Raw genomic sequence first — 72,089 nt, 5'->3', positions numbered from 1 at the left:
AAATCTCCTTTGGTTCCTTTCTCTCTGTAGTGCTGTTCGATTTCCTTTGGAAAGGCTGCTCTTCTGTAATATGTGCTTGTTTTTTATTTGTCTCGTCCTATGGATTTCCTCAATGCTGGTAGACACAACTGTGTCATCAACAACTTCCTCACCGATGGTCTTCTCCTTTCTGGTTTTGTTGGGGTCTGAAGTATTGGCAAGAAACAATAAATGCACATTAGAACTATACTGTACATTGTAGGATTGTGATAAACTGTACTGATTACTAACATGTTTGTGGGGCAATCAAAAGCACATTACAAGTATCCCTTTGAGAGGCTGTAGACCAACAGTGCCAAGTGGATCCCTTCTCAAGCCATCTCTTCTTCTCTGGCATTAGATGTGTGTATTTTAAATACCAGAGGATTAAAGAGTACTAAACCTTTACTCACTTTCCCCATGTATATGCATATATGTCTGGGATACATCTATCCCAGACCTAAATCCCTCTCCATCAGACATTTTGACTGTTTTCAAATGATTGATTCTCCACAAGCATCTCATGTTGATTTCAAATCTTTAGAGAGTGATACCACTTTAACTGACATCATTAACACAGCAACTCTCATAAAAAAAGGAAAGCCCCTGGCCAGGTGGTTTCACTATTGAATTCTATGCCCATTTTGGAAAGACTCTTCTCCTTTTATTTAACTTTTTCATCACACAAAATTCATCTCAAGGTACCTTTCAAGAAGCATTGATTTGTTTATTTCTCAAAGAAAACAGATATCATAAATATTGCAAAAACAAGCAACCCATTGCCTTAGTTAACACTGATTTTAAGATTCTTGCGAAAATATTAGCCATGCATATCGACCCGATATTCCCAGACCTTATTGGCCCAGAACAATCTGGCTTTATAAAAGACAGAGTACTTTCTGATAATGCCTGTCTCTTCTTTAATGTCCTTGGTCATGCATCTACATTAGATTTTCCTTTAGCTGCTATTACCTTGGACGGAGAGAAAACGCTCAACAGGATAGGATGGGACTTCTTGTTTGCAGCTTTAAAATGGATTCATTTCCGCCCAGAATTATGTCGCTTAATTTCCTTACTCTACACAAGTTCTAAAGCTGTCATTTTTGCTAGTGGTATTAACCTCTTATTATTTCCCCTTGTTTAGAGGAGTACGCCAAGGTTGCCCCTTATCCCCTCTTTTATTCATCAAAGCACTGGAACTATTCCTCACCAAAATTCAACTGTATCCCAACAATTTTGGCATTCAGCTCGGTAAACGCAGACAACATTCTTTTGTATTGCTCCAACCCATCTTTCTCTATTTCCTCCGTTATGGAACAGGTTTCAGCTTTCTCTAATGTGTCAGATTACAAATCGGAAATACTTCCTTTAAATACCTATTGTACCAAACATCAATTTGATTCTGTTAATTTCACATGGCAGTCTTTAAAAATAAAGTATTTGGGATTATGGTTCACAATTAGCATAGAAGACACTATTAAATTAAATGTTGAAAGCATCACTAAAACTTTAAACAACAACCCCATTAACAGATGGAATCCTGTGGCACGGATTCTGCTCCAGAATAGAACTATGCTTGGGACCATAAAACATCTGCATGTAGAGACTGAGTCAGCATACTACTTCACTATCTATGTGCCAGAGTCCGACTAGCTATAGTGCCTCACTTGCCCTCCTAACCTCTCCAGAGAAACTGATGAATTGGCACCCAGAGCACAACATTCGATCTCAGTAACAGGACACACTATTTCGCTCTCTCACTCGTACTTGTCCATAATAAGAAAAACAAGACACCCCAAGGAAAGTTTAGAATTTTTATTTAAACTATTGTGCTCCAAGATGCAGTATTTGCGCCACAATTAGAAAGCAAATGCATGCCCAAAATAAAGTTAGCATTGTTAACAAACCATATGCCATAAAAACTTGTCATGTTATATGACAGAGTAGTCTAAAACCCCCATCTTCCTTCCTACTGAAGGTAAATGATTATGTATCGAAGATCTTCAGGATTAGTGGCGTATCCTGTACCTTAGCATACTTAGGACTCGATTCAAATGTCGGGAGGACTGCCACCGACAGGCCGTCGGTGGTGGCCTGCCCGACAGCTAGCATAGCAGTCCAAGCGCCGCATTATGATGTGGTCGGTCAGAGCGCAGTGGTCAGAGAGACCGGCCAATGCTTCCCACAGGCTAAAGGAGCCTGTGGGGTGTCAGTCTGACCTTAATATTCTACAGTAGGGATGGTGGCTGCAGAGGCACCGCAGTAGGGATTATGATGTCTCCTTTCCTTTGCCTTTACCTTGCAGTCCAACTGCCATCTAAAGACAAACAGTAAGGGACTTTGGGTGCCCCTAACATGGCTCCGTCCCTCGTGGGCATCTGCTATGGGGCACATGTGGAATCCCCTCAAACATTGATGCACTGTGTGCTAGGCATCACATGGTGCCTGGCACACGGTGCATGGATGGTTGCAAAATTACTTTTTCCATTGCAGCTTGTGCTGCTTTCCTTTTTCAGGCCGCAGCACATGCCGCAATGGAAAAAGCTTTTTTTCCGACTACCTACATGGTGGTTTCATAGTATTTTGGCTGGTGGAACTGCTGACTACATATTAGGCAGTTCCATTCTCGCGTTGATGGCATTCAGACACTTGTCCAACTCCCATCCTGATCAGACCCACAGATGGACGTTCTACATCTCAACCTCGAGCAGTAATCTTGCCACACGACCTTCCCTCTGTGTGTTTTTTAGAACTCCTTTACTCAGTTATATGACAAGACATGCTTACTCACAAACAGCAGCTGCATTCTTGTGTTGTGTCTAGGTGCTAATGCCTGACTAGAGAGACTATAACAAGGGGCCTTGTTGTTTGACCTTGTCTGTGGTGTTCAGACTATATCCCAGGAAAAGAGCAGAACACAAAAACATATGCAGGTTCTATGTGAAAATACAATGTTGCACAGAAGTGGGCATGCTTATACAGTAACATGTGCAAAACGAAATGCAGCCTACAATGTGCACAATTAGGCTAACATGGGGAAAACGACCATTGGCCATGCAGGAAACACGCGACAGTCCGTTGTTTCTCTCTTGGTGAGGTAGATTGATTTCTGTTTAGCTTATGTTATCTCCTAATATTTTTTACACCATGTCAATGATTCTAACTCAAATCCTAATTTGATCTTTTTAAAAAATAGATTTTATACTCTCCAAATTAATATGGAAAGCTAAGAAATCTCAGATACCTTTATTTACTTTAAAGAAAATCAAATCTCAAGGAGACTTCAATTCCCCTAATTTCAAACACTATCATTATGCCTTCTCCTTAAAATAATCTGCTCATTGGCTTAATCCTTCTCACTCCTCCTATACTCCATTAAGGCTTCTGTTGGAAAAACCTCTTATAGAACCTTTTAATTTTCAAGAAATATTGTTGTTTACTACTTGCACTCCTCGATTGCTCACGCCTGCCGTCACTCACTCACATTGTTCATCCCTACATTCTGTAATTCACACATCTCTTCCCAATCTTCTTCAGCAATCTATTTGGCACAATCATGATATCCAAGTTAATAATTCCATCTATTGGAAATCTTGGAGAAACAAAGGCTGGGTGAATCAACTTTTTGATAATTGTCAAACGTTATCCTTCTAAGAGCTTAGAAATATTTTCTACCTACCTTCCTTATTTAAGAAACTTTATGAGCTCCTTTACAAATCCTTAATACAGCTCATCTCTAATGTCTCGACTACCTTCTCCCCTCACAGAATCAGGTTCACTACTTTCCTTACTAATTAGTAACCCCAAAGCCTCCACAATCTACAAAGCACTTATCCCGTCTACTGACAGATTTGAGTCAAAAGTTGAACTCACATGGGAAGCGGATTTAATGGAATGTTGGTCCATTGGTTTAGAGGTACATTCTTCTTGTACTCATACAAATGAAAGTACAAAAATGCATGTGAGGACTTGAAGCATGCCTAATTCTACCAATAGATGTGCTTGAGCCTATTGTTAGAGTGTACTTCATTTTACCCTTTGAGTCTCCTCTTCCCATCATGACCTTACTTACCACTTCTAAACATTTTCGTAATAATAGATGTTGGGGATTCTTCCTGGCACCTGAGGAAGGCCAATGGGATTTGGACCAAGGTGACACTATTTGCTATGTACAAGATAGCACTGCATTAATTGCTTTCAGGTATGAAGTGCAAGACAGTCTGGGGAGTCCTTGCCTGAATTGATATTTTTAAAGTCAGCACTGTGGAAGAATGATCTGTCTGTGATATGGATCTGCTTACACTAAAGCATATCCTAAAATATTACCGGATAGAGTAACAGTCTGCATTGACTTTGACCACCTAGATGACGCAGATAATTAATCTCTCCTATGGTGATCATACAAAGCTGAAGAGGGTCACATTGTGCAGCAGAGAAAAGACAAGAAGGGGCTGCCTGAAGACCAGTGAAATGTCTAATGGAGATGACGCTAACATTTGGCATCTCCTTTTCACTCATAGGTTGTGCAGACTCAAGTTCTGTGTCGTCTTGAGGAATAACAAACTTGAAGATGCCTGTTCTGATGAACCTCTTTCCGGGAACCCTTCTCCACAAAAAGGAATTGATTCAAACTTGCTAAATGGCTTTTTAAAATATTTCCACAAGTTTTTTTTATTTAATGGAGCTCCTAGTGTAATTTCTTGTTTATGGGTTTCTTTCTGATTTGTTGGCTGGGATGTTCTCACCATGTGCTCGGCACCCTTTTTTTCTAACACACTGACACCTCTGTTTTCCCCTCATCCTTTTATTTAGGAAAGGGTACACTTTCCTTTGACATCAGATCTTCTGTACTCTGTCCTCCCCAACCTGCCCAGTTTCTTCTTACCAACTGTTTCCCCCTTTCCTAGATCTACGCTACGCTGTTGTTGTGTGTATTCAAATAGAAAACATACTAATTCAAACCTGTTGTTATATATTATCAGGTTTACTCTGTACTGGTTCCCGTTTGATAGGGAGGCACACTTTCTTTAAACACATACCTGCACCCGAGCATCAAATAGGATTTACAATCAACACTTTATATTGAAGAAAGTGCTTGCTATGGCATTCCTATAGTTCTGTCTTCATATGAAGGCATGAACTGCCATCCATGGCTCATGTTAACTAAGCTATGACTGCTTTCATAGCTGAACATGGAGAAACAAAGCAACCTAGTGATGTGGAAATGCTTGCACACCTTTCTTGGAATCCACCGACGAGGTCTATGATTTCACTTCTGTGGTGGTGCTTTGGGATGAGGATACGGCAGAACCTTTACTAGACGCCATCTGAAAAGATGATTTGCTGTTGCTGCTGTTGAAAAAACATAGATTTTGTTTTAGTAACTGTGGACCTTCTTTACAAAATGGCAAGTTAGAAGGTATCATGGTTTCCTGCTGCTAGCATGCTATACATTACCATTTTAAGACACAATCAGAGTTTGTGAACCAATTATAGGGAATTTTTTTTTTACCTCAATTGGCTGAGTGACTCATAAGATGGCAGTATTAAAGAAATCATGAAAGAGTTAATGCAAAGAGCACAGTCCATCTATTTTCTAAAACATACCTCCATAGGAGTTAGACTATTGCTGAGACTTCATTATAAGTATGGGATACATGAAGATGAGTAAGACTCCATTGCATCATGCTCCTATTGAGGAACATGATTTTGCTGAGGGAAATTTCCTTTATGCTGAATTTGAGCAGAATGAATGCAGTGTCCTAGACCTGAAATACATCTTATAGGCAAGACTTCACTAAAAGCTAAGATAAATTGTTGCTGCTATGTTTAAAACACCACAAAGGCTACAGGGTTTTCATGCTGCCATGTTTAAACCATCACACGAGGTACAGGATATTGATGCATAGCTAGATCTGGTGGCTCAGTGGACTAAAGCAACCACTGCAGGGGCCTGTGTTCGACCTCATGGTAACAGGTTCAAATCCCAGTGGGTCCACTCAGGCTTTCATCCATTTGAGGTCAATAAAATTAGTACCGTTGAGTTGGGTAACAATAAACATCTGTTATTCAGGGCCAGGACACCTTTGGGTAATCGTGTGCTTTACGAATACACTGTTATGTTACGTTAGCATACGTTCCACTTCAGTAAAGTCTTGGGGCCATTGAAGGTACTTTTGAGAAATACTCAATTAAAGAACTTTCCTGATGGATTCAAATCTATCAAAATATGGCGGCCCACAGCTGCTGGCTGAGAGATAGACTCAAATAACATCTGTGGAGTTACTGAGAATGTGTATGAGGTGCATTCCTTTAAAGTCTAGAGGTACATTTGAATTAAGAATGAGTGTCTTTAGAGTTTATGCAATCGTTGGAAGTCCGCAGGAGTGGCACTCAAAGGGTTTGCTAATAGAATAGTCAGGTTTAAAATATCAACTACCAGAATATTGTCAAGATATGTGTATATAGGTTTAATATTTTTAACTCAAGGTATATGTATGTTTAATTTATGTTTATGTATGTATGTATGTGCATGTGTGTGTGTGTATATATGTATATATACACGATACATATACTTCTCTCTAAGTCCGGCCGACACCGAAAGAAAAGCAGGCACCCCAGAATAAGTGTGCAAAAATACAAATTGATTAGCTACACAGAACTCAGCCATTCCAACACGTTTTGGCTGTAAAATGCCTTTATTAAGTTGAACAAGCCCCATTTCCCATAGAAAATAAGTAAACCGAGCTAATGAGCACTGAGAAAATACTATGTGTTCCCACAAGCCCATACAGCTTCATCAACCTCAGTGCATCAACAACCAGTAACCCACTACAGATCATTTTGCGTAATCCAAATATCAACCAAACATAATTTCAGTGCATCAATTCACATTCCCAATAACATATCATAATATTTACTTTGTTTACAAAAAAGTGAATCATGAGCATAGAAAAAATCTTTGGCCTTCCACATAAAAGGGCTTAATGGTTATGGCACATGGCAGCTTATTTTAAAAAATACCAAGCTCATCTTTCATATTCAGCGTCAGCACATTCAAACAAGTTTTAACTATGGAAAACATATCAATATTAATGTATCTTGTTCGGAGGCTCAAATGCTCTCCAATACTAAAATTAATCTATATGTTCTAATCATAAACAGATTTCAGAGTACTGAACAAGTGCCCTGATCTCCTCACTTGCGAGCATCGATAATGCATGGCATAGTATAATACATAAAGTCATCTATATGTTCGAACCATGAACAGATGTCACCGTTCCAGACAAGTGTCCTTATATCCTCACTTACAAGCTGCATTGATGCATTTGTATATCAGGATTAAAATATGATTGCGTGGAATAGTGGGGAAGGCACACTCAAGCATTGTTTCTATTTCAAATACATCCCATAAATACTCATGTGTGGCGATTGGAAATATTATGACCAGCTTGCCACATGGCTTGATGAACAGGGATCACCGCCTAAAGTATCGAAGGAAGTAAGAAACCTCGGAATGACCATGGACTCCAATCTGTTGATGAATGCCCAAGTGAACAAACTAGCAAGATCAAGCTTTGTTACTATAAAAACACTGTGATGAATGAATCTTCCCCCATTTGGGATTAACACACAAAGTCCAAGCTACCCTCTTCCTTGTTCTGTCCATACGCGAATACCCCTCTACCACAGATCACCTTAAACGACTATGAAAAGACTACAACGGATTCAGAACTCTTGCATATCAAACCATGAGACCACATCTCCCCTGCCTTGAAAGCCCTGCATTGGTTACCAGTTGCCAGAAGATCCACGTTCAAGCTGCTTTGTATCACCTCCAAAGCGATACATGGAATAGAAACGCTCTTCAACAGGAATAAAATCACCAAACACATTCAACATAGGCGCCTTCGCTCTAGAGTGGCACCTCGCCTCAAAATCCAATGATACAAGAAAAAAAACATGGGTGGCACATCCTTCTCTGCTCAAGCAGCCAAAATATGGTACTCATTACCCCCCAACATAAGATCCACCGACAAGCACCTTAGTTTCAGAAAGTACTCAAGAATTGGCTCTTCCCCACATAAGCACCATACGCAAAATGCATCTTTAATTTACATATACCTATTTCCTTTATGCATCTAAATGCCTTCCGTATACTTGGATCTATATATTTCTTTCTTTCTTCTAATTCAGCATCTCCAGTGCACTACACTATTTCTCACCCTATGCCTCTATCAATATCTTTAATCTACATATACTTACTTCCTTTATACATCTATAAACGTTCCATGTATGTATGAATCTATATATTTATTACTTTTTTCCAATTCAGCATATCAATGCACTACCCTATTTCTAACCCTATACCTCTCTCAATATATCTTCTACCTCAACTCTCAGACTCATCTCAAACCTCTTTCTACTACTCTTTCCAATGCACAGCCCTATTTCTCACCCAATGCCTCTATCAATATATCCTCTACATCTCATTCATCTCAAACCTGATACCACTACTACCACCCCCAAAATAGCCCTTTTTAGACTCTCCCCAACTCTACCCCTCCTTGTACCATCTGGGATCTCTTTTACTATACTGATCCCCTCAAAACAAGCCTTTCTAAACTCCTCCCTTTGACTCTTCCCCTCCACATCCCTTTTCACTGATCCCAAGCCTCCTACTACTGCTCAGACCTCCGCCAAAAAAGTCTAAACCCTTCACTCTTCTATCCCTCCACTATCCTTTCAATCAAAATAACAGACTAATATGTCCATTTTCATATTTCACTATACTAATTCACCACTAATCTTTTTTGGGTTCCGGGAAAGCGTGCTAATCGCCCAAAAAGTGCTTCAACACCTCATCAGGAGTAACAAGCGCTATATAAATGCAAACCTTTTTCCCTCTTCTGTCCCTCCGCTATCCTTCTGAATCCAAATAACTGACTAACCTATCCACCACTCAAATTACTTTCATATTTCACTATACTAATTCAATACTAATCCATTCATTCATTCATGAAATCTTTATTTCGGCATTTTTGCCATAAAAGAGTGCAGAAGTAAAGAAATGAAAACAAAGGAAAGATACATTGAATACATTGGGATAGACACAATAAATGATAAAAATCATACAGAATGTAATGCACATATTTACAATGCAAAAAGTCTTATAAATATTTAGTCCGTAGCATTCATTTGCAATTAAATGCCCTCGCTTAATCCACATAGCTAGCAAGTACTTAGAAAGTGCAAATACAATGTGTTTAGAAGTATCAGTTTTTAAAATTCTAAAAGCATGTGTGCAGTGTACAAAACCCATATGTTTGCATAAGGGCACTAGCCAATACTTTCTGGGTTTGCTGTAAACTGGACAGAAGAAGAGCACATGGAGTTTATCCTCTGTATCACAGCTACATCCTGGGCAATACTTATTAGTGAAAGCTGACCATTTGCATGTGAAAGCTCTTACCATACCTCCATTGTATAAAAAGTTTCCTAGATACAATCGGATAAATAACATCCATAAAACCCTCAAAGGAATAGGAGTCTTTAAATGTTAAAAAAAGAATTAATCAGGGTGCCAGCATGAGAGTCATGCAAAACAGAATTACATTTTTTATCCATAAAAATCCTAGTAAGGGACTTGCGCGAGACCTTGTGGCAGGTCCTTTCCGGGTCATGCCACAGGGCCGGTAGTCCCAATCTTCCAAATTCCTGTTTTAAGAACACGAGCCAAGGAATTTTTGCTGCACTGCTATAATTTAATATTTCCTTGAGTTCTAGCCTATAATTCAGCAGCTCTGGTGTTATCCAGAGCCTATGCCAGAACCTGAGCGGTTTTAGTGCTAACTCGTCTTCTATGGGTCTCAGCCCCAAGTCTAGCCTTAAGGGAAGAAACAGGGTGCTCTGCGGGAGTGCCAATAACTTTCTGATAAATTTATTTTCCGTTTTGGGAATTTCAGGCCTGCACGAAAGCCCCCAGAGCTCCCCACCATACAGGACTGCAGCCCTCACTTGGGTTTTGTAAATCTCCAAAGCGGGGTTCACTGGTTTAAATGTCGATGTATTGGAGACTTTGAGGATTCCCCCCACAAACTGGGACACTTTCATTTGTGATTTGTTTTGTTGGGGGCCCCAGGACAAATTTTCATTTAATGTAACCCCTAGGTACTGAAAGGTCGTAACCCTTTCCAGTCTCACAGTACCCAAGATGGAATTCGGGCTGGTAGATGCTGGGGGATTGAAAATCATGAATTTTGTTTTGTCCCCATTTATCTCCAATTTGAGTTATCAATAGAAATCCCCAAAGCCGTCCAATATACGTTGAATCCCCATAGGAGACTTGGAAAGCAGGAAGGTGTCATCAGCGGACATAATCGCAGGCACCCTAGTGCCTGCCAACCTTGGCGCATCATTGTTGGGGACATCATCCAGATGTGATATTACACCATTTACATAGAGGCAAAACAGGGTCGGTGCTAAAAAGCACCCCTGCCTCACCAACTGGAAACCTGGATGACAGCACCCCATTCCTCCCACATCTGACCTGCGCAAAGTTCCCCTCATGCAACCTCATCAGCACACTCAGGAGTTGGGGCGGAACACCCAATTCCTGGAGCACTGACCATAATTTACCCGGGGCACTAGATCAAAAGCGGACCGGAGGTCCACAAACACCATATAGAGGCTGCCACCCTCCATCTTTACCGTTTTCCAGTACAGTTGTATTAGACGAAAGATCTGGTCCATGGTGGAAGTGTTCCTCCTAAACCCCGCTTGGAACGGGCTAAGGACTGCATGTTCCTCCATCCATTCCTGCTAGCGATCCAAGACAAGCCGCGCAAAAAATGTTTGCGGAACTTCGATGAGGCTGATGGGCCTGTAGTTGACCGGGAGCAGGGGGGGCCCTTCTTAAATATCGGGACTATCTCTGCTCCCAGCCAAGTAAAGGGTACCCTCATGCCTCTCAAAACTGCATTAAAAATAATATGCAGGTAGGGGCCCCAAATCCTGGGTTGATGTCTAAAGAGGTCTCTCGGGAGTCTGTCAAGACCCAGGGCTTTTCCCACTGCAAGTTTCCCTATCGCATGACACACCTCCTCCATAGTGAATTCTAGCTCCTCTTGCTGATCAATTAAAACTGCAGGTGCCGGCATACTACCTAATTCTGCTGAGTATAGGGCTTTGAAGTGATCTTCCCAAACCATTGCATCAATATTGGGTTCTATGGCAGATTTTGGTTCTCCAGAGCCTGTACTAACTATTGACCAGAATCTGCGTGCATCCCTCGAGTCTAATACAGTGGTTAGGTTAGACCACCTTTCCAGATCCCACTCTTTCTTTGCATGCTCCATTGTCTCTTTGTAGTGCAATCTCATCGCACGGATTTTGGGTTTATTACTCCCCAACTTGAGAGCCTTGACCAACTCGGACTTAGCCGTTCTACATGCGGCATTGTACCAGGAAGAAACAGGAGCCCTTTTCCACCTTTTGGGCACCTGGGGATTAAAAACCTCAACTAGGCTGGAAACCAGGTCCGAGTGCAAGGACCATAATTTTTCATTAAAATCGGAAGTCAGAGGTTGGGTGTTTAGAGCATCAACCTCCATAAACAGAGGAAGGATAGTTTTATATAATTTAGATAATTCATCCGAGGATACCACTATTTTCCCCCACTTAACCCGACGTCTATCATTTGTTAGCGTTTTCCTATCATATTGGTCTACCACATCTGCGGTTGCAATCTCCACAGGCCCTGTAAAAAACATCTCCAGGCTCAAAGCATTGTGGTCACTATCGACCCTGGTAATCACCTTAAAATCAACAACCTTAGACCACATCTGAGTTTCAACCATAATATAGTCAAGGCGTGATTCTTGACCCATCTTATTGAAGGTACACCTTGATGGAGTGTCAGAGGGAGTGCGCACATTACAGGCCCTAATGGAATTGTTTAAGGTTAGGGCCGTGATCTGGATCGCTAGTGGGGACCATGACTTGGGACATGGAGATTGACATGGAGGAATGGCCCAGTGATCATCCTCTCCAATGAGGGCACCTTCACTCATCCCCCGTAGGGGCTCATAGTGACAATTCAGATCCCCAGCCACCAAAATATGATAGTCGCTATCAAGAGTGCCCAGAAAACACGATAACTCATCAATGGTGGTGGACTCAGTGGCTAAATTTACCAGGCGTGAATAAACATTCACGATGGCAAGTTTAAAAGAATTTGGCCACTTCAGAACTATACACTGAACGTCATCAGAATATGTAGTTAAGGTCTCAGCCGTACAGCCTAGATACAAACCGACCCAGATGGTGAGGCCCCTGACGGTTGCCCCCTCCCCCCACCCCACCGAGCAGGTACATGAAATTCAAATCCCACTCTATGTTGTTCATCCTTAGCCCAGGTCTCTTGGAAAAGGCTAATATTGTTCTTGTCCACAAAGGAACCCACTCTGGGCAATTTAGTTTGTGAGGTAAACCTGCCACATTCCATGACAACATTGCCAAACATTTCAATTTGCTAACATTAGGGAAGGTAGTATCACTCCCCAGTGGGACTCCTTCACTTACGGATTCCTGGGGGGACTCCAATATTTGGGCCGGCACTATTCTCCGCAATCCATCATCGCCATTTCCCGTAATTATCCCCTGGGTATGGAGGTGAGGATCGAAGGGATCGATAGACAATTGGCTACTAGGTGCCTCCACAGCTCCCCCAGAGTTAACATTACTCCTACTATGGGTGATGCCCGATGATTCCACCCTGCTGTGCTGTAGTCAATCGACCATTTCCAGGCTACTAAACCTATTTTGAATGAATGTTTGGCTCTGTGCAATTGATCACCCATGCCAACCCCTCTCGTCCCTACCAACACCACGGTGCGTTCCCAAGGACCAATCACCTTCAGTATCTGGGAAATTGGTTGGGGGTAGAAATATGACAGTGGGCGGGGTTCGATGGTTGCCCCAGGACTGTGGGACCTCCAATTACAAATATACTCCACAGTGCGGGGATCCTTAAAATTTACCAGCACGCAATCGCCTGTAGTGGTTTTGGGGCTATGGGCCACCCAGGAGAGCCTGCATACCATCAATATTTCGCTAGTAATATGGAGAAGGAGTGGTCAGAGGGAGTGCGTCCATTACAGGCCCTAATGGAATTGTTTAAGGTTAGGGCCGTGATCTGGATCGCTAGTGGGGACCATGACTTGGGACATGGAGATTGACATGGAGGAATGGCCCAGTGATCATCCTCTCCAATGAGGGCACCTTCACTCATCCCCCGTAGGGGCTCATAGTGACAATTCAGATCCCCAGCCACCAAAATATGATAGTCGCTATCAAGAGTGCTCAGAAAATACGATAACTCATCAATGGTGGTGGACTCTGTGGCTAAATTTACCAGGCGTGAATAAACATTAATGATGGCAAGTTTAAAAGAATTTGGCCACTTCAGAACTATACACTGAACGTCATCAGAATATGTAGTCAAGGTCTCAGCCATAAAGCCTAGATACAAACCGACCCAGATGGTGAGGCCCCTGAGGGTCGCCCCTCCCCCCCCCCACCGAGCAGGTACAAGAAATGCAAATTCCACTCTATGTTGTTCATCCTTAGCCCAGGTCTCTTGGAAAAGGCTAATATTGTTCTTGTCCACAAAGGAACCCCACTCTGGGCAATTTAGTTTGTGAGGTAAACCTGCCACATTCCATGACAATATTGTCAAACATTTCAATTTGCTAACATTAGGGAAGGTAGTATCACTCCCCAGTGGGACTCCTTCACTTACGGATTCCTGGGGGGACTCCAATATTTGGGCCGGCACTATACTCCGCAATCCATCATCGCCATTTCCCGTAATTATTCCCTGGGTATGGAGGTGAGGATCGAAGGGATCGATAGACAATTGGCTACTAGGTGCCTCCACAGCTCCCCCAGAGTTAACATTACTCCTACTATGGGTGATGCCCAATGTTTCCACCCTGCTGTGCTGTAGTCAATCGACCATTTCCAGGCTACTAAACCTATTTTGAATGAATGTTTGGCTCTGTACAATTGATCGCCCATGCCAACCCACTCGTCCCTACCAACACCACGGTGCCTTCCCAAGGACCAATCACCTTCCGTATCTGGGAAATTGGTTGGGGTTAGAAATATGACAGTGGGCGGGGTTCGTTGGTTGCCCCAGGACTGTGGTACCTCCAATTACAAATATACTCCACAGTGCGGGGATCCTTAAAATTTACCAGCACGCAATCGCCTGTAGTGGTTTTGGGGCTATGGGCCACCCAGGAGAGCCTGCGTACCATCAATATTTCGCTAGTAATATGGAGAAGGAGTGGTCTATTTTTATTGAGCCAATAGGTAACTTTGTTTTTTAGGGACTTGAGCGATTCCAAACTGGTATCACTTATTTCAGGATCCCCTGTCAGAACTACCAGATATGGGCTTGTTTCCGGGGGCAGATCGATTCTACAATCCACCGGAGCGGTCACAACGGATGGGACCCGACCTCCCTCTTTTGGTTCTACTGTGACGCCCACTCTAGAGATGTTGGTAAGTGTGGGCAAAACTAGAGAAGGTTTTAAAGTTGGTACAATAGGTGTATCGGAGATAAGTGGTACAACAGGAGGAGAAGGTTTGTGTGTTACAATCCCATCAAGTGCAGTATTCGATTGTGCGTTACCCAAGTGCAAAACATTTGACTTTGTACTGTCCATAATTCCCAGTGTCGCTTGTTCGAACTTGGAGAGCTGGTGCTCAATGCGCATGAGTCTCTTTTCAGGTGGTTCAAGGGAGGATCTTAATAAGACACCCAATTTTACAAACAAGGGATCCTCCACTACCACTGTTCCGCCAACGGTCTTAGCCACACCTGCGGGAATTGCTCCTGAGCTCATTGCAGTCAATGGTGGTGGGGCGTATCTATTCATGGTATTCAAAGCGTCAACCCCCTTGTGTTTAGATGTTATGTCACTCTTGCCAGAGCCTTTGGAAAGTTTAGACTTCCAACCTCCAACGGCGGCAGCGGCGGCACGCTTCTTCTTGGGTATCGCGCCCTCACGTCTCTCCCGCAGCTGTCGGGTATTAGGTCTTTCAGGAGAACTGACCGGGGTTAACACAGAGGAAGTCTCTATGACCTCTGATAATTGAAATTGCACAGCTGGGGAGGTGAAACGAGTGGGCTATGTATAGTCACTGGAACAACACAGGTGTTAACTCGCCTATCAAACTCAGGTATGCGAGAATTTGCAAAATGGCCTAAGGAGGATCTTTTGGCCGGGACTAAATCTTGCGAAACCTGGCGCTCCATTAAGATTATCCCCTGGTCGATCACAGAGTTAGCTCTAATTATGAAATTATCCAATGTTCCTGTTAAGTGTCCATTTGCGACCGCAGTCTTGCTCCTACTTTCACGTACAGACATATTACTGTTACAAATCCTCGCCCCCAAGGGAACTTACTATAGATCCACGCGGTGGACGTGTATTCTGCAGCAGTCGAAAGAGGGATGGCCCGGTCCGGTCTCCTCCGAGCTGCAACGGGCTTAAACGGGCCCGCCCTTGACCCAGGCTTCGCCTGGCGCACACCCGCGTGCGTTCCGCGCAGCGAAAGGTGTACGCAAGGATATAGAGCTTGTGGGAGGGGCTGGAAGAGGCACACAGCGTCAACAGGCAAAGGCTGCTGGTCCTCGCAGTCCCGCCTGCAACAAACACTGCCCCAAAGCTGGAATCCTCCTCTGTCAGCACGAGCGGCCCCCGCAGAGCGGGGGACGCGGGTCGCGTTTAAAAGTCTGATGTGGGAGGGCGGAAAGAGGCACACAGTGTCAACAGGCAAAGGCTGCTGTTCCTCGCAGTCCCGCCTGCACCAAACACTGCCCCAAAGCTGGGATCCTGCTCTGTCAGCACGAGCGGTCCCGCGGAGCGGGGGCTGCGAGTCGCGTTTTAAAGTCGGATGTGGGAGGGCGGGAAGAGGCACACAGCGTCAACAGGCAAAGGAAGGCTGCTGGTCCTCTCAGTCCCGCCTGTACCAAACACTGCCCCAAAGCTGGGATCCTGCTCTGTCAACACGAGCAGATCCTGTGGAGGGGGGGCCGTGAGTCGCGTTTAAAAGTCCAATGTGGGAGGGCCAGAAGAGGCACACAGCGTCAACAGGCAAAGGCTGCTGGTCCTCGCAGTCCCGCCTGCACCAAACACTGCCCCAAAGCTAGAATACTCGTATGTCAGCACGAGCGTCTCCCTTTAGGGGTTCTGGAGTACGTGCTACTTGCTGATAAAGCACTGCAACGCCTCGTCAGGGGTAATAAGCGCTATATAAATGCAATTACAATACAATATAGTTCTTATACCATTTACAGGTGCCCACTGTTGGCATAATCAGCAGATTTTCATTTAAAACAGGCATATCAACCCATAATAGCATAACCAGCAGCAAAAGTAAATGCAGAGCACAATGTTAATTTCCATTTTTCTGCAATGTCAAAAGTATATAGTAAAAGAAGCAGGGAACATCAGAGGGCAATGATGGATATAGGATAGAGTAAACAAGGACATAAAAGGAGAGGACAAAATCAAGATACATATTAATTACCTCACATGCACTTCAAATTCCTCATACCACATGCACTTCAAATTCCTCATCCTTGTATACCCCATATACTATCTTTTTGTGTAAGTCTAATATATACCTCAACTCAAGCTGTCTTAGTCAATTCACTCTATCTCCACCCCGTATTGTCTTCTCTAAGCGATGAATGGCAAAGAACCCACTGAAATAACACTGTTATGTGACTACGAGAAATCCCTCGCAAAAGGATGCACAAAATCCAAATTCCTAATCGCAAGTTGGTGTTCTAGTATACGTTTCGGGAAGGCAAAGATAGTACTTTCCACATACATGAGTGAACATGGACACTGGAGAATGTAAATACAGAAGTCAGATGCACACTTTAAGCATTGCCTGATTTCCCCTTTGTGCACCCCAGATGTTAAGAATCCTTTAGTATTTGACAGGTATCTCCAGGATTTACAATGGTCGCACCTCTAAAATCCATTACGTTTGGTCAGCCAGGTTGTGACAGTATGGGTCCCTGTATGATAACTGTGTGTAAGGCAATCCTTCAGGGTTCTACCTCTTCTGTATGCCATGGAGGTCTTGAGTGGTAGTTCTTGTCCTATCACTGTATCCTTATCAAAATGTCCCAATGTTTACTCATTAAATGTCTAATCCTATTCAAAGAGGAACTGTATGTAGTAATGAAACGTATACTTGTATCTTTGAGGGTTCTGTCCTCATTGGGATATAATAGTTGGTTCCTCATAGGAGTAGCTACCTTCTTTTCAGCCAAAGTTGGGGGCCGATTAGGAGGGGGAGGGACTGGAAGGGGAGGGGCTGGAAGAGGCACACAGCATCAACAGGCAAAGGCTGCTGGTCCTCTTAGTCCCGCCTGCACCAAACACTGCCCCAAAGCTGGGGTCCTGCTCTGTCAGCACGAGTGGCTCCCGCGGAGCGGGGGCTGCGAGTCGCGTTTAAAAGTCGGATGTGGGAGGGAGGGAAGAGGCACACAGCGTCAACAGGCAAAGGAAGGCTGCTGGTCCTCGCAGTACCAAACACTGACCCAAAGCTGGGATCCTGCTCTGTCAGCACGAGCGGCTCCCGCGGAGCGGGGGCCACGAGTCGCGTTTGAAAGTTCAATGTGGTAGGGCGGGAAGAGGCACACAGCGTCAACAGGCAAAGGCTGCTGGTCCTCTTAGTCCCGCCTGCACCAAACACTGCCCCAAAGCTGGAATCCTCCTCTGTGAGCAGGAGCGGCTCCCGCGGAGTGGGACCCTTTATGGGTTCTGGAGTATGTGCTACTTGCTGAAAAAGCACTGCAATGCCCCGTCAGGGGTAATAAGCGCTATATAAATGCAATTACAATACAATATAGTTCTTATACCATTTACAGGTGCCCACTGTTGGCATAATCAGCAGATTTTCATTTAAAACAGGCATATCAACCCCTAATTGCATAACCAGCAGCAAAAGTAAATGCAGAGTACAATGTTAATTTCCATTTTTCTGCAATGTAAAAAGTATATAGTAAATGAAGCAGGGAACATCAGAGGCCAATGATGGATATAGGATAGAGTAAACAAGGACATAAAAGGAGAGAACAAAATCAAGATACATATTAATTACCTCACATGCACTTTAAATTCCTCACCCCACATGCACTTCAAATTCCTCATCCTTGTTTACCCCATATACTATTTTTTTTGTGTAAGTCTAATATATACCTCGACTCAAGCTGTCTTAGTCATTTCACTCCATCTCCACCCTGTATGTTCTTCTCTAAGCGATGAATGGCAAAGAACCCACTGAAATAACACTGTTTTGTGACTACGAGAAATCCCTCGCAAAAGGATGCGCAAAATCCAAATTCCTGATCGCAAGTTGGTGTTCTAGTATACGTTTCGGGAAGGCAAAGATAGTACTTTCCACATGCATGAGTGAACATGGACACTGGAGAATGTAAATACAGAAGTCAGATGCACACTTTAAGCATTGCCTGATTTCCCCTTTGTGCACCCCAAATGTTAAGAATCCTTTAGTATTTGACAGGTATCTGCAGGCTTTACAATGGTCACACCTGTAAAATCCATTACGTTTGGTCAGCCAGGTTGTGACAGTATGGGTCCCTGTATGATAACTGTGTGTAAGGCAATCCTCCAGGGTTCTACCTCTTCTGTATGCCATGGAGGGCTTGAGTGGTAGTTCTTGTCCTATCACTGTATCTTTATCAAAATGTCCCAATGTTTACTCATTAAATGTCTGATTCTATTCAAAGAGGAACTGTATACTTTTATCTTTGGGGGTTCTGTCCTCATTGAGATATAATAGTTGGTTCCTCATGGGAGTAGCTACCTTCTTTTCAGCCAAACTTGGGCGCCGATTAGGATGGCGGACGGATTGCCCCCTCAGGGCTGCAGTAGCCACCACCGGTCTGGCGGGGGCAATCCGTCCGCCATCCTCACAGAAATTACCCCCGCCACATTAGGATGGCGCGGGAGTCCGCGGCGGATGGCAAGACCCTCTACCGCTTTTCCGCCGGTCGCATTCGCGACCGGGGGAAAAAATTGCTTACATATGGTGGCGATGTCTGCGAGACACCGCCAACCATATTACGATGCCAGCGGTCCTATGCCTTTCCACGGTGGCATACGGTCTTTGCTTTGGGGGCCCGTTGCAGGCCCCAGGGTGAAACAGGGGTGGAGGGTGCACATAGGGGGTACCTATGGTATCCCCCTGCTTTTCAAAGTAAAACATGGCAGGCACCGCACGGTGCCTGTCATGTTGTGCTTTGAAACGCACAACATGCATTTTTAGCACTGCGGCGGACGGCGCTTCAGCACCACCCGCCGCAATGTTAAAAATGTGTGATGTACCTGCCACTGTGGCGGGTGCATCCTAATTCGACGCACAGGACCTCCGCCCCTGTGGCAGACGGTCCCTTCCTACGACGGGATGGCGGACGGACAACATCCTAATCGGCCCCATAGTACTTTGATTGCATATCCCCTGATCTGAAATATTTGCTTTGTGTGCAGCGATTGTTTTCTGCACTCCGTGTCAGTGCTACATACACTTTTAAGTTGTAACATTTCCCTGTAAGGTATACTGTTGATTACATTCTGCCCATGCTGAGTGTTATATTGTAACACCCTGTTGCCAGCAGTTGCTTTAGGATGTATGGTGGTGTGTACTCTCCCATTTTCCTCCCGCAGTCTGATGTCTAAAAAAAACTATTTCCTTTGAGCTTAGAGTGGTGGCAAATCTAAAATTATAAGGATTATCTGTCAGATTATTCAAAGATGCATTCGATAAACTCTGGTTTTCAAGTGCTGCACTTAAAGATGTATTTTATTTATTTATTTTAAAAAACGTAATTATTCTACATGTTTATAATAATAATAATAATAGTCACATTTATAAAGCGCCTGGTTACACTAGACCAGTGTGTCCCTCCGCTGCGGTGCAAACTGCGCTCAGCAGCTAACCTATCCTGAAGGGGGGACTATACAGAGGGGAAAAGATAGGTTTTCATTTTTTTCCAGAAGATGACCTTCGAACCCTCCAACCAGAGTCTCTGGGGGAGTTGGTTCCATTGCTGTGCGGCTACCAAGCGAAAGGAACGGACACCCATCCTTGCTTTTGTAATGGTAGGAACACACACCTGACCTGTCCCGCTAGATCTAAGTTGCCGGATTGGTGAATAGAGAGTGAGTAGATCTAACAAATAAGAGGGGCCCGTCCTTTGAATGATCCGATGGCAGATACACAGAGCCTTGAACAGGACTCTCTCCCTAATCGGCAGCCAGTGGAGGGAGACCAACGCCCTCTTAGAATAGGCTCCCCTTGGAAGCATAAGAACCAAACAAGCTGCTGCGTTCTGGATGCCTTGGAGTATATGCACGCATGTAGCGGAAGCTCCCAGGTGCAGTATATTACCATAATCAAGTCACGGTGTCACCAGGGCATGCACCATGGTCTTCCTGGCTGCAGTAGGCAACACATGCAAGGTTTTTCCAAAGGCCCCGTAGGTCTTCAAAACAGGCGCCTGCCACCCGCCTGGTATGGTACTCGAAGGAGAGCTTAGTATCCAGCCATACACCAAGGTTCTAAGCCTGAGCGCAGGGTGCGGAGGTGAGCCCAAAACTCTGGGGCCACCATACCGATGACCACACTGACGGAGCTTTCCATATCACAAGCACCTTGGTCTTATTGCCATTCAATTTCAGGCAGTTATTAGCCATCCACAGCGCTAGTTCTTGCATGCATGCCACAAAGTTGGGAGTTACCATGCCCTGTGCCTGAGTAAGGGAAACCACCAGTTGAGTGTCATAGGCATAGGACACAACCATAATTCCGAATTTTTCTGCAAACTCAGCTAAAGGAGTGACATAGAGATTGAACAGGGTCGGGCTCAGCGTGGATCCCTGATAAGCCCCCTGTTTAAGTTTGATAACTTTGGAATAGTAGGAGCCCTCCGTCACCTGAAAACTGCACTCCGACAAGAAAGACTCCCTCCAGCTCATAGCACTGTAGGACACACCTCCTTTCCTCAAACAGTGCAGCAGAGTATGATGGGCAACAGTGTCAAAAGCGGCACTAAATCTAACAGAATTAAGGCCACTGTCTGTCCCGCATCCACATATTTTCTAATGGTTTCAGTGGAAAGTAGCAGGGCTGATTCCGTAGAATGGAGGGCACGAAAACCGGACTGAGTAGGGTGAAGGAGATTGTGTTTCCTGATATGCGATGTAAGTTGCGTATTTACAACCTTCTCCGCAACTTTTGCGAAGTAAGGAAGCAAGGAAATTGGATGCAAATTATCAAGTTGGTCTAGACTAATGTGGGGTTTCTTAGGTAGTGGAAGTACCACTGCTTTCTTCCATCTTAACGGCACCGTTCCTAACATAAAGGATAACTCCAAGAGGTGTCTGATACAAGGCTCCAGAGTTTCAATACTCCCTCTAAGCGCCTTGGGGGAGGCAGGGTCTCTGGGAGAACCAGCCTTAACACTGATGCTAATTTTTGTTAAAATCTCTGGGGAGGGGGTGGTGGTGGGGGGACGGGTAAATGAATTTAAATAATGCTATCTATCTCTAGAATGTGACCAGCTTCCCCCGCGGTCCCGTGGCCTACTCAAACTGAGGCAGGGAAGGTGGAGTAAATCTTCTCTACCTTATCTGCAAACAAATCCGACACAAGATTGCATGACTCCTCTGAGCCAACCACTGGTGCTGCCGTTTTCGGTAGGGAGGATATTTCTTTATAGACCCTAAACAGTTCCTTCGCTGAATTTTCAGCCGCCCCAATTCTATCCTGATAATAGGATGCCTTAGCCCTTCTGATGAGTACATGATAGCTCTTCAGGGTGATTTTATACTCCCTCTTAACCTGGGCAGAGAATTCTTTCCTTCACCATGTTTCTAGGCGTTTAGAATCTGCTTTAGCAGTTCTCAAGGCGGAGTTATACCAGGGAGCAGATTTTTGTACTCTTCCCAGCATTTTTAGTGTCCAGGGAGCGGTGCTTTCCAGTGCCTCCGTAATACGCCTATCCAAGGATTCGCATGCACCTTCAGCATCTAAGCCTCCCGGCAGCCCATCCTGAGAGAAGCCAGCCCACTTCCGGTGTGCTATTTTCATCTTGGATTTCTCCTGTATCTTTAACCCGGGCAACCTCACCGTGAAAGGAACCAGGAAGTGATCAGACCATAAAACAGGAAGCAGTGACTTCACAACTATAGCACCCCAGTTGGCAAAAATAGGGTCAAGTAAATGACCCAGTTGATGAGTGGGGAAAGTAAGTTGTAAAGTAGCCAATTCCTGACATAATTTTCGAGCCCCAGCGTTTGTTGCGTCATCAAAGTGCAAATTTAGATCACCGAGCAATAAGAGTTTCTCTTATCGAAGTGCTGGTTGTATGAGGCATTCTATCAAGCTAGGTGAAAAGCGAGTGGGAGGTCCAGGGGGTCTATAGACCAGGAGCCCTTTCAGGATGTAGTTCGAGGCCGTCCTGATTGTAAAAAGACCAGCCTCACTATCTGCTATAATGACTGGCTCGATAGAGTATTGGATGGTGTGCTTAAAAATGATCACCAACCCCCCTCCTCTGCCGGAAAGCCTATCTACCCTGGTAATCGCATAACCGCTAGGCAATTCCTCAAGGATTTCAGGCGCTGAATCCTCATCCAGCCAAGTCTCTGTAAGGAACATCACATCTACCTGACCATCTAAAAGAAGGTCGTAGATCTCCATTCTGTGTTTTCTAAGTGATCTACAGTTCAGTAGGCAGAGGTTCAAAGACAAGCTCACCTCCTGAACCTCCCTCCAGGTGCACAACCTGAAAGAACAATACCTGCACTCCCAACACTTGCTCCCTCCCTCAATACTGTGCCTACACGAGTTCTCAATAGCGGGGCAGAGTGCATGAAGTTCTAGGGAGCTATACTGTAACCCTACGCAGAAACCACAAGGGGTTCTGGCCCCAGGCCCTGGACGGCCATGGACGGGCGCAGACTGGCTTGCCTTTGGCGTGCCTTTGGCGCGCCGGCGGCGCTCCCGCTGGGTGGTCGCTAAGGAATGTGGCTTTTATGAGTGAGAGATCCCTGCAGCTAGACTGCTAACTGGTCAAAGCGGAAGTGCCTGGCTCTCCCTTCCACGCCCTCCGCGCAACGGTGCTAGTTACCGCGTCGGACCGAGGTGGGAAGGAGTGGAGACTGAGCCCAGGCTTCCGCTGAGGTGAGGATAACAAACGCCCCTAGCCCTCCCCCGCAAACAAATGTTGTTCACTGTTAAAAGAAAACCTGAGGCCAACAGAAATTAAACATTAAAAGAGATTTTTATAACAAGTTGCCTACACAGTTTGCAGCGCCAAGCGATTCGAGGACACTGCCACTGCCCAACTCACCGCACCTTGAGCCCTGTGCCCTTTATGAGTGAGAGACCACTAACCGGTCGAATCGGAAGTGCCCGGCTCTCCCTATACAAAGCAATACACATATATAGGTACATATCTATAGTATAAATAAATGCTTATATACAGGGGGCCATTCCAAAGAAAAAAGAAATCATCAATATAGCAAGTCCATATGAACACATGCTGCATATACTCATGATAACCCTCCGCCCAGGCCACCTGCTCCTCCCACCAGGCCTATATATAGAAAAAGTGGTCCTAGACACAATTTTTTAAGCAAGACAATTGATGTAAGTATTAGTTATTCACAATAAACAGATAGTCAGATATAATCTGAAAGACAGACGGAGATGTATTATTAGCTAATTCTGCTATAAATGCAATGAACCCAACACAACAGTATCAAGACAAATTATACTGCAGTTTATTTACATATTCATAAAATTGAACAAGAAGAAAAATAGAAAAGTTGGTGCTCAAGTGATGAGAAAAGAAAAAGCTGAAGGCAAAGGTTTAGGATAATTCAGTGCAACAAAGAAAATATTTTACATTGCACATATAAAGCCTACCCATACAGAGTATATATACACTATTATACAAGGGGACAGGGGGATTGGTATAGGCTTTAGGAAATTAAAAGGGGGCGTAATCGTCGACGTTTCGACCCTGGCGCAATACGGGGAAATCACGACCTCTGCTGCGGGTCTTCTTCAGGACAAATGGGGGGCGGGGGGAAGGGAGCACCACGAAAAAACTGTGGAGGTGTAGCAAGGCCAGATCAGTTGGGCGGTACACCTCTGACTGATATGTTCAGTTGAAAGTCAGTTGGTAGATTGGTTGTAAAACCAAGCAGTCGATATCAATCGTGTCTAGTCCGGTGAAACAGTTGACATTTAACCGGTTGCTGAAAGCGAGGAAGAAGTTGGTCTAATTTGGGAAGACCTTTTGTTAGTTCGTAAGTCCCTGTATTTGGTACTGCGAGTCCGTAAGTTTGGGGTTAGTGGCTCGTTACTGCAGACTGAGTCCGGCACATCCCGACTCTCACATCCGGGGCCATCACAAGATTCGTGAAGCATGGGGGAAGCAAGTGCCATTGCAGTCCCCATCTTCTGATGATAAAAGACCTGATCATGCAGGAAAATATTTTCTCTCAAACGCTATTGAATCATAGTGAGCTGATTTTGTTATGTTCAAGAAAACATAAAGATCTAGTCCTGAGATAGAGCTTGCACCCTGAATGAAGGATCAAAACAAGTGTACAAAGACGTAATGTCCATTGTGATCATAAGGAAGGATTCATCGCATTCACATTATGTATGTTAAGGCCTTATTTGGCGGTGTGGGAATGTGACCGCCCTGCTCCCGTGCCGCCAGACCCATGTAGGAACTGCCTGCCAGATCAGCGGTTTTATCCTGTCTGGTGGGTTGTTCTTTGGCATTCCCAGGGTGGTGCCTATGGAATAGACACTGCAATGGGAACGTCAAAGGCATTACCTGCATGGCCTGTACTGCTGCAGTCCATGTCGTGCAGGTACTGGTGTGCATGCACACATGAGGGCACATGTTGTGCCCCCCTGTTTGGATCCACATGACGTAAGGCACAAGGGCACCCTGTAGGACTTTTGTTTCCTCACTGCCACACTTTTCTTGGCAGTCACAAGCACTCTTAATAAAGCCCTTAGTCAGGAAATCCTCACTATCCGTACAATATGTATTCCCAAGAAAGCCATAATTTGAGGAGACAATTGGTCTTCCCGGAGTATTGGTAACACTTTTGTGCACTTTGGCTAACACATAGAATGACAATGATGATGATCGTTTCTTAAACAACGATAACTCTTGCCCTAAGATAACTATAACTTGCGCCATCACCATGCATATTTTTCTCCTCAGTAATTTTACAACAAACGATGCACTGATATTATCAATGATGTCAATAAAGATGTCAGGACTCATTTGTGGCGTAATTAGCAGTGCATGGCAAGGACGCAAGTTATAGTTACCTTCAAATAAGTATAACTATAACTGCTGAATTTCTATGGTTTTGTGCTTGTAAAATCTGAACCTAACTATAATGTCCTTGTAACCTTTGGTTTTTAGTGAATATCTAAAGTTTTTTTAAATTCTATTTTCTAACTATAACATCACAGTAACCTTTGTTTTTCATTGATTTTCTAGGACCTTTTTATCATTAAGTAATATTTAATTACCTTATGTTAATCCAACCCCCGCTACAAATGGGTTTTCCGCAGCGCCTGCCTGCGGCCAGTCTCCCACAATCAGATAATGTGGGAGTGGGGCACACAGCCCCCCTCCCCGGGCTGATTATGGTAAATGGGAAGGGACTCCCTCCCCGGGTTGGTAACGGCCCCAGGACCCCATCTCCCTGGGTCTGGCCATGGAAAATATGGGGGAGGGGACATGTACCCCCCCTCCCCAGGCCAATTTGACAGCGGGCAGGGAAACGGATGAAAAGTCTGCTTCCATTGTTTACAAATGCTCCAGCCAAGCAAGAACAAACATGCTAGGTCCCAAGGGTAGCTACCCCAGGACAAAGCAGGAGCCCAGCCCTGGGGGATGGGGTTCCCAGGGCCAATATTGGCTCCGAGAGAGGGGCTGCGCACCCCCCCAACCCCTTTTGGATTGCACACCTGGGTCCAGGGGTATGGGGTCCCGAGTCTGAGCATGGCCTGGGTGGGGGAGGCACGCAACCCACTTCCCCTTGTTTTTTAATTGCTTGGTTGCGGTAATGGGATCCCTGGGAACAAAATCGGCCTGGAAGGGAGCTGTGCAGTCCCCCTACCCATATTGTTTTTGTGCTGGGCCTCAAAATATTCTGTTATTCCATATTTTGGCCACAGTATTTTGACAGGTCTATATTTTATCCTCGCTAGTCTGACATATAGCTCATTAAACCTATAGAGTTGTTGTAAAGGATTATGAGCAGCACTGTTACTATCCATGGGGTCAATGCAAGAATGTGAATCAACGTCACTCTATTACGGTCTAAGGAGACATTGTTAACTATGAATGATATTCAATATCAACAAGAGAGGTAGGGTGTAGACACTCCTGCACCCCGATAATGTATACTGTAAACAACGAAGGAGTGACTAAGGTGCAAAAGAAAAGTGACAAACGTGATAGGTTCAGAGGTTTATGAAATAAAGCTCTACTGTATACTGCACGCATGATCAATGCTCACACGCGTGCAGTATGTACAGCGGGGCAGTCTCAATGTCCCTAAGAGGGCCCGAGTGACTGTCTTCAACTAGAAGAAAGTCAGGGCGTTTGCTGGTCACCCTGTAGTGGGTGGAGGGAAAGAACCTTAATTCTTAGAAGGACCCTCACTCACCACTAGTTGGTGACATGCTTCATCATCGGGTCCCCGCTTGGGTGACCAAATGCCTCCCCAGCGTGCTACGACGCCTGATTACAGCGGAGCAGGATGTGGTGGGTGCAACAGTGCCCAAATTAGGAAGTGACTAAACGTGATAGTGCAAATGTGTATTTAACAATTAAAAAATGCAAAGGTTGTGCCTTTAGAAATTTTTTTAATAATGGCCAGCCCACATTGGTTAAAAACAAGGTGAGCGGACTCCCCAGGCTCTTAATTAAGGAACCGGAATCCTAAATCAGAAGTAAAATTTGGTCGACATGTTTCAGCTGTTTAAGTTGCATGTAGCTCAGCTTTCTTCAGGACCTAAACCAAAAGTCCTCCGGTGGTGTGCGCGCGCTAAGGTGCACCCTCCCGTGAGGCTCTAAGTGTGAAAAAGTTATATACAGTGTCAAAGGACGGAAAACATTCCATCTACACCACACTACTCACTCTGGTAGGGGTGTGTTAAAAAAGGGAACCTGTGGAAAAGAAGGGACAAAAACAGGACCACAAACACATAAACATGAAGGAGAAGGGTTAATTCCTTCTATACAAGGTTGTAATCAACATTGGTTTCACATATGTTCAGGTCTGGGCATCATGCATAATTTATGTGACACCCATATCGGGGTGCTACCTTAGATTTCTTAATAAGGTGCACCTAGATTAGCTATCAGGACCAGCCCGGTGAATGAGTCCGTGTCTGGAAAATGCTCGAGGGTCATTCGGGTCGAGCAATAAACCACTTGGTTATGAAGTGGTGAAGTTAAAAGACCACAGTGATAAAAGAGTATGAGCAAGTATATCCCTCAATGTATGAACACAAACACACACGTAGAGGAACAACCCCCTCTCACAGCGTGAGCAGAGAATACTAAAAAAGGGGGGGTTGTAAGCAAGCATATCCGCAAGTGTTTGATAATCCACAGACACCCACATAAATAGAGGAAAGCTCCATCTCTAAGCGTGGGTAGTAAATACCAAAAAGGCGATTTGTGAGTAGTAATAGGTATTGAGAAAGTCTTTAGAAATAACTCACTTCCTGAAGGAACAGATTGCGCCCCTTCGGAAACGACAGCGTGGGTTGACTTCACGCGGCGTTTTTCTACCAGAAACGAAAATTAACAATCAGGAGGGTGCCGGGTCATTAGAAAATAGTACTGCGTTGTGAAAGTTCGCCTCGATCAAAGCGCTCGCCATAGTGCTCGGGATAGAGTATTGCTTACTTTCACGCCAGCGGCTCCCCTGCGTGTACCTACACGGACTGCAATTGTCTCCCGGGAATGACAAAAGAAAGAGCACCCGGTTGGTTTAAATGCCTGAAGTGTCTGATTGGATGCACCCGCCCTCGTGCGTGCATGACGTTGGAAAAATTCAGCGCGTGTGCCGCGTCTTAAAGGCATAGGCATCTCTTACAATGGGAAACAATGTAATTGGTTTAAAACTACCACATGTGGGGCGGACTTAGCCAGCATTACGGAGCTCGTAGTTCTGAGGTCGGGGGTTCGAGACCCAGTAGTATCTCAACCCGAATCCCGAATTAGATTAGCTAGTAATAGCAAAAATAAGTCACAACGATTGTCTGATCCAAGAATAGTATGTCTGGTCAGAAAAAATACTCGCAGTAACACGCCCACAATTATGAGTGTGGTTCCATATCCTCAAAGTACCATTTATTGTTTGTTTTTTATCATTTGTTTTTTATTAGCTAAACCGTGTGGGGTGAAAAATGGAGGATATTTGATGCACGGGTCCCACACTTGTGTAGAGAAATAAGGATATTAATGGCCATTCAGAGAGAGTACGATGGTTCCCACCCAGAGTAGTAGTATAAGTAGATGGAATTCTAAAGGTGTCTTTTCTACATGGTGTAGACTAAGTCCCTGAACTGGGGGCAAATGAGCTCAACCTGGAATCTATAAAAAATTCAGTTTGTTATAGGACTCATGCTTCTGCCCATCAGCGTAATACAGTACCCCATGGTATGTCATCGTTGAGGCCTTTCGTGTTGGTGCCTAGGCGATAAACCCAACGCTGTTCCTTCTCGAATAGTAAGGACTCTGAACTGCCCTCCAGGTGTTCCAGGATAGTCCATTCGAGGTCATTGGGTGTGTGGTTAGTCTGTAGAAAATGTGTAGTGAGTTTTGTTGTTGTTTTTTTCCAACGAATGTTACTACGATGCTCACATATTCTTGTTTTGACACGTCTGGATATCATCCCAATGTATTGTAACTTGCATCTACAGGTGATCAGATAAACCACATTCGCTGTGTTGCAATTGGTGTGGCTGCGTTGTACCCAGCGTGTGCCATCCGTCAAGTCCAGGAATTTGGTGTGTGAAGTCAGATGGCAGATACTGCAGTTACCACAAGGATGATGGCCTGTAACTGGTGGTAGCCCCCAAGCGTTAAGAACGCTCGGTAGTTGATTGTTATTGTTATTGTTTCTTGGTCGTGTGTGGACCAGAGAATCTTTTAAGTTGGTGGACCTTTTATAGGAAAAGAGTGGTTTTCGCCAGTGTGCCTTATTACTTGTGATGATTCTCCAGTTTCTAGATATGCATCTGCTCACTGCGTTCGATAATGGATTGAAAATGGTGACGCATGTGAGGGGAATCTCATTCACCTCTGGAGGGGGGTTGTCTTCCAAAAGAGCCTCCCTTTGTTGATTCCGTGCTCTCTTTTGGCTGGTGTTCAGGATCCTCGATGGGTATCCCCTTTTCTCCAATTTTTCAGTCAACACACTTGCCTGTTACTTGTATGTGGACAGGGTACTACAGTTACGCCGTATTCTTAGGTATTGCCCATACAGGAGGTTTTCCCGTAGGGCCCTGGGGTGGTAACTGGTGAAGTGCAACAAGTTGTTTTTTGCTGTCGGCTTGGTAAACGTTTTTGTCTCCAGTCGGTTGCCTTCCCTCTTGATGGTGACGTCTAGAAACGTGAGCTCGTCACGAGAGTGTTCATGAGTGAACCTCAGGTGATCGTCACACGATTGATCCAGGTATAGAACTTGAGTAAAGTGGATTCGTTTACTTGCCAGATCATGAACACATCATCTATATAACGGCGCCATACGGCGATGTTGTTACCGTATGGGTTCGCAGGGTTCAGGATGTGTTTAGACTCGAAGTCGTATACGTAAAGACCCGCTACCGATGGGGCAAAAGTGCTGCCCATCGATGTTCCCGTAGCTTGAAGGTAAAGTTGTCCTTCGTATTCAAAAAAGTTACGTTTAAGGGCAAGAGTGGCACAGTCGACTACGAAATCCCGGGTGGTGTTGAAATTCCACACTGCTTGGTCCAGCGCTTCCTTGACCACTTTAATGGTCTCATCCTGAGGAATGCAGGTATACAAGCTCTCAATATCCATCGAGACAAGGAAACAGGGAGCATTTGGTAGAGAGATTGTGTTAAGCAGAAATAGGAAACTCTTGGTATCCTTGAGGTAAGTGGTTGTAGATTGTACAATCGGTTTCAAGAAGAAATCACAGTACTGTGAGAGAGGTTCCAGGAGAGATCCTAGACCCGAAACAATCGGTCGTCCTGGGGGGGTTGCACATTTTTATGTGTTTTTGGTAACACATAAAAGTAAGGGACCCGTCCCTCAGACATCGTCAGAAAATCAGCCTCTTTCTTCGAGATCCAGCCATCCCTTTCTGCTGTTGATACTAGATCACAGATTTCATTTTTTAATTCGTTTGTAGGGTCCACCTCTAAAAGAATATAGCTGTTACCATTGCTTAGGAGTCTTCGGCACTCTGTGTCGTAGTCGCTTTTGTTGAGGATCACAATCCCGCCCCCCTTGTCCGCATTTTTGATGACGATCTCCTTGTTCTTTTTAAGGGATTGGATGGCCTTAAATTCATCAGCGGTCAGGTTCTTAAAGGGGGTCGGTTCCTGCATTTGTTCTATTTCTTTGAACACAGCTTGTTCAAAGGCTAGAATCTCTGGTGCGACTGTGTGTGTGGGTGGTACAAATGATGATTTCAGTTTAAAATCAGTGTCACTTTGGAACCATCTTACTCTCTCTAAATGGCCATAAATATCCTTATTTCTCTACCCAAGTGTGGGACCCGTGCATCAAATATCCTCCATTTTTCACCCCACACTGTTTAGCTAATAAAAAAATCAAATGATAAAAAACAAACAATAAATGGTACTTTGAGGCGATGGAACCACACTCATAATTGTGGGCGTGTTACTGCGAGTATTTTTTCTGACCAGACATACTATTCTTCGATCAGACAATCGCTGTGACTTATTTTTGCTATTACTAGCTAATCTAATTCGGGATTCGGGTTGAGATACTACTGGGACTCGAACCCCCGACCTCAGAACTACGAGCTCCGTAATGCTGACTAAGTCCGCCCCCCACGTGGTAGTTTTAAACCAATTACATCGTTTCCCATTGTAAGAGATGCCTATGCCTTTAAGACGCGGCACACGCGCTGAATTTTTCCAACGTCATGCACCCACGAGGGCGGGTACATCCAATCAGACACTTCAGGCATTTAAACCAACCGGGTGCTCTTTCTTTTGTCATTCCCGGGAGACAATTGCAGTCCGTGTAGGTACACGCAGGGGAGCCGCTGGCGTGGAAGTAAGCAATACTCTATCCCGAGCACTATGGCGAGCGCTTTGATCGAGGCAAACTTTCACAACGCGGTACTATTTTCTAATGACCCGGCACCCTTCTGATTGTTAATTTTCGTTTCTGGTAGAAAAACGCCCCGTGAAGTCAACCCACGCTGTCGTTTCCGAAGGGGCGCAATCTGTTCCTTCAGGAAGTGAGTTATTTCTAAAAACTTTCTCAATACCTATTACTACTCACAAATCGCCTTTTTGGTATTTACTACCCACGCTTAGAGAGGGAGCTTTCCTCTATTTATGTGGGTGTCTGTGGATTATCAAACACTTGCGGATATGCTTGCTTGCAAACCCCCCTTTTTTAGTATTCTCTGCTCACGCTGTGAGAGGGGGTTGTTCCTCTACGTGTGTGTTTGTGTTCATACATTGAGGGATATACTTGCTCATACTCTTTTATCACTGTGGTCTTTTAACTTCACCACTTCATAACCAAGTGGTTCATTGCTCGACCCTAATGACCCTCGAGCATTTTCCGGACACGAACTCATTCACCGGGCTGGTCCTGATAGCTAATCTAGGTGCATCTTATTAAGGAATCTAAGGTAGCACCCCGATATGGGTGTCACATAAATTATGCATGATGCCCGGACCTGAACATATGTGAAACCAATGTTGATTACAACCTTGTATAGAAGGAATTAACCCTTCTCCTTCATGTTTATGTGTTTGTGGTCCTGTTTTTGTCCCTTCTTTTCCACAGGTTTCCTTTTTTAACACACCCCTACCAGAGTGAGTAGTGTGGTGTTGATGGAATGTTTTCCGTCCTTTGACACTGTATATAACTTTTTCACACTTAGCGCCTCACGGGAGGGTGCACCTTAGCGCGCGCACACCACCGGAGGACTTTTGGTTGAGGTCCTGAAGAAAGCTGAGCTACATGCAACTTAAACAGCTGAAACATGTCGACCAAATTTTTTTTCTGATTTAGGATTCCGGTTCCTCAATTAAGAGCCTGGGGAGTCCGCTCACCTTGTTTTTAACCAATGTGGGCTGGCCATTATTAAAAAAAATTCTAAAGGCACAACCTTTGCATTTTTTAATTGTTAAATACACATTTGCACTATCACGTTTAGTCACTTCCTAATTTGGGCACTGTTGCACTCACCACATCCTGCTCCGCTGTAATCAGGCGTCGTAGCACGCTGGGGAGGCATTCGGTCACCCCAGCGGGGACCCGACGATGAAGCATGTCTCCAACTAGTGGTGGGTGAGGGTCCTTCTAAGAATTAAGGTTCTTTCCCTCCACCCACCACAGGGTGACCAGCAAACGCCCTGACTTTCTTCTAGTTGAAGACAGTCGCTCGGGCCCTCTTAGGGACATTGAGACTGCCCCGCTGTACATACTGCATGCATGTGAGCAACTATGAATGATATCCTTCCAGTAGACAATTCTTGCCCCTTATAAGAGAGTTGAGATAGCTATGAAAGCTTTCCTTACTCAAACCCTCCCTCCAGCAGGCGCCGGAACGTCTCGATCTCCATCTCTAGCCGGGCCTTGATGTCCAGGAGCTGCTGGTACTCATAGCTCTGCTGCTCCATTTCGCTGCGGAGCTTCATCAGCTGCTGCTCCAGGCCGCTGATCCTCTGCTGCATCTGCGTGAGCTGGTCCACGTAACTTCCTTCTGTCTCTGCTAAGGTTGCTTCCAGGGAGCTTTTCTGTCAAGAGAGATGAACCTTGCATGTTACAGCACAGACAGGAGGACTACAAACAGATCAAGTAGGCTGGCAGAGAACCAAGAGCTGTTTGATCAAGTGCATCTTTGTTGGAACCTCAAGTTGAGAGCATCCTTTTGTGTTTGGTTTATATGGACCATACTAATGGCTGCCCACCCTGCACCTCTCACTCTGAAGCACTATGCCCACAAAGCTGCCCCATTTCTTGTGCCACTTAGTGGGGTAGGCTGTAATGTCAGTAAAGAAATGAAAACTCAAGATGTTTTTTTTTTTAAGGTGTACATCCGTATGCTGCCCATTAACATATCACTATATCACGTATTGTCTATTTTTTAGTTGAAAATGTGTTTTTATTTTATAACAAAGAACAATCGGTACTTAGTCATAGAATCACATTTCGTCAGCATTTTGTTACACACATGTATACAGTTATAGCATTTCTTGAACTATTCTGTGTCCTTCGCAGTTCAACAAAGAAGACAAGGCATAATTTTAAGTGGACTTTATGCTTAGTACACAGTTATCCCGCTGACTCATCGCCTAATCACTAACATCTGATATTGTGTCTTATTGAGGGGACTTACATATATTGCAGCGGTAGGATTCCATCTCCCCAAATGCGGGCCCACTTTTTGGGGCATCCCCTATGTACATACACTGCTTTTTCGGTCACCAATTGATGCGCCCATATCGTGGCACCATTTTTGCAGGGTCGGGGTCTGCCTGGATCCCTTTTGGCCAGGGCCAGACCAAGTGTTACCCAGTCCTGGTCCGAATGATTGAGGTCTGTTGGCTCCCAGATATTAAGCAGGCAGCATTTTGGTTCTGGGAGGACTTCTATCCCTGTGACCCGTGACATGACGGACATAATTGATGCCCAATATGACTTGATGGTTGGACATTCCCAGACAGTGTGTATGAAAGTTCCCGGAAGGCCGCATTGTCGCCGGTAGAGTGGTGTGTCAGTGTTTCCCAGTTTATGTAATAATGTACGTGCGTAGTATTTTCTATGTAAAATTTTCAATTTCAATAATCGAAGCCTCGAGGGGAATGCCACCTCCCTTAATGATGCCAGTGCTTCCTGCCAGTCTGCCTCTTCCATGGGTCCCAGCTCCGCCTCCCATCGTTCCTTAAGGGCTATCGTGGGAACTGGTTGGTTGTTTACTATTTTCTGATACCCCTTGGGATACAGCATTCTTGCTAGGTGATCTGTGAGAAGTCTATCCTCTAGTGGCGAGGCTTCTGGCAGTGGTGTGTCTCACGGCAGCGCATTTTGTAGGGCATGTTTCACCTGTAGTTATCTAAACCTTTCTCTCTGTGCTAGCCCATATGTGCCCTGTAGTTGGTCAAAGGAGATGATCTCCCCTTTTTTCCACAGATCCCCTACCCTTGTTTTGCCTATTAGATCCCATTGACGGAAACCTTTCGTATTGCTCAGCTTGCCCAATCGTCTTGCGTCCCATATAGGTGTAGCCTGAGTAAGTACCCTCTCCCAACCCAGTGCTCGTTGTACCTCAAACCAGATCTTGACCGTATGGGCCATCAGGCATATAAGCGTGGGCCGTCATTTCTTATTATATAGTGTTCCAATGATACCCTCCTGATCAAGTAAATGCCTGTCCATGCAAAATGCTGTCTCCTCCTGTGGTACGTGTAGCTATTGATTTAAAACCATAAGTTGAGCAGCCCAATAGTATTGTTTAATATTGGGAAGGGCAGTGCCTACATCGTATCACCTCCTATTAGCTTTTGTATGGCTATCCGACTTTTTTGCCATCCCATAGTAGTTTGGTCACTTCAGCATTAATCGCTGTGAAGTACATGGGCGCTACCGGGAACAGTGTATTTTGGGGGTCGTATAAAAATCGGGGGAGGGCCATCATTTTAAAGAGGGCCACCCATCCAAGTAGGGTTAACGGCAAGGAGTGCCAGTGTTTGGCGTCGTTTTGGAGTTTTACAAGCGGTTTTGTGAGATTTTCTGTTATGAAGCGCTGACGTGCATGAGTGATGTAAAACCCTGGGTATTTGAATTCCTGGGTATCGACCTGAAGGTGCAATGTTGTGGGAGTTATGGCACGGACCACAACACGTAGAGAAGGGACTTTGTCCAGTTAATCGTGTAGCCTGAGGCGCGTCCATATGCCGCGCAGATATCCAGTAGGCAATTTATGGACCGTGCCGGGTAAGCCAAATAGAGGAGGATATCATCTGCATACTGTGAGATATGATCTTCCCACCCCATTGCCCACCGCAGCCCCCGGATGACCAGGTCTTGTCAGATCCATGCCACCAGAGGCTCCAACACCATTGCGAAAAGTAACAGGGACAGAGGATAGCCCTGTCTCGTCCCCCTCCCCAAAGGGAAGTCTGTTGAGATACGACCATTTACTACAACCTGGGCCAAAGGTTTTGCGTATAGGAGTTCTATCCATGCACAAAAGTTTGGGCCAAACCCCAGGTGCCGAAGCACCGTGAAAAGGAAGGCCATTCCATCAAGTTAAATGCCATGCAGGCATCTACCAATAGAATCACAGCGTCTTCTTCAATCGTGTCTGTACGTGCCATCACACCATTCAATCTGCGCAGGTTGAGAGCTGTATTTCAGTTTGGCATGAACTACGACTGATCCGGGTGAATTAAAGCCAGGAGGTGAGCCTGGAGTCATGTAGCTAGTGCTTTGGCTAATATATTCGCCTCCGCATTTATAAGGGAGATCGGTCTATAGAAGCCACAATCCCCCGGGGGCTTCCCCAGTTTGGGGACTGCAACTATTGTAGCCAAGCTCTGGTCCCTTGGCAGTGCCCCTCTTTGTAGTCTATGTGTAAACATATGGAGCATATGAGGCATGAGTTGTGATGCGGCCTTCTTATAAAGTTTCACTGGCAGCCCGTTGGGCCCCAATGCCTTTCCCACGTGCAAGGCTCCCACAGCTCGCTGGAGTTCTTCACCAGTAAGGTCTGCTTCTAGCTCTAGGGAATCCTCAGGCGTTAGTCCTGGCATTTGAATGTCTTTGAGGAATGCTATATTTTCCTCGACCGTGTGTGGGGTGTATATACCTGTTGAAAGTGTGCTGCCAGCGCCTCAACTATTTCTTGCAGATATGTTGTGAGTTCACTCGTCTGTATCCTGCTCTCCGCTACCTATCTGCATGCCCTTTCTTTTTTGTCAAACCATGCCAATAGTTTTCCTGCCTTATCTCCCATCTCGTATATAGTGTTTTGAGTGTCTGCATTTTTAGTTTTTGCTTCTTACCATGCGTATGTTCAGTATGCTTGTTGGGCTAATCGCAACCTATGTGCTACAGGTACACCCGCCTCCCCCACATATTGGGCCTCCATCTGAGACACTTCCTGTTCCAGAGACTATACCTGGCGTCATTTCTCACGTTTGTGGTTAGCAATCAGTGATATGGTCTGCCCCTTATCACCGTCTTGTAGGCTTCCCATAGGGTCACCGGTGATGACATTGTGTGTTCGTTTTCACTAAAAAATTGGTTTGTGGCCTTGAGAAGTCCTTTGCCAATTTCTGGGGTTTTCAGGTAGCCAGGATTTAGTGGGACGATGCGTCCCCTACCCGGGGGGTGTGAGACGAACGTGAGTAAAATAGGCGAGTGGTAAGAGATGCCTCTCGGGAGGTGTGTGATCTCCCCCACCTTTTCAACCCCAGCTGCCAATGTTATTATGTTGCCCATTCTTGAGAGACTGCCATGCACCCCCGAGAGAAACGTGTACTCCCTCGTTGTCGGATGTCTATTCCTCCACATATCTATGAGGCCCGTCGCCTCTGTGGAATCTGACAGTTTGTTGCTCTGCCTGTCGGTGTCCCTGGGGGGTTGTCTATCTACGGATGTGTCCATTGTGGCGTTAAAGTCCCCTCCCAAAATGAGTTCTCCCTCTGGAAGAGATAGGAGAAATTTTCTCAGGGTTGGTAGTGCCTTGCTGTGTAGTGCAGGGAGAATATAGATCTATTCCAGATTGTAGGTGTGTCCTTCCCATTGGCAGGCTACAGCCGCAAAGCGTTCTTGGTCATCAGTCCACAAACCCTTGGTCGTCAGTCCAGGAATCGTTATTGGGAAACGTTTATTACATAAGATTCCCACTCCCCGTGACCCGGAGATGAAGTCCGAATGGACTACCATCTTGTAGCCCCATCTGTCTAGCTCTCTGCAGGCAGAGCCCACCTGGTGTGTTTCCTGTATAAGAGCTATCGCAGGTCCTTTGCGTTTTATATATTGAAGGACCAGGCCTCTTTTTATTTTGTCCATTTACATTCCATGAAAGTACAGAGAAGGGGGATGGTGGTGTGTGGAGTGTCGAGTCACCTGTGTTAGGATCCTTCGCCGATATCATAGCCGTTAAGTGTGCTGTCATTCTCGTGAGATTGTGCTTGCGTCATCTTTGCGCAAAGTGTTCCGCACACACGTATGTTTTATACCTTAGTGTTCAGTACCGTTGTAACTAAAGATAAACAATAATCCCAATGAACACCCTTATCCCCCTTCCCCTCCCTGTCACCCCCTCCTGCCTCCCTGCCCGGCGGTCCCCAGACTGCCCTCCTCCCCAACTGAGCATAGTGCTTTTTCCCCATAACTAGTACTTGCGTAGGGGGTACGTCTGCAGTCCTTGAGAGCCCTCCCTTCCCAGAAGCATGTCGTCTTTAACGGTTCCCATCATCTCTGACAGTTCATAAGCCGGAACGACACAGGCGTTTCATCCGGCATTATAGTTGTGGTGCGCAGGTCTATAGTACCTTCAACCGTTTCATATCTAGAGAGAGCTAGTCTGTCAATTGGGTCAAATACACTACAATTCTAGAGTATCAACCCGTTGTCAATCAGTCCCCTTTGTCACTGGATGCAGGAGATCTTGATCTTTGGGACTAGTAGAGTCTGTTCTGCTGTTGCATTCTGGGTTTGCCGGACCTCGTCGCAGGGCGCCATCCCTTCAGCCAGTCTGGAGCTTCTTCAGGTGTGGTGAAGAACCAGGTTTTCCCTTCTGCTTCTATCCGGAGTTTCATCGAGAAGAGCATTGAATATTTGAGGTCTCTGGTTCACAGCTCTTTCTTGACATCCAGGAAGCTTCGTCTTTGTTTGGTTACTGACGCTGTTTAGTCTAGGTAGAGCGTGATGGTGCGGTTCTGTAGACCGATTGGTGGGGCCACCCTTGCTGCCTGTAGAATGGCGTCCTCGTCTCGGAAATTGAAGATGCGTGCCAGTAGTGGTCTGGGTGGGGGGCATCAGGTTGTGGCCTCCCCCAGGTACATGGTGAGCTCTTTCTACAGAAAAGAAGCTAGACAATACACATGGTTGTAGTTGGTTCTTAACGAGGTCCTCCACAAATAGGCCCAAAGCGGGTCCCCCTGCGTCCTCGGGCACACCAATAATGCAGATATTATTACGTCTAGAGTGGCCTTCTTGGTCATCGATTTTAGTCAGTATGAGTTTATTGTCAGCTTCCAAGTTAGGTACTTGTCGCTGTAATGTGGCTGTATTCGTGGCGAGTGTCGTTGTTGTGATCTCAACCTCAGTTAGTCGTGCAATAATTTGGAGAAATCCGCCCTTATTAGTGAAATGTCTGTGGAAATTGTGCCAATAGAGGATTGAACTTGTTGTAGGGCTGCCATTATGTCTACCAGCATGGCTGCGTTGGGCTCTTTAGATGCGGGGCCTCTGCCTGTGCTGTGTCATTAGGAGTGTTTTCGCCCTGGTCCTTGCTGTAAATTAATTTATCCAGTCTGCCAGCCGGTGCGCCCCTCGGTCCACAGCCCCCCATTTCGTACCACTTGACTGGGGATGTTGCACCAGGTTCACAGGGGGAGGGTGGTAGTCACCGCTGTCTGCCAGGTGCAATGCTGTCATGCACGAACCTTCGGGTTTCTCACCCTCCTCACCTTAGATGTAGGGCCGAGGCGATCACGCTGTATGGTGTGCTCCGGCACACACCACTAGCGGAAGAGAAAAATTTCACCACAGGTGCTAGGCCCACAATGCAATGTAACGGCTAATGAGAATATGTTGTTAAAGCTTATTTAGCAGGCCTGATGTGTGCCCGTAATACACCAGTGGCGGGACTTTATTGCCGTTGTGAGCAGTGATGCAAGGGATGCAGGGCCAGGCATTTTCCTGTGGCAGATATTCTCTTTAATAGGGCGTGCGAAGCTCGTCGGCCCCATAGTCTGAATTGGGGTGCCCCCGCTGTTCCTCACCAGCTACGCAAGTGTGCTTGCTTTGTGTAGTCTTCTCTACCTTTGTTGTATGCCAGCATAGATAGTCATCTCATCAAGCAGACCGCAGGGCATCCAGCTTTCAAGTTTGGGGGTTTACCTAAGGTGAGTTATTACATATGGTATGATACACTTACCGCAGTCTCTCCGCGACCGCATATTAGTCTCATCTCACCCACAGGTTGGGCCCCTCGGCGAGTAGCAGCCGGCCGTCGTTCGAAGTATTAGGCCCCCTGCTGCTGTGATGCACCGCACCTCACTGTCTGTTCCGGTCTATTAAGCGATGCATGTGCGACGTGCAGGCCACGTCTTCTTTGTGCTCCGTCTTTCTCAGCACCACCAGTCTTTCCCCAGCCACGGGCAGAAGATATACGTGAGGCCCCGGCTTCAATTTTTGTACGTAGGCCTTCGTTCGTCACTCGCCGTAACTCGGCAGCCGCCGGTCCAACGGAGCTCAGGAGTGTCTCGACATAGTGCACCGACACTCCAATTTCAGCGCCACCTTAGGTCAGCCGTTAAACTGCAGATTTATGTGCGGATTTTCAGGGAAGGCTCCCTCAGTCACGGAGCTCTCTCAGGCCGAGACCATCATGCTGGGCTGCTAGCCACACCCCCGTATTGTCTATTTTTGAGAATTTTAAATAGGCAGGTTTATGTTTTGGGAGAAGCTGCTGCTGACACAAGGTTTCTTTGTTCCAGGTAATTCTACTGATATTTGAAGAATATTTTTGCAAATATGTCCAGATTACTTAAAAAACCTAAATCTAGGTATGAACACAGAATAAAAAAATAAAAAAAGTGTACACTGACATGAGTAAAAGTGTATTCCTCTACTTCTGATAATCACATGGTATCTGAGACATACGTACCATGGCCAACTGGGACTGAAGCTCGAGCTGCAAGCTCTGGAGAGTGCGACGAGTCTCTGTCACCTCACTCTTCGATGACTGCACTGCCTGCACATTCTCATTGAGCTGCACTTTCAATTCTTCAGACTGAGATAACAGATCAAAAGAGAGAGGAGAGCATTGTTAGGTTCCAACAAGTGTGAAATACGCCTGCATAGTAGGCTGCTCACCATGTTACATTGCACAATGTGCCTTTGTAACAAACTTCTTACCGCCTTCAAGAACTGGGCCTGGGCTTCTCTGCGGTTCTTCTCCGCCAGCGCCTCATAGTCGCCTCTCATTCTATTCAGGACTTCAGTGAGGTCTTGTCCAGGAGCAGCATCCATCTCGACATTTACTTGGCCACACACATTTCCAGACACATTCTGCATTTCCTGTGTAGAGCAAGAAGACTATTGGCTTGCAAATCATATGAACAGGAGCTAAACACACATGTATAAGATTTGAGGGACAGTAGATTCAAAATGGATGCTGTGGGAATTGACTAGAGGGCATTGGAATCATAAATCTATAAAAAAACTAAATCCTCCCTAAAGAAATTCATAAATAAACCCCGGGAAACACTGTCTCAGATCTTTGAAGACACTGCCTTTCGTTAGATCATGCCTCCTCTCACAAGTCGAGATCCATAACGTGACCTCACAGCTCGTCCTAATAATAAAATAATAATTCCACATTTGTATAGCGCAAACTTATCACGCCTAAGGGTATCCAGGCATTGGGGGCCATTGAGGAGATTAAGTGAGCTATTGCCCAGAGTCACATGATGTTGAGCCTGCCGCAGGCTTTGGGGATTGAACTGTGAGCCCCGTGCTCCGGAGTATGTTGCTCTGGCCTCTACGCCACACCTCTCCTATTAGATAACACCATCTCCTACGAGTACACACCCCTGCGAAGAGACTACAACCAGTCACTGTACAACACGCCCTTCATTGGCTCACACCTTCTCTCACTATAACACTGCATCCTACTTAAGGCCCCCTTTCATTAAACCCACCTCCACCTAGATCCAACCCACATTATAACCCCTTACATTTCACTTTACTATTTAATAAATGCCACTCCCCTTAAATAAAACCACATACTTTATCTCTATAACAAGCATCTTCCCACCAGACCACACACCTCCTGCAGAATCTTGATCTTGCTACTAACTCATCAGCGTAGCAGACCATAGAGGTACAACTATACAACGCTCACACCATTCCAGCAGCCTCCTGTTTAGACCTCATCCTTGCATTCATACTACATGAACGTTACAAGTTAAAGCACCAAGTAACACAAATGTGGTCTCTTTATCAAAATTGAGTCCAACAGAGCATATCATAAGTTTATTCCAGTGCAATTCAATACCCGGAACTTGCTTCTGGTACAACTAGTTACCAAGACACCATGCCCTTAGCTGATGTTGTACAACACCCAAAAGATCACAACATGCTCCAGTAGAACTTATACATGTATAGATCACACCCTCATCCAAGAGAATACAGACCTCAATAGGCAATTCACTAGGTAAGTATAATTCACAACTTAAATAGACAACATGGTAGCCTGTGAAATTCCACAGCAGATTGGATCAAGCTTTTGCCACCAAAACTTATTACCCATTAAAATCACACTGTATGCCATTAGAACACACTATCATATAGACAACTACTGCTCCCCAGCCATGACAAGAGACAGCTGCCTTGGCCTCTAGAAGCCATGTTTCAATAGAGAACATCTTCATATCTGATCACATTCTCACCCACTAACTGCCGCTTCCCAAAATTGGTACTTGAGCCAGTAGAGCATACTGCTCAAAAGACAACATATTATCTCTCAAACCACACACATATGGGACACTCTACTTCCCTATATAACATAGTGCCAAACAGACCCCACACCCTCTAACAACCAGAGCAGGCTTTTCTCAGTAGCTCACTCCCCTGCTAGAAGGTCACCTCTTTCCCCAGTAAATCACCCCTGCGCAGACACTATACCTTCATTACTAGTCTTTTGGAGAAAAGTTGCAGGTGTAAAATAGATTCAGGAATCCTAAAAACAAAACTGAAGGCCATTCACACTTCTAAAATGAGAAGCAGGCACAATCCAAGTGAAAGCTATCATTAATGGGTCATGATTAGGCCTCAACCTCTCGGTAATTCTTCTTGAGGTAGACCAACTCCTCTGTTAGGCTCTCGAACTGCATCTCCATTTCAGATCTGGACATGGTGAGGTCATCCAGAATTCTGCGCAGCCCATGGTTGTCAGCCTCAACACTCTGGCGCATGGCCAGCTCATTTTCATATCTGAAGAAGGACAGATAAAGGAGGAGGTGGATTAGGTTACAAGAGCATGCATGCCACAGGCTTTACCCCAGAGCACGACTGTGCCTTCTCTGTGGAGCACCGACAAACTCCCAGTCACGCAAGTCAACTTTCTTGTGTTCAAACATTTTATTATCAAGGTATATATAAGAGAGGAGCAGATAAGCAATGGGCAGATACATAGTGAGATATGCTAGCACACTACAAGGTAAGATATATAGCAGTATACAATTTCATTGTAGGATGACAATACATTACAGTTCCTTACATTAGTTATTGCCACTGTACATTACATTGGTTCATTGTAGAATGACATTCCATTTTATAATTATAGAGGTGGTGGTTACGGGCTTACTGTAGGTAGAATATGGAGTGACAACAATAATGAGTGGTCCGTATGCAAGAGCTGAGCGAAAACTGGCATACACAAATTAGGTGTAGGATAAATTGTCATAGTGTGCAAGAGAAGAAGAGCTAGAGGAGAGACATAGAAGAGAGGGGACGAGAGTGGTGGAAGAAAGGGGGAGGGGAGCTTTGGTCACCTGAATTGTAGTCAGAACTATAGGGCCGCAGGTCTGCAAGGCCTAGGATGTGTGTTTGTGGTATTTGCCCTGATATGAGAAGGCCATGGCGGGTCCACTCTTTGGAGGTAAAGGTCAAGTGAGTCCCATAATCTCGGTGAGCCAGAGGTGTTGTGTGCTTTTTGGTACATTATATTGTTGGAACCCCTAAAAGCACATAAAATGTTCCACCACCTCTTGTAGGGAGTTTCTGTAGTTGATTTCCAGTCCAGTAGGATTGTTTTAGGTGCCAAGGGATAGCATTTATTTATTTACCATTTGTAAAGCGCCTGGTTACACACAACATTGTGTACCCGCGCTAGGATTCTAACCCCCATGAGGAAGGAAAGAGAAGTGTACAAGAAGAACTGTGCCGTAGCTAACAAGAGCAGGAGCACTAAAGGAAGACCACTAGATATTCTGTATATTTGAGAGAGAAACAGCCATGTTTTTAGTCCCTTGTGGAAGGTACTTTCCGTAGGTTCAGTTCTCCAATTCAGTGGCAAAGTGTTCCACCTTTTGGCTGAAAGATAACTGAAGGACCGGGCTCCCATCCTGGCCCTTTGCACTCTTGGCATTCGACCAAGAGAGACCCTACAGATCTTAGATTGCATGCAGGTATGTAGGGTGTTAACATAGATTGCAGGTAGCTCTGGCCTTTGTTCCACAAATTTTGGTGGCAGTAGCACATGGTCTGTAGGTAATTCTCTTCTCCACTGGCAACCAGTGAAGAGGCGACCGAGCTTTAGAGAGATTAAGGACCAACCATGCAGCAGTGTTTTCAAGTCAAGTCAAGTCAAAGAATTTATATAGCGCTCTACATACCCAGAGGGTCTCAAGGCGCTTGAGGAGGGGAGGGGAATTACTTGTCAAATATCCACGTTTTAAGTTGCTTTCTGAATGCTAGGTGATTCTGAGTAAGGCGAAGGTGAGTGGGAAGGGAGTTCCAGGTTTTAGCTGCCAGGTAGGAGAAGGATCTACCTCCCATGGTGGTTTTGTTGATGCGGGGTACAGTGGCAAGGGCTTGGTTGGATGATCGTAGCTGGCGGGAGGGGGAGTAGACGGACAGTCGTGTGTTGAAGCATTCTGGTCCGATTTCGTAGAGTGCTTTGTGTGCGTGGGTTAGGAGACGGAAGGTGATCCTCTTATTGACGGGTAGCCAGTGGAGGTTTTTCAGGTGACCAGAGATATGTTCTTTACGCGGGATGTCTAATATGAGCCTGGCTGAGGCGTTTTGGATTTGTTGGAGTTTTTTCTGGAGTTTAGCGGTAGTGCCGGCGTAGAGGGTGTTTCCGTAGTCCAGTCGGCTCGTGACCAGGGCGTGGGTGACCGTTTTCCTAGTTTCGGTGGGGATCCAACAAAATGTTTTTTTGAGCATGCGAAGAATGTTGAAGCAGGATGAAGAGACGGCGTTGACTTGTTTGTACATCGAAAGTGAGGAATCCAGGATGACGCCCAGGTTCCGTGCGTGGTCTGTCGGGATGGGTGCTTTTCCAAGGGCTTCTGGCCACCAAGAATCGTCCCATGCAGAAGGGGAGGTACCTAAGAAAAGGACTTCTGTTTTATCAGAGTTCAGTTTCAGACGGCTATGTTTCATCCATTCGGCAACTTCTTTCATTCCTTCGTGTAGGTTAGTTTTGGCGGTGTGAGGGTCATTGGTGAGTGATAGGATGAGTTGAGTGTCGTCCGCGTAGGAGATGATGTTGAGGTTGTGTTGGCGTGCGATGGTTGCGACGGGGCTCATGTATACGTTGAAAAGGGTGGGGCTGAGTGAAGATCCTTGTGGAACGCCGCAGATGACTTCAGTGGCCTCTGACTTGAATGGTGGAAGGCGGACTCTCTGGGTTCTTCCGGTGAGGAACGAGGTGATCCATTCTAGTGCTTTTCCTTGAATTCCGATGTTTCTGAGGCGCTGTAGAAGGGTGTTATGGCAGACTGTGTCGAAGGCTGCGGAAAGGTCGAGGAGGATGAGGGCGACTGTGTCTCCATTGTCCAGTAGGGTTCGAATGTCATCTGTTGCTGCGATGAGGGCGGTTTCAGTGCTGTGTTTGGCTCGGAAGCCGGACTGTGAGGAGTCGAGGGAGTTGTTGGATTCGAGGAAGGCGGCGAGCTGGTTGTTGACGGCTTTCTCGATGACTTTGGCCGGGAATGGAAGGAGCGAGATGGGACAGTAGTTTTTGAGTTCGGTGGGGTCCGCTGTGGGTTTTTTCAGAAGGGCACTGAGTTCTGCGTGTTTCCAGCTTTCCGGGAAGGTGGCGGAGTTGAGGGAGCAGTTGATGACGTCTCTGAGGTGCGGTGCTATGATGGAGTCTGCTTTGTTGAAGATGTGGTGAGGGCATGGGTCTGTGGGGGATCCTGAGTGGATGGAGTTCATCATGCGGATGGTGTCCTCAGTGGAGATTGGGTTCCAGTCATTAAGGATGTTCAGGGGGGGTGAAGGTCCAGCAGATGGTTGGGTGGAATGGTCTCCGGGTTGGTTGTCGAAGCTGTTGTGGATGTCTGCAATTTTGTTGTGGAAGAATGAGGCTAGGGAGTCGCAGAGGGCTTGAGAGGGGGTGATGTCATTGGAGTTGGCCGAGGGATTGGTGAATTCCTTGACGATGTTGAAAAGTTCCTTGCTGTTGTGGGCGTTGCTATCTAGTCGGTCCTTGATGGCGGTTTGCTTGGCTTTTCGGATCAGTTGGTGGTGTGTGCGAGTGGCGTTTTTGAAGGCTTCCTTGGTGCTGGTGGGTGGGTCTTTTTTCCAGGCCTTCTCCAGGGAGCGGCAGAGTTTCTTGGATTTCTTAAGATCATCGTTGAACCAGGAGGCTTTCTTGCTGCCAAGTTTGATTTGTTGTTTTTTCAGTGGTGCTAGGATGTCGGCGCTGTTGGATAACCATAGGGTGAGGTTGGTGGCGGCTTGGTCGGGGTTTGAGGAGTGGGCGGGGGGCATTTGAAGAAGCGATGAGGAGATCTGGTCGATGGTGATTTTGTTCCAGTTTCTTTGCAGAGTTGGTTGGGGGTGGTTGTTGGGTTTGGGCTTGTTGTAGGTAAAGTGGACGCAGCTGTGGTCAGTCCAGAGGAGAGCCGTAGTGTGGCTGAAGGAGACATGGTTGCTGGAGGAGAAGATAGGGTCGAGTGTGTGACCTGCGATGTGGGTGGGGGAAGTGACCAGTTGTTTAAGTCCGAGGTTGGCGAGGTTGTCCAAAAGGGTGGTGGAGTTATGGTCGTTGTTCTTTTCAAGGTGAAAATTGAGGTCTCCCAGAAGGATGTAATCTTTGGATGGGAGGGCGTGTGGAGTGATGAAATCCGTGATGTCTTCACTAAATTGTGCGCAGGGTCCTGGAGGTCTGTAAAGGAGGGTGCCTCTGAGTGTGGTTTTGGGGTCTGTGTGAATCTGGAAGTGAAGGTGTTCAGAGTTGGCGAGATTGACGTCAGAGCTGGTTGAGATGTGGATGGATTTTTTGTGGACGATAGCGATTCCTCCTCCTGTGTGGCCGGTACGGTCCCTGCGTATGATCTTATAGTCTTCTGGGATGGCAATGGTGATGTCTGGGGCGGAAGAGGCATTCATCCATGTTTCTGTTAGGAAGGCGACATCCGGAGAGATGGTGTCTAGTAGATTCCATAGGTCAATGGCGTGCCTGTGGACCGAACGGGTGTTGAGCAAGATGCATTGTAGGTTGTTGGGGTCGGGAGTCTGTGGGGTGAACGTAGCGGAGTTGTTGACGTTGCCGATGAATTTGCAGGAGTAGCATGAGAAAGGTCCATGGGCGTGTCCAGGAGCGGCTTGGACGCAGTTGGGGGAGCGGCCGGGGTTAAGGGCTAGGAGGGTGGGGGCATCATAGGTAATGCGGGAGGGCTGGGCAATGCGAGGGCCAGGGGGTATGGCGCTGGGCGCGGTCCAGGCGCGGACGGGCGTAGACGGGCTTACCTTTGGCGCACCTTCGGCGTGGCCGTAGCGCGTGGACGCTGCGCATGGAGGCATTGGCCATAAATGGATGGTGGAGGGGGCGGAGCGTGGGAGGGTCAGCTGGGAGGCGGGGTCTAGGTGCAGGGAGGGTCTGGGACGGGCCAAGGGGTCAGAGCAAAATGGCTGCAGGGTAAACAAATGTACAGAGGTAAATTATCTCGAGCGCTACAAACCTCAGTGTGCACCGCAGTGAAAGCGCTAGTGGTGATAAGTGTATGCCAAGTAGCGTTATCGAGCGCTGCACCCAGAGTTACTTATTTCCAAAGTAAGTTGTTCAACAGATGAGCACAATGCTAATGATTTTAAACAGGCGCGTGGGTCACGAGCGCTGCACAAGGCTGAACAGATAAACACAATGCTAATGATTTTAAACAGGCGCGTGGGTCACGAGCGCTGCACAAGGCTGAACAGATAAACACAATGCTAATGATTTTAAACAGGCGCGTGGGTCACGAGCGCTGCACAAGGCTGAACAGATAAACACAATGCTAATGATTTTAAACAGGCGCGTGGGTCACGAGCGCTGCACAAGGCTGATAAAAGAAATGAAACAGTGCGGCAAGTTAATTAGCAGTAATGAAAGCGCTGCACAAAGCTGATAAAAGAAATGAAACAGTGCGGCAAGTTAATTAGCAGTAATGAAAGCGCTGCACAAAGCTGATACAAGAAATGAACAGTGCGGCAAGTTGATAAGCAGTAGCAGTAGGTTTTACAATACCAACAGGAGAGGGAGGTGTTGGAGTTTGATTAAACTTTCTTTAGAAGCTCCCAGATAGAGGATAATACCATAGTCTATTTGAGATGTAACTAGGGCAGGAACAATCGTTTTTTGGCTGCTATAGGTAGTAGGTCGAGGAGTTTCCTTAGGACTTTGGGAGTCCCTAAGCCCTTACCCATTACCTTCCTGATTTGCCTCTCAAACAAGAGTTTATGATCAAACCACATCCCTAGATTTTCATTTCTGTTTTTTAGAACAGACGTTTTTCCCAGGGCCTCAGGCCACCAGGCCGATGACCAGATAGAAGGCGCTTTCCCGATTATCGTTACCTCTGTTTTATTGCCATTAAGTTTTAGGCAATTGTTGGACATCCAGGAGGCTCCTCTAGGCATAAAGAAAATTGAGTTGCAGCCGCCTCAGTGTCCTGAGTTAGAGTGACAATGAGCTGTGTATCGACCACATATGACAAATTTGTTACATCTTGTTTTTCCACAGTTTGTGCAAGGGCCAATATATAGTTTGAATAGGGTAGGGCTCAATATAGACCTTTGCATGAGAGGAATGCTATCTGACATATGCAGGTGCTGGGCAACTTGAAAGCTACGCAATAGAAGGAAAGAGGTCATCCAGCGTAAAGCTGTACCCCTAACTCTGCATGGAAGAAGTCGGTGATAGGTTATACAATACGGTGTCAAAAGCTGTGCTTAGTTCAAGCAACACCAGAGCAGCTATGTGTCCTTCATTAGCACGCCTTATCAAGATTTCAGTTGCAAGAAGTAGGGCTGACATCGTAGAGTAAGGGGCTCTAAAACCCAATTGCGTGGGGTGGAATAGATCATTTGAGTTGACATGATTGATAAGTTGGTTCTCCAGTATTGTATTTTTTATAGATTCACATGCTTGAATCATCCCTGTCGTCATGGTGGAAGTCCCATAATAACAGAAGAAATAGCAGTAATAAAACATCACCATAGACCTCCATAAAACAGAAAACTCACTTAAGTAACCTTTCAGCCTCATTTATATCATCCAAATTTCAGCCAATCACAGTAGGGACCTTAGAGTTCCCTTCCCCTACAGAGCCACCATACCTCAGATTTCTTACTACATGTCGTGTGGTAGCGAATCTCCCTCAGCTCTGCTCAGTTACAGTATTTCATCTTCAATTTTTGACCTCCAGTCTCAGATTCTGCAACTCTCAAGGTATTTTGGACTAAATACTTTTGCCCTTCCTTATTGTTGATATGTCAGAGTCTAATAAAGGGCTGTTTAGGAATTGTAAGATCTGTGGGAAATGTAGACTATTCTCTGAAGACCCCCCAAAATAGTGCCAGGTCACAAACCCAGGGAATGCAAATATTGCTACATTGTTTCAGCTAAAACCATAAAAGTCAGGGAGGGTAGGATGCTTCTCGGGCTTCAGAAGAGGAAGGCTGCTTCAGACTCAGAGTCTGAACCTAAGGAAAAGGCCCATTCTTCTTCAAGAAAAAGAAAGGAGGACAGTCCCTCCTTGCATCATGGGTACTCAAAGAGATCCAAGTCCCAGGACAAATCTGAAGGGAAACACCACAAGAAACCTCAGACAGAGGCTTCAAGGCCTTCCTCCGCTCCAGCTTCTGCTTCTCTGACTCCTCTCAGAGACCACTCTTCTCAAGAAAATCTGAGGTTCCGGCACCATCAACAGCTTCGTCGGTAACGACTACGATGACGACAGCCAAGACGGCAGGAGCATTGATGCTGATAACGACGTCGGCGACGAGGCCCTCACAGTCAATGAGCATTTCAGAGTCAACCACCGGTCCGCTGACGACTACAACGATGACAGCCACGCAGATAAAAATTATCCACGCACCGTCGACTGTGTCACAGAGGATCACATGGGCTGTTGCACCGTCTTCAAGCCCGTCAACGGGACTGTCAACGGAGGAAAACTTTGTCTACTTTAGATCAGACAGATTCAGGATTTCTCCAAGATATCCCCTTTACCTCCTGCTCGCATTTTTGACTTCCAAGAATCAGAGGATGAAAGTATTCTTGCCCCTAGATACAGTCCAGGGTCAAGTGCCAAGATTGTGATGAGGACAATAATCCATCCTCTTACCTGGCAGGGGAATTTTCTTTTGCTATGCAGCGGCCAAATTCCTTCCAGGTACGGTACCCATATGATGATAGGGAGGAGGAGTGTCATAATTTTAGGGAACTGTCAATGAACGTTCCAGTGTCTCTGGTATCTGATCTCTGTCAATTGATTGACCACTATTTACGTTTTCTGGACACAAATGCTCCTCGAAGGCTCTTACCTCCTCAAGAAGTCCCCACTATTCTTCTGAGATAAAGCAGTCTCAAAGTCACCAGAGAAAAGTCCATCCCTCCTCCTATAGGAGCCGATTCACAGAACTTATCTTAAACAAAGTCCTAAACTTACTACTTTTGGTATTCACAGAAGGCATTTAGTAGTAGTAAAGTTAGGATTTTTTCTTAAGACCAAAACTTAAGACAAACTTAAGTTTAACTTAAGACAAAATTCTAACTAAAAGCAAAATCCTAACTTAAGACAAAATCCTAACTTTACTACTAATAAATGTCTTCTGTGAATACCAGAAGTAGTACGTTTAGGATTGTGTCTCAGATTAGTTCTGTGAATCGGCCCCATAGTCATTACAGAGGATACTCAGGATGCTCAGACAGAGGAAAGAGAGATACAAATGGACATAGACACCCATGATGAATGGGATGACTACATAGCCTCTATGCCACCATCTCCCATCCCTCCTGCTGCGGATACCCCTTCTGCAGTTATTGGGGGATTTTCTGATCTTCTGGAGCGTGCTTCCAAGCATTTTGTCTTGCCAATGCTAGCTAAATATACTGAATATTTTCTATATGATTTTAAACCAGGCACTCAACGTTCAGTAAGTTCAATCCCCATAGTTGACTTTCTATGGCAAGAAGACTGAAGCTAATGAAAACACATGCCTTACTTCCTTCTGTCATTCCAAAGTTGGATAAAAAATACAAGGCCCCTGACGACTCGTCTGCATGCCTCATTGGTCACCCGAGGCCACACTGTCATGTAGGCAGCGCGGAGAAGAGGCAAGAATCTAGTGTCTGCATTTACAGCCCCACCAAACAAGGAGGGCATCGCCTTGACAATATAGGAAAGAGGTTCTCTGCATTGGCAGCCACATCCATTTGAGCCTCTAATACCATGGCCTTTCTTGGGAGAATTGACCCGCTGATGTGGTCAGGCATCTCTGTTCTGTTGGAGTATCTCCTGGAAGATAAAAGAAAGAGGCTAAGGACATTCTATTGGAGGGAGAAAGAGCTTCTTCTGAGCTCATTCAAATAGCAGTGGATGCTTCATCCATGGCATTTCACATGATGGCAGGAGGGGTGGTTCTGCATTGCCTGGGATCGCTACAGACTTTTCATCCAGAGGTCCAAGCCAATTTCTTGCCTTTTGATAGAGAGTGCTTGTTTGGTAAGCACATAGACGGCACTTCAATCCATAAAGAAAGACAAGGACACGGCCAAAGCCTTAGGCAGTCTCCAGCAGTGTCGCTTTCTGTACTTTCGGGGTAGATTGCAGGGGCAATTCTTATCCCAATCACAATTACAATCAAAGTACTAGCCATATCTGCAGAGTACCTAGCAGACGTACGACCAGACTTTTCAATCCAGCATGGCTCATTCATACTTGAGACTGGCAGAACGCAAGTGGCAACAATCTGCGGGAAGGTCCCAAGACTCCAATAGAAGGCAGTGAAGTTCATCAGGCCCCTGCCACCAGAGTCCCACACCACGATATCATCTTCTCTGCCTCCTTTCTGTAATGGGACTACATTTCTTCAGACAAATGGGTTCAAGTTAATTTACAGCATGGCCGCACTCTGAAATTCATTCAGCATCCTCCAAATGTTCTATCGCGAAAAGTATCTACAATTTCTAGGTTTCGAGGTGGCAGGGAACCATTACCAATTCAAAGTGCTTCCATTCAGTTTGAAATCCGCTCCCAGGGTGTTCACCAAGTGCATGGCACAGATAGCAGCCTTTTTAAGACGTTCAGGTCACCAGGTGTTCCCATACCTGGACGATTGGCTCCTAAAGACTCAGTCTTTTCAAGTGGCAGAAATATCAACAAGAGCCTCTTTATTTCTCTTTCAGTCTCTAGGTCTTCGCATCAACCTGGAACAATCATCAATTATTTCAGCCACATCGTTGATCTTTCTCAGTTCACGTCTCAACACAAATCTCGGCAAGGCCTTTACCACTCAAGGAAGGATATTGGGTATTCTGGGTACAACAAAGCTTCTTTCAACAAAAAAGTTTGTTTCTGTGAGGCAGTACAAGTCCATGCTGGGGATGATGTCTTTTTGCATCCCGCATGCGACCTCTGCAGAAGCAGCTCGATGCTCAAAGGATTTTGTCTTAAGCTTCATTCAATGATAAGGTTCACATTTCAGCTGCAATGAGAGCCGCAATAGCACGGTGGATGTGTCAAATGACAGATGGTGGGGCTCACCTTCAAGAATTACGGGTTCACAGCAAGTGGTCCAAACAGGACTCAGAGCACCACATAAACATTCTGGAACTCGGGCAGTATTCCTGGGTCTGAAAGCCTTCCTGCCTCAGATCAAGGGTGCGTCGGTGCTAGTCATGATGGATAATACTACAACAATGTTTTACCTCCAAAAGCAAGGTGGAAGAGATCCCCAGCGCTTTCCCTTCTTGCTCAAAAGATATGGGAATGGCTCCTGGTCCCAAGGCGCTTCGACCGCTGCAAAACCCTTCCTGGCTTCCCTGAGAGATGGTCCCTTAATGGGTATCTCCAGGGTGAGACCAGGCATCCCCGGTGGTCTGGTGGGGCCGTTAGTGAGGATGAGGCAAGCTAATGCCCAGAGTTGCCGAGTGAGATTGCTGATCAGAGTGGGCACCGAGGCGAGAGAATTATTGAGTCCGCTGACCCTAGTCCAGAAACCTGCCGCGCTGGGAATCGAACCCTGGTCCCGGGCCGTCCTCTGCTCTCGGGTCTGCCGCCTCTAACCATACAAGTATCAATTTACATTTTACATTTTTTACAATTCATTCAGCGGAGGCCTATTTCAGGTAAGCTTCGTTTAGTTTTCTTTTTTAGGACTCCACTATCAGACCAACAAGTATCTCATAACAGTCCTCTCCCTCATCTTTCCACAGTTAACAAACAGTTGTGTTGTGCAATTGTAAAGTAAGTGCATGTTCCCTTCAAAGTTTTCTTAAAACTGGGCTTGTTGAGAGCATAAACTCATGGTGTTGTGTGGTTTCTTTTGTACCCTTATTTTTAGTTGCCAACGTCCGGATAATGAATAATTATCGCACATTGCTTGTTGCAAAGGTAAGAGGCATTCGCCAGTTGAGGCAGCTAGTTGTTTGTTCCACTACATCATCACAGTTAGTGACCCAGGTCTTGTTTTCTCCCCCCTACAGTTATGAGGTCCTGATGAGAACCCCCCAACCCGTCAGGGGTTCGAAACGCGTAGACCGTGTGTTTACACCATAAAATCTCTATTCACTAAATTGTTTATGATATTTCTGAATAACTTCTGATTGAAACGAACAAGTTTCTTTGGTGTATATTTAAACTTCTAATTTGTGACATTGAAATTGTAAATATTGTATTGTATGTTTGTGTTATGTGTGAGTGCGAGAATGGAATGCTGATGTTGATCAACCACGTCTGACTGATTGTTTTTGTCATTTATGCACAATTTTTAGGCTAATGTCATTTTTACAAAAACTGTTGTATGTTATGTTTGTTTTGTAATTTCCTCTCTGTATTTTTGGTGAATAATAACCAACAAAAATCTCAAAAAATTATTTGATAAATAAATAGTGATCAATTCTAAAAAATAGTTTTTTTGTCCGCACTCAGTTTAATTCTCTGTGTGAGTTAATTTAGTGTAGTTTAGTAGCATTCACGGTACTGGCATTTATTCTGTTGTTTTATGATTAAGAGGCTTGGCCTTACTGTGGGAAGCCCACACCCAGTGTTGTTTTTCCAAACTCATAATAAGGCCCCTTGTTGCGCTCTCTCCGTCTTTTTCAAACTGTTAAAAACTTTGTTCTTCTGATTCCGCGTGTAGGCCTAGCATGACTTTTAGTACTGCGAGGAGCATAGAGCTACAAAACCCTTTTTGGATAGCCATGTGCTTTATATATATATATATATCTATAATAATAATAATAGTAATAATTGCTTAATTTGTGGCATTGGTGGGTACTGGTACTCATTTTCGGGGCCTTGGACTTAATTTCTATCATAAGAATTTGATCTAGAGCAAGAGAAAGAAGGCAGAAATGAGAAATGGAAGGAAGAGAAAGGTAGAGAAAAAGTGACAAACGGAGAGAGTATGGATGAAAAAGTGAGATACAAAGTAAAGGCTGTTTAATTGTAATACAATCAAGACTAGGCAGCCTTGGTGTTTGGCGACTATGGCACTCAACAGCCCCATTTGTTGGCTTCTAAGAAACTCTTTGGGTTCCTGAAAATATATTTTTACAACGTGAGATAGAAATAATTGGCTGATCTGAATTATGTATTATGCTATTGAAATTCTGCCCTCCGTCTCCTTAGATGACAGCGAAACAAGGGAAAGAAATATATAGACAAAAACTAGCAATGTTCTTCTTTTTTTATAGATAGATTTTTAAGAAGATTTTTTCCACAGATTTACATTCGCCACCTCTGTAATAGCTGTAAGTGGCACTAGTCGTTCGTAGATGTTATCTAAGCAGTGGTGGCTCCTCCGCTAAGGCGGAGGAGCATCACCTCACTGCTTTTCATAGTGTAAATAAAGGAAAAATAAAATCATAATAACTCAATGTTATTATCATTGTATTTTTTCCTGATGTGGCAGCTTTGCGGTGGGGCGGGACTGCTCTGGTCTCATAGCAGGGGGAGGAGTTGTAGGCACTCTTTTAGTGTGCATGAATGTTTTGCCGAATGCCTCGGGCTGGCCAAACAGTCCTGCGCACTTTGCATGTTCTCCACCCAGGCTGCATTACAGCCTGAGTGGAGAACATGCCAAGACCCATAGTCCCCGTCTGAGCACCGAACCACGGGGCTCAGACCAAGGGGAGCCTGGGTGCTTCCGGCCCGAGCAGAGGGATGATGAGGAGGGATGACGAGGAAAGGCGAAGTGAGAAGGTAAGTTTAATTTTCTTTTTTTGCTGCCCCCCTGCCCTCCCACCCCGATTCGTGCCAGCCGCCACTGTGTGTAAGGAAGATCTATTACACTTAACTAAAGTTAGAATCTGATTAAAAGGGTACACAAAGATACCATGTGCATGTGCACACACACACACAAATATATGTGTGTGTATGCTTATTCACCTTTATAAATATAAGGCATCACATTATTATTTTGCATCAAGGGGCCAGCTCTGCATGTATTTGAAGGGTGCATATTATCTGACATAGGGGTGAGTCTAATTTGACACTGGTTTATGGACACCGGTGCTAAGGATGGAGCAAATCTGGATGTAAAAACTATGACTCCTTGCTGAATCTCTAGTGTGTCCAAATAAAATAAATACTACCCGTCCCAGAGACTCAATAAGAGTATGTAAGGACTGCCTGTGCTGTGTGGTGCCAGTTGTGTGAAGCGTGCCAACCTCACTCAAGTCAGTACACAAACTGTCTCCAGTTACCAAAAAGTGAGTGATCTCAGGTCTTCTCGCCTAATTAGTTAAATGGGAACAAAATAAGACTAAAACACCTAGATTGCATCAGGCTATTGGGACATAATGGTCCAGGACTGGAAACAATGTCCATAATTACCAGGTTTAGGGAGAGAGTGACAAATTGTCACCCTAGCTGTGTGAACCTCTCGTGTGAGCTGGTGTGGAGGTGGTGCTCTCAGCCGGAGTAGTACGTCCAGGAATAGTAGAAAGTCCTAGAGGAAGGCCAATATTATTCCCAGACCTCACACAGAGCTAAGACTCACTTCAGCTTGAAGTCATCCGCTGCCAGCCTGGCGTTTTCGACCTCAAGGAAAAAGCTGCCCTTGTTCTTGTTGGCGGCACCGATCTGGAAAGGAAGAAAGGTTTAGATTATTAATTGATATGTATACACTAAAGGCTTTTGAACGGAGGTTCATTTACTAGCAACAAATGGCAGTACAGAGGATGCAGGAAGTGCCTGCTGACGTCATGCACTTACAAGTGCAACGTATTACAAAAGACATCGTGTGCACATCCAATTTGTTTTATTGAAGCAACAATCAATCAGGATCCAATAAAGCCTTCCTATTATTCATACTCCAATATCAAATAGGCCCACAAGACAGATACAGGCAATTGCAATAAAGTTGTCTCCAACAGCATAGTGGACATGAACATTCTACCACTCTCCATTAATACCTCATTAATATTCCAAACCTAAGCATTAAATGTTCTATTAGTTCTGTACTATTACATTCTATTACTTTGCCAATACTTGAATTACCGATTCAACACCTCCTTTTCTTTACACAAGATATATCCTGTGTACAAGGTCCCAGGAGGACCGAAATGCGGCGGGTGTTTGTTCACTGGGCTGACACAAATTTCCTACTACCCAGCGTTCCCCCATGTCTCCTGATTAAAAATGGTACCTCACAGGTATTGGTAGGCAAAAAATGGCTGCAACAGGAAATGACCCAAATCGTACTGTCTAGACTTCAAAATTACCTATAACAAAACTACCTGGTTTTGAGGGGGGGGTGAAAGGGCGGGGGGAGACACCTGTTTTTTTGGCCCCGGGCTGGCCCACATCTAGCGAAACCTACCAAACCCACACATTTCTGAAAACTAGACACCCGGGGGAGTGCAATGAGGTATGGCTTGTGTGGATCCCCCAACGTTTCCCTACCGAGAATCCCCTGCAAACCTCAAATTTAGCTCCAAAAAACTAATTTTCAACATATTTGTGGGTGGAATCACCGTCCCGGCAACGATGTTCTTTCCCTCAGCGTTCCTCACAGTCTTCCAAGTAAAATGATACCATTATGGCATTATGGCCAGAGCTGCCGACTTTGGACTGGAGAATCAGGTCTGAGTCTGGGCGTCGGCTCAACAGCATCCTGAGATTTCTGGGCAAATCAATAAATCTTCTGGTGCCTATAAATATTGAATGTGACTGTGTGTAATGTAACTAACTGTCTACCGCTTATGTAAAGCCTCTGATGAAAAACTGCAGAAAATGGACAAAGAAGTAAAAAAAAACATTAACATAAGGAATGGCAGATACCCATTTACTGGCTGATCTGTACAAAGGAAATCAGAAAACCTACATAAATCGTGGATTCCCTGCTTAAATTGTGTGATCTATGGTAAACATTTTTTTTTAACTAAAACCTTTTACTTCATTATCACATATGAAAACACTTTCAAATATGTGAGTTTGGAATACCAGTTGTACAAAAACCTATTGTGTTTGATTTAGTGGACTATAGTGTTGCTCTAATATAATCCGGACCATGTAAAAGGTTTACATGACAACTGTTGTGCCTCTTAGTTTAGCTCATGTTTGTTGATAAGCACTTCTCAGTGTCAGTGCTATAATGTGACATATTAATGTTAAGGTTTCCACGAGTTAAAGAAATATACTTTTTTGAATTCTAAAGCGACTTTACCATATTTTTCACAGGTATGTGGCAAGATTTACATAGCAATCATTTTCAGGACTGAGCTCCTTCAAGGGCTGTAAGTGCTGAACCAGTCCCTTGACTTAGCTCTGGCTCGGCTCTCCCTGTTCATTTGTTGGCTCGCCCACCTCTAGAGGAGGAACAGGAAACAGTCACTCTCTTATCAGGCACGTGAAATGTCCACATCTTTCTATCAGCTAGAGGGGTGTGCCAAGGCTGTATCCTGGCTCTGTTGCTGTTTATTATTTATATTAATAACCTGAGCCCTTTTTCGATCAATGCCACTAGGGATAATTCGAGGATAGCAAAACTGTCTGTCCCAGTGTTATTATAGGAAGACAATGTGGTACTTATGGGACAGGCCCCAAAGGCCTTAGAATGTTAGTCGAGTGTTTTGTAAATTTTATGAGTAATCTGGATTTGCTCACTAACTTTGGGGAGTCACATGTCATGGCATGTGGCCCTGGATGGAAATATATTTCCAAACTATCAGTTGTCGCTCTCTTGGCAGCGTGGCCAATTTTTGTTACTTCTGAGTAGTTTTTGACTCCATGGATTAATGGCAACCTCAGATTGGTAGTTCTCACTTGAAGCTCAGTAGAGCTGCAGGAGTACTATCCCATTTACTTCAGACTGTATGGTGCAGGAGAATGGGGCTATCATAATGTTACCACATGACACATGGAGGAAATACCGTGTATGAAATGGCTAAAAAAGATGTGTTGGATGCTGCCTGAAAACACCAAGAAAACAGTTGTCAATGCCCTAATAACATCTAGGCTAGATTATGGCAACGTTTTGTACCTGGGGGCGAACAAAGCTACTGTCCGCAGGTTACAATCAATACAAAATGCAGCAGCCAGACTACTCTGTAAAATTCCCATCTCTACTCCAACCACTAAATACATCAGGAAGTTACACTGGCTAAAAATTGAAAATCGAGTTAAATTCAAATCTCTATGTTTTATGCACGGGATTTCCACCAACACCGCTCCTAAATATCTGCTAAACCTGGTGCGCCCCTACCGTCCTTCCAGATCTCTTCGGTCTTCCACGGCAAATCATTTTGAAATTCCAAGGATCAAGCTGTCACGCATGGGTGGCAAGTCCTTTTCATTCCTAGGACATTCTCTCTGGAATTCATTGCCACATACACTGCGGTCTGAGTCGAATTACATCAAATTCAGAAAAGCCTTAAAAACACATCTCTTTAACATCTAGTTTTCTGTAACCGCATTGCTATTGGGATCTGCCGCGCCGGGAAACCCTTTGTTGGGTAGCTGTGCGCATTACAAATGTAAACAAATAAAATAAATAAATAAATATGTAGGTGACTCCTTCATCTCCCTCTACACGTTCTCATTTCATTATTCACTCAGAGCTAAGCCTTGACTATATATCAGACAAAGCTAGGCTCTGGTCAACAGCTGGGCTAACTCTGAGGCTTAAACAGAGAAACCATGTCAGATAGTATCAAATTAGGTATTGGCTTATTATTCCCCTGGTTGGGCTATGTTTTAAAAACTCGAAATGAATTGAGTTTGCTAGACATGTTCAATGCACCTACCAGTCTAATTAGGAATGACAAGCTGAAAGTCCATTCAGGTTTCCTCGAGCTTTGTCAATCCCAGAGGCTGTGCTTTGAACTTACCAAAAGCTCTATTGAACACTGGAATGTTCAGAGCTGCGTTGAAGGCAATTGAGTAGCTCTGGGTGTATAATGGCTGGTGGAAAATAGCCTTGATCACTCAAAAAACAAAAATAATCTGGACCCACTTATTTGGTCTAAATATAGATCTATATCTCTGCTATCTGTTTTTGTTAAAGTGTTGGAGAAATAAATGAACCAACAACTCACTGTCTACACAGAAATCAATAGCCTGCTTCATTCTTTGCAATCTATGTTTCGAGCAGACCATAGCACTGAATCGGCTCTTCTCTGTACTACTGAGTTCTTGAGGCATCAATTGGATAATGGTGGAGCTGCTATTCTGATTTTATTAGATCTCAAGGCAGCATTTGACACTGTAAATCACACCATGCTCCTTCAAAGATTAGAAGACCTGGGAATAAAAGATTTTGCCATGTCCTGGCTAAAATCTTTTTTTTCATGGCCGCACCTTCCAGGTGCACACTAAGAACACATTGTCAAAAACCCACCCCTTCATGTCAGGCATGCCTCAGGGATCGAGTCCTTTGCTCTTCAACCTATATGTACGACCACTAGCTGAGATAGTGGAAAATTGTGGCCTCACTCTTTTTCTGTTTGGAAATTATACGCAAATCGTGGTATTTCTCTCAACTAAGGACAACCAGAATGTAAAGGCCCTTAACTCCTGTCTCTTTCAAGCCTCAATATGGATGTGGGCTAACTCCTTGAAACTGAACGAAGACAAGATGAAGGTCTTGTTGGTTGGTAATCTTCTGAATAATACCTGGAGTCCTCACATGTAGCCTACAGTTATTTCCTCCCACTCCTCCAGCTCTGTACCTGTCGTAAAGAACTTAGGAGTCTGATGGATGACAAACTTATCATGAGTCAACAGATTAATAGGGTTTCAGCTACATGTTTTGGGATTTTGAAATGACTCAGGAAGAACCTTTACTACCTACCTACTTCTGCCCAGTAAACTGTAGTCCATTGGTTATCTCTATGCTAGACTATTGACTTATTCTTTATCCAGGGGTATCAAAAACAGTGCTTAAACACCTTCAGACTGCACAAAATGCTGCTGTACGCCTCTTGCTCCACCCTCCTAAATTTACCTCTACTGCCAATAAGCTAAGGAACTGACACTGGCTGTCCATTGAACGGCGGGTGCAATTTAAGGTGCTGTGCTACGTGCAAAAATGCCTGGCAGATACCAGACCCGGTTACCTTAGATTTTTTGGTGTCTTGGTATAAACTTGGTTGTTTGTTGCATTCCAGTCACCTAAGTCTAGCTGTAATTCCTAAAAATAGGAAATCCCAACAAGGACACGGAGCTTTCTCCTTTCTGGGACTGAAATTTTGGAATGATCTACCTCTGACCGTGAGAGAATGCGGTTCACTCTCTCTGTTTAGCAAACTGTTAAAAACGTGTCTGTTCTCATCCTCTGATCCTTCCTAAATGCTATAATGTTTTTGAGATTGTTCTTTGGCTCAACCCACTTTCAGTATTGAGCTCAGTGGTGGGAAACCGTCTTTTGGTATCCATGCGCTTTACAAAATATGCATAATAATAAAGCCTGGAGTTCCAACATTCCAATGTTTGTCTGCATGGTTGTCCCTTTATAATTTAGAACTTTCTACCCTTAGTGGGTGTAATGTTCTAATAGCCTTATAGCCTTTCTGCCTTGGGCTATGCAGGTTGTTAAAGGCTCTCTTCCTTGTTATAGGCCATCGTCAACTCGGGTACAGGGCCTTTAACAACCAACCTTGGCAGCAGACTTTATGGCTGTATTATAGACTACTTTACGTACCTGCCTGCTGTGTACTTAAATTTAGAACTTACATTTTCAGAGAGATTTCTTCTTTTTCTTTTCACAGCTGGTACAGTGTGGCATCTCTTGTCTTTTTCAAAGCCTAGTAGTTCCCTGTGAGGGGTCTCTAGTGGTCTGTCTTTCTTAAGGCTGTAAGAGCAAATATTGATGCACTTTATGTATTTTTGTACTTTATAAGACTTTGTTTCTGGTCTTTTTTAAAGCCTATTTTAAAGTGTTTACAGTTTCATAGGTGCAGGGTTCCACTACTTTTTCTCCTGCTGTTAGGCAGTCCTGAAATCTGTTATAATGTCTGCTCTTTTCTTAAAGCAGCTGTAAGGAACAGATAATTGATGGATGGCTAAGTTTTTGGTGAAATCTATGTTTCTAGCTCCTAGTTTATGTTATTCTACCACACTGAAGCTTGAGTTGGCAAGTCCGATCGGCCTTTTAGGTATTAAAACCCATGAGTAATATTTTTAGAACATAGGATTATGTAGTACTAGAGCATGGCTTGGCAAGCATCTTTTTAAGCTGCCACAACATGTCTAACGGTCCGGGACGCACAAGGTACCTAAGTGAATGTATCGATGGCTGGATTGTGATAGGTTTGCCTCATTTCTATGCTGCTTTACTGTATGCACTTTAATGTTTATTGCTCTTCTTAGATTGCTTTTCACCATGGTGCTATGTAGGATGCACTTTAGTCCTCTGGTATGTTTCTTTTATGGCCATTGTTGTGTCAATTAAAGTATACAGAATACTCATGAAAACTCATTTTATAAAATCAATAATATACTATACTACCTTCAGTGCTGCTGATGCTGGTACCCACTCACCCTCTTACCTTGCTCTGCAGGTCGTCAATGATGGCGTAGTACTTGCTGTAGTCCTTCACACTCCTGGTGCTCTGGTGCTTCTCACACCAGCCACGGATCTTAGTCTCCAGGTCGCTGTTGGCGGACTCCAGGGCCCTCACCTTAACCAGGTAGGTAGCCAAGCGGTCATTGAGGTTCTGCATGACCTGCTTCTCCCCGCTGTTACCCAAGAGGCCGCCATCGCCACCCCCTGCGCTGAAACTAGAGCTACCACCCCCAGCACCACCGCCAAAGCCACCACCGAAGGAGGCCCCACCAAAGCCACCCCCAGCACCACTACCGAAGGAGCCACCCCCAAAGCCACCCCCAGCACCACTACCGAAGGAGCCACCCCCAAAGCCACCCCCAGCACCACTACCGAAGGAGCCACCCCCAAAGCCACCCCCAGCACCACTACCGAAGGAGCCACCCCCAAAGCCAGCCCCCGCAGAGGTATACCTGCCTCTGGAGATGCTGAAGGACTCGCCTCCAAATGCACTGCCCTTGCCTGGCAAGCTATACAGGGATTGACTGCCGAAGCTCTTCGACATAATAGTGGTTGGTGAGAAAGCCCTGAGCTTTAGATGTACCTGCTTTGGCGAGAGCTCAGAAGTACACCACCGCCATCCCGGACTGTCCCTTTTATAACCGAAAAAGGGGGTTGTATTGAAATATGGCCTTGCACGCTCCCCGCTCTCCAGGACCACATTCTCGTCCATCTAGATAGGCATCTGCCACTTACCACAATCTGCGCTGATCTGAGCATTTGTCTTGGAAACTCTAGGGTAGCGCTAGAAGCGTTTCACCTTGCAAGAAAATGTTTTTTATCTTTGAAAAATGGCAGGAGCTGTTGACAGCCCCTATCAACACTGCTGAAGGCCCACTCTGCAAGATTGAGGTAAGCTTGTGGGAGCAGGGCTCTGCCAGGAAACAAGCAGAACAAACCCGACCGCCCACAGCAGATCGCCCACCTGATACTGATAGGGTGTGGGGCTGCGTTCCATCACAACCACCCACGTGAAACTCCTTTCTTTGCTTTTGCAGCACACTTTTTAAAATATAGTTTAAAGTTATGCATTAGTGAAATGTAACACCTGTAGCTCAGGTGGAAACTATGAGATGGGTCTCGTTGGGTAAATGCTTCTCCTGAGTGGTGGCAGTCCAAACTCTTGTTTGCACCCGAAGGTGTTCACCTTCAGTCCACTGCCCCAGCAGTGCACATTCATCAGTCATTGGCAACCCAGGGCTTACCAAAAAGCCTTCGAAGTAAGGGCCTTAAACACGAGAGCAGAGAAACTCCCACCATAAATGCAGTGGCATAGCCAGTATGTCATAATCCCTACTGCAAGAAACAAAATGGACCCCTGGCTGGCTGCTGTCTGAATAAAAGATTTCAGCAAAACTCAGGGTTCATTAGTGGGTCCTTCAGGCGCATGGGCCCGGTGCGGCTGCAGCTTCTATTCCAATGGAAGCCACACCCCTGTATGATAAGACAAGCCCACAAAATGGTTACTGCCAAGTAAGATGAACACCTCCCTGCAGGTCAAGGTAGACACTGCCACCAGCCATGAACCTTTTACCTACAAATCGTTTTCAAGTGCCTTTGTCAAGTTACTTGAATGGTAGCAAAACAATACCATAGAATGCATTTGGTAATCACACCAGTGTCCATGACTGCAATAACTGTCTCTAGTGTTCTGGGGGTGTGGTGGTCACCCTGCCCCAAATCCTGCCCCCCTATACCCCTCTTATTTAATTTATTTCTAAATTGAATGTGTGTGAGGAGTCATCATCATATTATTTTATTTCGGTCCAAACGATAATAAAAGTACAGTACAAACATGCATACAGATGGCACAGTTAAAACAACCCCATAAATATGACTTCCATTTAAAATAGATCTAAAAATACAAGGTACAAAGTCAGCATCTAAAATCATCTTGGGTCTAAAAGAGGCGGGTTAAAAGTACAATTGCCTGGAATATAGTTATACAAACGAAAGTGAATAATGCTTGCCATAAAACATATATCCATAGGAAAGAGTACATATTCAAGTTTACCAGGACATAACTGCTAATAAGTTGTAAACGTTAGCTCAAAAGCCTTGGGCTGGAATATAGCTAGACAAACAAAAGTGCATAATACTTAACATAAAACATATCATGAACCATAGGAGAGAGTACACATTTGAGGTTACCAGAATATAGCTGCTAATCAGTTGTGAACATTGACTCATGAACCTTAGTATTTGACCGCTCGCCTCAGGTCCAAGCCTTTAATACACCAGCAAGAAGTGACCAGGCACTCAGCCCAGGTATTCATTATGCGTAAGGCTACCTCGCATTGATTAACTCCTGTGTTTCGACAGAGGGGGAGGATTCACAAGGGCCTTGGAGCTTTGTACTTTCGATAAAACAATAAAAAGTGAACCTCAGATTCAACAGTGTTCGGGCAGAAAGGGAAGTTCTCAAGTCCTACTTTGCTACGCTCCCACTTTACAGTAAAAGGCCTCAGTGGCAGTGTGCCAATTCAAAAGCATATGTACAAGGCTTTAGCCTCAGCTAGGGTAACCCTATTGTGAGACGTTGCCCGGGTATATGCTGTCCACTAATTACAGTGGGCACCTTGCACCAGTCAAAACAACCCTTATGGAGATTTAAGAGGTCTACGATAACCTTAGACAGCTATCCAAGTGGTAGCTGTGGAGAGCAGCCTTCAGGCTTAGTCTGGAAGGAATGTTAAGCAGCTTGTTTTACCAGAATGCAACCTTATTGTATAGGTTAAATGAAAGGAGGACCACACAGTAGTTTTAAAAATGTATTTATTAATATAGCACTATCTGGTACGATACCGTATCTCCTACATGGGGATAATCACAAAGCACACAATACTTAAGCACAGAAATGACATTAAATAGCACTAATATACAGTGAGCCCGAGGGGGGGACCAAACCATATACTGTGAAAGTGGTATAAGAAGCACAACTCGAGTCAAGACAGTGTTGAGAGGACGTAGAATCTCTGGGACTCCAGGGAACCAACCAAGGTGAATTAGTAGGGATTCCATGGAGGACGGGTGCGGTGTGGGAACAAGACCGCATGTTCCGTACAAGTCTATGGGAAAGTCGTGGTTGAAGTTTTAGAGTTTAAGGACTCTTCCCAGTTGACTAAGAAGAAAAACCAGTGGAACACAGAAGGTTGGAGAGCCACCCCACTTGTGGATACCGAAGTACCTCTGTTACCTATCCCAGGGAAGCCAGGTGTTTAAGTCTGAAGTTGCGTTGGAAACCTCTGTCCAGCCCAATGGAGGACTTCGAAGAAGAACCGCTGCTGGAAGGAACAAAAGTGTCAGTTGGATTCCAAACATAAATTCTGGTTGAAGAGTACCTGAAAGACGAGGGGACAAAGTCTGCGTCACTTGGGAGTGACCAGGGGTTCAGTAGACGAATGCCCACCAATGTTGGATTTATTTTATTTATTTATTTATGTTGAAAGTTTTCTATAGCGCGAACAAGATCTTTACAGATATCAGAGCGCTTTACATAGCATAGAATAACAACAGGAGAGTGAATAACAGGCCATTAGGTACAGCGTAGTTGTAGGTAAAAGTGGGGTGGGGTATGTACATGAGGGAGCATTGTAAAACAGGTACATCAATAATGCAAATAGTACAAATAGGTGTGAGCATAGACAGTCTGGTAAGTCAATAATACCAGTAATACGAATAATCGAGGAATCGTACAGATAATACAGATCGGTGCAGAGACTTTAAAAATCCACGTTAATAGATAAAGTGTATTTAGCCATGAGGATAGCTTTTACTTCTTTCTTAAAAAGTGTGATGGAGGAGATGAGTCTGGTTTCAGGAGGGAGTGAGTTCCAGATCCTGGGTGCCATTCCTGAGAAGGAGGGTTTATAAGTTTTTTCCTTCCGGAATCTTCGAGGTTTTAGCAGAAGATTGTTTGTGCCTCTAGTGTTTCTAGAGCCGCCAGAGATTGTCAGCTTCTGGGTGAGGTAACCGGGTGAGCTCAGGTGTACAGCCTTGTGTGTCATGCAGGCGATTTTCAGATGCATTCTGGCTTCAAAAGGCAGCCAGTTCAGGGATTTCAAGTCAGGGGAGATATGCGAGTATTTTTTTGACCCAGTGATGAGTCTCGCTGCAGCGTTTAGAGAAGCTCTTAGGGGTGCAGTAGTAGTTAGAGGGAGACCGCAGAGGGCGATGCTGCCGTATTCTATTCGAGGGATGACTAGTGCTTGTACTGCAGTTTGGAATTCTTTGGCTGGGAGGAAGGGTTTAAGTTTCCTCAGGGTATTGATTTGGTAGTTTGCACCCTTAGTTGCCTTGCTGATGTGTTGCTGCATGTTGAGATTGGTGTCGAGTGTTATGCCCAAAGATTTTGCTGAGTCCACGATGGTTGGTTGGACATTGAGTGCAGTTAGGCGTTTAAGCCAAGTTTGAGTGGTAGAGATCTTCGCGGGAGGTGAGATCAGAAGGAACTCTGTTTTCAAAGCATTGAGTTTGAGATGATTATCGGCAAGCCAGGATTGAGTGCTTCTGATCGTTGAATTCAGAGTACAATGTCTTTGGGGGATTGTAATTTGAGATATAGTTGGGTGTCATCGGCGTACATGTGAAAGAGTACATTGGATGCTTGTAACAAGGTGGTGAGAGGTTCCATAACTAGGTTGAACAAAGTTGGGGATAGGGAGGATCCTTGGGGGACGCCTAACGATACAGGTATTGGCGAGGACATAAGGTTGTTGCACTTGAATTTCTGCAACCTGTTGTGTAGAAAGGAAGTGAACCACTTGAGGACAGTCTCAGATAGACCCATTCTTGTGTTCAATAGTTCGAGTAAATTCTCATGTTTAACGGTGTCGAATGCTGAGGAGAGATCAAGAAGGATGAGGAGGCAGGTATCATTTTGATCTAGGATTTGAAGGGTGTCGTCAATTATGTGAGTCATAGCGGTTTCTGTACTGTGTCCTGCTCGGAAGCCTGATTGATGAGAGTTGAGGAGATCAAACTGATCAATGTGTTTGGTCAGTTGTAGTTGTGCGCATTTTTCCAGGAGTTTGGCGAGAGTGGGAGTATTGGTAATGGGACGGTAATTGTTTAGATCAGATGGGTCGGCTGTAGGTTTCTTTAATAAAGGTGTGACTTGTCCAACTTTGAGGGAGTCAGGGATGGTTCCTTGTTGGAGTGAGCTGTTGATAATTTTAGTCCAAAGTGGAAGGAGCAACGGGGTGAAGTCTTTGACAGCGTTAGCAGGGTGGGGGTCCGTGAGGTGATTGGATGGTTTCAAGGTGCTGAGCAGTTTGCCAATTTCTTCTTCAGAGTAGGTGTCAAAGGATGACCATGTAGCATTGTTTTTTGGTTCAGTGGGTGCTATGCAGTGGGGTTTGGGGTAAAGGCTTGCGTCAATGAGGAGATCACTCTTTATGTTGTCAGTTTTTTGTATAAAGAAAGCAGCAAAGTCTTCACAGGAGGGTGCTTCGCGCACAGTGCTGGGTAGTTGGGGTTGTTCCTTAGATTGTGTTATGATTAGCTCGAACAGTTTTCTCGGACGGTTTTTTGCTTGGTCGAGCTGGAGGCTGAAGAAGGCTAATTTTGAGCGCTTTATTTTCCTGAAGTCGGCGTTTCTCTTTTCCTTCAGAGTTTTTAGGTGCAGTGTAGAGGGGGCTGATCTCCAGGTGCGCTCTGCCATTCGCATGGCTCGTCTATCCTCATTAAGACTCCTGTCATACCATGGATTGGAGATTTTGGCAGAGACTCTTTTTAGCTGCATGGGTGCAGCCTCATTAATTATTGAGGTCATGGCGTTGAGATAGTGGTCAGTCAAGGTTTGGACGTCCGTAGCGCCGGTCGGAGGGAGTAGGAGGTCGTAACTGTTCGGGGGTAGGGAGTTTGGGTTGAGTTTTTTCAGGTCTCTTTTCCAGACTTTAGGTTTGGAGGATTGAACCGTGTTGAATTTGACTTTTTCCTTGATGAAGAATGTAACAATATGATGATCTGACCAGTCACAGGGTTGAATAGACTCAAGTTGGATAGCGTCCTCTTTGGAGATGATATGGTCGAGGGTAGAGCCTTTCTCATGGGTCGGGCTGTTGCATAATTGTGTGAGGTCAAGGGCGTTGAGGACGTTTTTAAGACTGTTTACCACCGCATCATTGTGATCGTTCCAGTGGAGGTTGAAGTCACCAAGGTAAATTTGAGTGACCTGTCGTCCGGAATTGGTAGAGATCATATCCATGATTTGTTGGGCGAAGGTGAGGTTGTCCCTGGGTGGGTGGTAGATGCCGTGAAGAGAGCATATCGGTTTGCCCTCATTGATAATATCGAGGCAGATGTATTCATAGAAAGTTGGGGAGGGTAGGGAAGGTGCGGTGACTTTCAGAACAGAAAGGTTGTTCCTGTATATGCATGCGATTCCACCACCTATCTTGCCAGACCTGTCAAGTCTAATGATGTGGTAGTTGGGGAGCACCAGAATGTCCATTATAGGTGTAGAAGATTCGGTTAGCCAGGTTTCAGTCAAGATGATTAGGTCAAGGTCCAATGTTAAGATGAAATCAGCGATGGCGGAGGAGTGTCTACAAGCCGATCTGCAGTTGAGGAGAGTGCACTTGAGACGGGGTGTGTCAGGGGAGGTAGAGGGTTCTAGAGTGAGGGGGACTTTTCTAAGGTTATTAGGGACGGAGATTCTGTTGTTTAGTGTGGGGGGTCTACGGGGATTTGAGTGTATTGTGGGAATGGAGAGGTGTGTGGCGGTTGTGTGGTTTAGGGGAGCTGGGTCGTAGGAGCGGAGGAGGGTGAGTGTGTCGAGGTCCGAAAGAGGGTTGCATGGCCGACGGGGGCGGTTGTTGCGATTGTGGACAGGGATCGCGGTCCAGAGTGAGGGGTGTAGAGTGGGAGAGTCATCCGGAAGGGTGGGGGGCAAATTGGGAGGGGTGTGGTGGTGTGTGAGGCTTGTCTGGGGTGTGTGAGGAGTAGTTCTTTGATGGTGTGAATGTCTTCTTTGATGGTGTGAATGTTTTCTTTGAGCTGGAGGAGGGTGGAAATAATCTTGTCCAGCGTGGGATAAATGTTGGTGTTTGGGATGGAAATCATGGGTGAGTGACTGACCTGAGAATTAGCGTGCGGGTTAGGGGGTGGGTTGGTGTTCATGCAGTGCTCCATGGTGGCGGTGTACGGGTTGGTGTTAGAGAGGAGAGAGGGGTTGGGAGGGATGGGTGTGGATGAGGTAGGGAGGAGGTTGGTGGTGTGGATGAGGGCATTGGTGGCAGACGGAGAGAGCCGGGTGGGGGTTGAGTGTATGTTAGTGGTGGTGGGGGAGCAGGTAGGGTAGTGGGGGCTGAGAGTGGGGGGGGGAAATGGGATTGGAGAGGGTCCTGTTGTGGGGAGGGGGAGTTAAATTAATGGATGTGGTGTGCTCTGCATGGTTGGTTAGAGGGTGGTAGTGGGGACTGAGAATGGGAGGGGATAAAGGGTGGGATTTGTTGTTATGCGTGTCGTTCTGGTGCTGAACTATGCTAGAGGGGTTGTGAGTGGGAGCTGTGAAGTCAGGGTAGAGAGGAATGGAAGAGGTATGAGTGGGGGTCTAAGGGTTGGTGGTAGTGGGGCGGCTGGTGTATGAAGGGGAGAGATTTGTGTCTGTGATTGAGGAGTGTGGGGTGGTTACAGCAGGTGGGTGATTGACTAGGGTGCTGGGGGTAGAGGTGAGGTGCGTTTCGTTCTGGTGCAGGGCTAGGTTAGAAGGGTTGTGGGTGGGGGCTGTGAAGTCAGGGGTGATAGTACTGGAGGAGATATGAGTGGAGGTCCGAGGATTGGAGAGGTGCTCTTTGAAAGTGGGGAACAGGTTGTCTAGTAGTTCCACATTCCTGTCTGTGGATTGAATTAGGACAATCCAGTTGTTGTATATAGTAATGGTGGATCTACCTGGGAAGAGTTGTGATGGTGTGATGGAGAGAGTTAGGCCATGAGCGGATTTCCTGGAGGTGGAGACGGTGAGTAAGGTGAGGAACGCTTTTCTCCATTGAGCTCTGCGTGTGGTGTGGAAGATGATATCAATGTTCAGGGATCCATTGACCGGTGAGAAGTAGGTGTCGGCAAAGGGGGTTTCTGGGTGGGACCTCAGGAAGTTGTGTTTAAAGCGTTTAGCAGCTTTTTTGGTGAGTGAGGAAGGGTAGTTGATTTTATATGTGTGCTTGCCGATGGGATCATTGTTGGTTGGTGGTATAGGTGGGTATGGGAGGGTGGACGATAGTGATACACATGTGCAAAAAACAAATGCAAACAGTAAGTTACATGGAGCAAGAGTGACACTAGTGAGTAGCCAAAATAACCAAAAAATAAGAGGTAGCAATCGGTGCAATCCAGGAATAAAAAGTGAAATGGGTGCAGCTTACAAAAATGTACAAAGAATATATGAGGTAGCAATCAGTGCATTACAAGCATAAAAGTGAAATGGGTGCAGCTTACAGAGATGTACAGTATACAAGTAGAGGTATAATACTGGTGATTACAGAAATGTACTGTATACAGGTAGAAGTATAATACTGATGATATACTGGAACAAAATACGTTGCAACAAAATCTAAATGAGTCAAAAATGACACTAGTGAGCAGCCAGAAATATATGAGGTAGCGATCAGTGCATTACAGGTGAAGCAAAAGTGAAATGGGTGCAGGTTACAAACAATGTACAAAATACAAATAGAAGTATAATACTGCAACAGTAAGTTACCAGAATCAAAAGTGACACTAGTGAGCAACCAAAAATAAATGAGGTAGTAATCGGTGCATTACAGGGGATATATACAGAAGTATAATACTAGTGATATACTGGAGCAAGATACAGCTGCAAACCAGAAGTTACAAGAGTCTGGAGCAAAATACAACTGCAAACAGGGAGTTACATGAGTCAAAAGTGACACTAGTGAGCAGCCAGAAATATAACGATCTGTGCATTTCAGCTGAAGGAAAAGTGAAATGGGTGCAAGTTACATAAAATGTGTAAAATACGATTATAAATAGTCTAAAAAGGTCAATTCTTACGTCAGATAGTGAGAGATGACTAGTCCATGATGGTCGCCAAGGAGAGACCAGTCTAATATGGCCGAACCAAAAGGGGAGATAGAGACATTAGTCCTCTGTCTGTTGTCATTACTTTGAGAACAGGGAAGGGCAGTTTCACTTTCTATCTGAGCAAGCCCAGCTCCTAGCTTGCTGGGAGAGAGTCTTATCTCTATTTTTGGAGGTCTTGTGTGGAGGAGTTAAGTTGAGGAGCCTCGTGGGCAGCAGAGTTACCGGAGGGGATTTATTGCTACAGTTTTATGGCCCCAGCCATTTTGAACAATGGAGGTGGTTTAAAAATGTGAGCCAACGAGTGGGGTGGGGTGAAATAAATACCTTTTGTTATTTCTGCTCACAAAGCATGTTGATTTTGCCAGCAGAGTTTTGCAGTTGTCAATGGTCTGGCCAGAATGTGCACAGCTGCGGTTGTTCATCGACTTCTGGCACCTTTGACTTCTTGCGCAGCCAGAGCAGCTGAGCTGCAGCCCCTTCCGTCTCGATAGGCGATATGTTAAATATTTGCTGGTGTATCGGGCTATTCTCCCTTCTGGTGGGTCCTCGACCTCCCAGGCACAACACACGTCCCGAAGCACAGGCTCGCCGACTGCAATAATGCCCTCGCGTGCACCACAGGCAGGATCAGTGGGGGGGCTCCCGTGCGAACAGCATTGTCAGCGCAGCACACCCCGGGAGTCTCTCCGTTACGACCCAACAGCCAGCCTCTGGGATCGTACATCGGATATCGGACAACCGGAGCCAGGGCTTGCTGTTCCCGGTGAGCACCTCACGGCAGCGGGGTCTTGCTGTTTTGTTCTGCAGGGCATCGGAGCAGCTCCGACACCAAGCCTCTGCCCTCCCTTGTATTGGGCAGTGAACGGTCGGTCGCCGAGGACGCACAGGCTCCGGACCTCCGACTAGATCATGCAGTGCCCCAAAGCAGCCCGGCGGGACTCACCGCAACAGGGTGGCTCCCAGTGCCTACCCCCAGCGCAGCTCCGCATCCACGCCTCTGCCCTCCTCCGTCTTGAGTCGCGTGCAGTGCCCGACGTCGAGTGGGCTCTGGACCTCCGTCCCAGGTCCAGCAGTGACCTGCAGCAGCCCGGCGATGCGGGGCAGACTCCAGCCACGGCCGCTCAGGCGTGTGTGGAACCCTCAGCAGTCCCAGCAGGCT

General features: G+C 45.4%; 1 pseudogene across 1 annotated transcript; it reads right to left on the bottom strand.

Annotated features, from left to right (window-relative positions):
* Positions 1 to 32,937: 32,937 nt before the first annotated feature.
* On the bottom strand, positions 32,938 to 62,516 carry LOC147717238 (keratin, type I cytoskeletal 12-like; annotated as a pseudogene). The gene is made up of 6 exons (XR_015295599.1): positions 61,833 to 62,516; positions 55,844 to 55,926; positions 42,457 to 42,613; positions 40,535 to 40,696; positions 40,284 to 40,409; positions 32,938 to 33,174 (listed from the first exon to the last, which is right to left on the bottom strand). The product of XR_015295599.1 is annotated as a keratin, type I cytoskeletal 12-like (transcript).
* Positions 62,517 to 72,089: the final 9,573 nt, after the last annotated feature.

The sequence above is a fragment of the Lissotriton vulgaris genome, chromosome 5 (assembly GCF_964263255.1).
Source record: "Lissotriton vulgaris chromosome 5, aLisVul1.2, whole genome shotgun sequence".
Taxonomy (NCBI): Eukaryota; Metazoa; Chordata; class Amphibia; order Caudata; family Salamandridae; genus Lissotriton; species Lissotriton vulgaris.
Note: the sequence above shows the minus strand (reverse complement) of the source record. Positions and strands in the feature narration are given on the sequence as shown.